The 72,089-nt window shown below is 37.3% G+C and overlaps 4 protein-coding genes and 2 long non-coding RNA genes across 7 annotated transcripts in view; all 6 read right to left on the bottom strand.

Annotated features, from left to right (window-relative positions):
- The window catches only part of LOC139129206 (cell adhesion molecule 3-like), a 10,856-nt gene extending 6,091 nt beyond the window's left edge, over positions 1-4,765 (bottom strand). The window contains exon 1 of the mRNA XM_070694845.1: positions 4,733-4,765. Coding sequence (XP_070550946.1) covers positions 4,733-4,765 — 33 coding nt within the window. The remainder of the gene's footprint in view (positions 1-4,732) is intronic.
- Positions 4,766-7,728: 2,963 nt separating this feature from the next.
- LOC139126220 (uncharacterized) lies at positions 7,729-12,632 on the bottom strand. The gene is made up of 7 exons (XR_011550494.1): positions 12,573-12,632; positions 11,914-11,969; positions 11,584-11,632; positions 11,143-11,192; positions 10,747-10,795; positions 10,315-10,364; positions 7,729-8,963 (listed from the first exon to the last, which is right to left on the bottom strand). It is a non-coding gene; the product is annotated as an uncharacterized lncRNA (long non-coding RNA).
- Positions 12,633-14,340: 1,708 nt separating this feature from the next.
- On the bottom strand, positions 14,341-21,675 carry LOC139129205 (limbic system-associated membrane protein-like). The gene is made up of 4 exons (XM_070694844.1): positions 21,653-21,675; positions 15,536-15,753; positions 14,830-15,138; positions 14,341-14,492 (listed from the first exon to the last, which is right to left on the bottom strand). Exons 1-4 carry the CDS (start codon positions 21,673-21,675, stop codon positions 14,341-14,343), a joined length of 702 nt encoding a protein of 233 aa, XP_070550945.1.
- A 9,722-nt stretch (positions 21,676-31,397) lies between these two features.
- On the bottom strand, positions 31,398-34,766 carry LOC139129204 (limbic system-associated membrane protein-like). The gene is made up of 6 exons (XM_070694843.1): positions 34,754-34,766; positions 34,037-34,318; positions 33,272-33,580; positions 33,017-33,157; positions 31,947-32,023; positions 31,398-31,520 (listed from the first exon to the last, which is right to left on the bottom strand). Exons 1-6 carry the CDS (start codon positions 34,764-34,766, stop codon positions 31,398-31,400), a joined length of 945 nt encoding a protein of 314 aa, XP_070550944.1.
- A 409-nt stretch (positions 34,767-35,175) lies between these two features.
- Positions 35,176-36,223, bottom strand: LOC139129844 (uncharacterized). Its single transcript, XR_011551698.1, has 2 exons — positions 36,106-36,223; positions 35,176-35,310 (listed from the first exon to the last, which is right to left on the bottom strand). It is a non-coding gene; the product is annotated as an uncharacterized lncRNA (long non-coding RNA).
- A 3,163-nt stretch (positions 36,224-39,386) lies between these two features.
- LOC139129842 (B-cell receptor CD22-like) lies at positions 39,387-59,444 on the bottom strand. 2 transcript variants are annotated; one of them, XR_011551697.1, is made up of 15 exons: positions 59,328-59,441; positions 58,916-59,221; positions 49,314-49,592; positions 48,099-48,362; positions 47,410-47,673; positions 46,605-46,862; positions 45,697-45,975; positions 45,112-45,426; positions 43,930-44,064; positions 43,759-43,801; positions 43,432-43,529; positions 42,678-42,847; positions 41,931-41,979; positions 40,960-41,060; positions 39,387-40,544 (listed from the first exon to the last, which is right to left on the bottom strand). XR_011551697.1 is itself a non-coding variant. In XM_070695523.1 (15 exons), exons 1-15 carry the CDS (start codon positions 59,428-59,430, stop codon positions 40,419-40,421), a joined length of 2,766 nt encoding a protein of 921 aa, XP_070551624.1. In that variant the 5' UTR covers positions 59,431-59,444; the 3' UTR covers positions 39,387-40,418. The 2 variants fall into 2 exon arrangements, 1 of the variants encoding a protein (XP_070551624.1); XM_070695523.1 differs by having other exon boundaries at positions 43,783-43,801; positions 59,328-59,444.
- Positions 59,445-72,089: the final 12,645 nt, after the last annotated feature.

The following is a 72,089-nucleotide window of genomic DNA, read 5'->3' as shown; positions in this document are numbered from 1 at the left end:
TGTTCGTGTGTTGGCCATCAATCAAGAGCAATGATCATGACCCTTTGAAACGAGGTTGGTTGTGCTGGTTGTCGCTGGCTACGTACTGTAGCAGCTTCAATCGTGTGTGAAAGGTTTTATACTGTCGATTTCACTGAGTGATCGCTGACAACATATATGTGTATATTATCGAATTTAATCAAATTACTCCTGTGTTTGTGACTGACTGCTTTCTTTGACCCTGTCGCTCGTTGTATGCCTAGCTTATCCGCCGAACGGCTGCGCGACATCGGAGGACCCGAAGTTACCAAGTGTGTGACGTAAATCGTTCGCATTTGATATAAGCTATAGGTGTGTCGCTGACAACGCAAGTATGCCGGCGTAACAGCTTAACGCTCTTCCGATAACTGCACCATTCCGCCACTTAATGCTCACAAATGATTAAAAGTTCTGACGTGGCAGCGTACCAAACTTTGCAAAAACAAGGAGTTTACTTTTTAAATTTTACCATGGTTAGGACTCATGAACATCAACGACAAGGCGAGCAAGGCCCTATATTTTCTTTCTTTATACTACAATTTTAGGAGGACCGTTCTAAGCAATTCGTGGATAATTTCATACACAAGAGGAAGTGTGGCGATATATTCCAAGCATTGCGGGTTTTTTTTTTCAACGGCACCAGCACTCTGGCCATGCTAATTCTGACTCCATGCTAATCAGCTCAGTGAATTCGCGTCCTGATGGCGATCGCTGCTGTCACACGAATATCTATAACAGTAGCAGAAAATGTCGGCTACAGTCTGTGGCGTCCTTGGGACACCGCGTAACTCCCGATCCATTTATAGAAAGTCGACTTAAATGAATATTTAGCTTTCGCGGATGTTCCGAAGCAAAGTATCTGGAGAAAAACGATGTTTGAAATGAATAAATAGATACAATACTCCCTGGTGAAAGTATTAGTGATTACGTCAGATGAACTGCATAAGATATTCCCTGGTATTCATGTGTTAATATGCATCCATACGTAATCGTAATTTGTGCGATGCGGCGGTTGCGGTATCCGAAATAGCCGGTGACTAATTATACTCACCAGTGTGTTGAATATGCAATCGCTCACACCGCGCGAAATAGCAACGCTACGTAGAAAAGACACTATACTGGCTCGTCGGAATTCAATAATTCAAAATTTTTGCCTCTGTTAGAATTCGACAGTCGAATAAAACGGCTGTTCATCTGTACGAGGAAATTTAAACATCATACGGTCATTAGTAGCCGACTTACCTACATATGGCATGGTTACATCGTCCACTGGAACTGCGACTAACTTTAGCCCGCACACATGGTATAAGCCCAGATCCGTTTGTTCTTCGCTTGCCCCGTGAGGGCGCCGTTTGAGTCATGTGAACTTAAATTATCCGGGATGTCGTCGTATGGCAGTACTTATTATTTTACCGATCTTTGCTGACTTTTAAAGTCAGCGGTAAAATATATTTGACAGACCGGTAAAATATAAACTTCTTTCTGTCCAGAATATTGCAGGGTAATATTAATAATGGCATCTGCCGATTGCCTTACATGGCAATCGCTGTTACAATGTATAGCAATTTTTGTTGTTTTTATTTCATTTTCATTCCCCAGCACACGTTTAACTCAATCTGATGTCCGAACAATTTCTCTCGCTAGCCAATGAGATTCCCATGTGAGTATTATGAAGCCCACACGAATGAACCGGGTTATAGATTAAAGTTCTACAGAGCAGCTTGGCTTGCCAGCGATGCGTGTGTGCTACGCGCTGTTGCAACCTGTCGGCGGGACCCCGTGCAAGTGAGATAAACAACGGGTTGTTACCAATCATTATAATTCGCGTAACATAATTGTAAAAAGTTTGGGGCTGTCATTAAAGCAGGTTATCACTCAACGATAAAATGCGGTGTTGATTTATGCTAGTCCACCAAAAGTAATCATCATTAGCGGCATTTTTTGTCAGACCGTCTCGGTTTACCAACACCACAAAGTCGTCTCGTACTCAGCTGTGACAGATAAGTTGATAACTACATGATGTAATTAAACAAAAAAGGGCCGCCTGGAGATGTGTAGAACCCTGTTTTCCTGTAATCTGTCACTGGGTGGACTTGATTAGGACGACCGGCGTAGACCGGTGCACCCAGGCCAACTAAGTTCGTACTTGATTTGGTCGGGGATTCTGCGCGCGCATATATTCGGGCATCCCCGAATAGCCCGATCGATTTTGGTCGGGCAGACGAGTACGATATGGCGGCCACTTGATTGGAGAATCCAGCGGATGACCCCGACCACGTGACGGAAAGAACCGGTCATACTCCGGTCAGATGAATCGGGGCGTCCCAATCAAGTCCACCCATTATTAAGCAGGTGCAGCCAACGAACAATGCACTTTTTAAAAGGGTCTTTACTATGATAAGATATATTGTACATGACAAGTAATGTGAACTGACTAATTTTAAGTCAAGAGGGTAATTAATTAGCTGTTCATAATTTGCCCTCAAAGAGAAAATTTTTCGACTAACCCTTCCACACTCAAACTTCATTTTTACCCACTCCCCACTTATTTTTGCCTGTTTCCCCTTCCCACTGTGAATTTTTGAAGCTCCCTCGCCTGTGGCGAAAAAAACTTGCCAATTTCCCCAGCCCTTGAAACAATTCCCCTCAAAAAGTTTTCCGCCAAGCCCTGTCCCCATGACAATCAACCGATATCTGCCCTGCCCTACAAAAAACCCTAAAATTAGCTCCCCTGCCACCTAAAAACATGTCCCCTGCCCTAGCAAAATTAAAATTTCCCTGCCCTAAAAAAAATGCTCCTGGAATAGCTTTTTCGATGAATAGCTCCGTTGGCTGCACCTGATTAAGGTTTATAAAGGGAGGGAACTGCATACAATAGAATCCCCCTTAGTGATAAAGATATAGTGTAGTGTTTAATTTTGCTTTCTTTACATTCAAATTAATTTTATTTAGAACAACGGAAACTCTATCTTTGCAGCTAAATTATGTTGTGCCACATCATTTGAAAAAAAAAAATCGCTATAAAAACGGTGTTTGGCGGCGTATCTGAGTTACAGTAGCGCCCTCTACGTCGAACATGATTTGTACCGGGTTACCAATAACATGCTGTGGGATGAGGTATTCTATTTAGCATGCTGATGGATTTTTTTTTATTTGGAACTGATTTGCAACCTATACCCTACAACCAGATGTCCTGATCATATATGTTGGAGTTCAAGTTTTGTAGAAATTGACTTCAGCAATCTTTGTGAATATCACACTCAATTTATAAACAAATAAAATAAATAAATAAACAAATAAACCATATACGTCACAATCGTGGAAGGTTGGAAAACACATCAGAAATCAGAATTACCAGTGAAAGGTTCACCGTCAGAGGATGGTGAGTTCGAGACTCTGGAACGGTGTTGTGTCTCTGAGCAAGGCACTTATCTGACAACATTAATATAGGTAATCACCATCTTAAAATTTAAACATGGCGCCATAGCAAAACGCCTGTGTATGAAAGAATTTGTGACCTGTGTCAAAATAACGAAATCGAAGATTAATTTCACTCTATTGTTACATGTCCGGCTTATAAGGAACAGCGGATCCACTTCTTTGCGACAGCAGAAAAGCTTTGCGCTAAATTCGAGTCCTTGACAAATAAGTTTAAATTCATTACTTTTAGGTTCTTGTGTTTCAAGCAGCGTCACCGTACGGAAAAGGAGATCATGGGAATCAATTTGGCAAAATATACAGTATTATGTATAGAGTTACGGCAACAACATAATAATAACAGTCAATTGACTTAAATATTTATCTCTTTTTGCGATATGTATGTGGTGTCTTCCTTAAGACTTTTCCTTGTATTTCAGTGTGATTTCTGAGACACTGTACTTTTCTTTTCTTTTCTGAGTTATTGTATTCCTTTCATCCCAACCATTGGATGAGCTGTATTTACCTCATTGCTCCATTGGTAAGTAGGTTGTTGGTACCTCATCCTGTTATTTGGCGTTCGCCCGTTGGATGACGGATAAATAAAATATAAAAACAAAATTAGCATACTGTTATGCAAATATTGAAGACCTATAACCAGCCGTCTTGCCCACTAAGATAATCTTTACGCAACAAATACCTCGCATTGTAACGCTAATGTTCTTTAGCTAAAGAAGAGAACGGTAAAAATACCGCCTCTGCTGAGGTTCTCATCAAAAAGCGCCACCTTACGGACATTTACTGTTGACGGCGTTACATAAAACGTAATGTGACTTCGAACATAGCTTTATATATAGCTACCTTGATTAGATAAATTTGCATGGACTTAGGTCGATAAGCTTTTTGTCATTCCTTTCGGTTTGTGATCAGATAAAACAACGGTGGGCGAGCTGACTGCGCTCATCGGTGTACTCCAAGTGTTTGAGGAGACCACTACGATATACCAAACACATTAATGAAAAATTAGAGAATAGGCTAGTCTGCCTCTTATTGTGTTTCCGTGACAATTTTAAAGTTATGCAAAATGGCGCTCTTGGAAAGTGAATTGCCGCCTACAAACCCATCGTCGTCATATGTACTCCATTTCCTCCTAATAGACCTGCGACATCAGGTATACCAAACACGTTGAAATATATTTCAATGAAATAAATTTGTAGCAAGGAAGTGTCATTTGTACACTGAACAATATAATTGAATTATTAAAAACCTACGTGTCTAGAGTTATCGATCAACCTACTTGTTTGATGGTTGTCAAGGCTTGTGACGCCATATCTTGGCATTTATTAGACAAGATGTTTACAATGTTCACAATCACAGTGTATTATTAACACAGATACCATTAACCAAACGAAGAGAAATTAAAAAATTATTGAAATACCCACCAAACTAAAAACAGAGAATAAATCAAATTCAGGCAAGTGATAAGATAATAGGTTTCATTTCTGTCTCTTATTTACGAAATCAATTCATTCAACTCGCAAATCAATACTCAGAGTATCAATCACACCCTGTACAAGTCAGGTTGAGATTTGGCACGTAGGCAAACATATCCTAACATTATCTATGTTTGCTAACACATCATGATCATGATCAAGGAGCAGAGTGTCATATATTTAGGGTTTTTTGCATGAGGCCCTGGAATAAAATCAAGATCCATCCCGATGTGGTCTCATCCAGTATTCCAGTATGACCTGTCCTGTCTGTTTGTCTGTCTATCTGTCTGTGTGTCTGTCTGTTTCTCTGTCTATGGGTCTCTCTCTTCTCTCTCTCTCTCTCTCTCTCTCTCTCTCTCTCTCTCTCTCTCTCTCTTCTCTCTCTGTCTTCTCCTTTCTATAGTCTTCCATAATTTGTACTTTACGTGATCAAAGCAAGTTTACGTTTCAGCATATCACAACCTTTATTATGTCTTAACCTAGCAACAGATATCGCTTGTTAATTACATGACTCGATGCTGTAACAGCACTTTTAAGATCGTCATTGTTGTCCTGAGCCAGCTCACAATCTTTGCTTTCGTTTTGAATTCTGGTTAAAAGGGATATTTGGCATAAAGTACTGGGACATAGCAATATGAACATTAACACTGCAAAATTGTAGCTGTTGCATTTATGACTTGTTGGGTCAACCGTTTCCTTAATTAATACAACTTCCTCTTCAATGAACTTGAATTGATCAAAATGCTGAACCTTTACCATGTCGATACAACGTAGGGTAATTGGAAAACAATGTTTGCTTACACTGGCGAATATTTCCACTCGCTTTTGGGGTATTCTTCCGTGTCGATATAATGAACTTGTACAATCCGCTATATATCTCCCGTCAAGTACTAGTACTCTCCGACGGCCATCTTGCCCCATCTCTCGGGGTCTTTCTTTCGTTTCTTTTCTATCTGTCTCAGCATAACACATGACTGTAGTTAATAATCGACATTGATAAACTTATGCACAGATTTGAACAAACAAGCCAGAGCGAAAATCGATTAGAGGCCAGTTTGAAGTATGCAGGTAGGTTAATGTCGGATGTTAATATTCGCCACTGTACATAACATTATCTGACCCTAAGGCTTGTTTTTGATAACATGACAGGTAGTGCCATCTGCAGCCTAAGTGTTTTACAGGGATATAGGTGGGATCTTCAAAATTCACGGCGAATAGCTTAATTCCTCAAACTTGTAGGCACATTTCTAATCTTTCACCAAGAGTAAACTGCACGGGAGCTTGAGATTGATCCAACACTATCTGTGAAGAAAATGTCTCTGCCGATAGAATCAAATCACTCATATTACTATACAAAAAAAAGAGAAAAAAATATATACTGTTATTTTATTTTCGCTTTGATATCTGATAAATAGCTGCTTTGAGCCCCGGGTGACGATGTCTGAAAACATCATTAAGTTGGGCGAGATCCAAAACTTTGATAGTGGTGATGTGCGTGCGTGTACCTTTTGTTAAATGTTCTGTTGAAGCGTCCGTTGCGACGGCAACATACGTACACTGGCTTGGTGCAGAACATTGAATTTTTGCGGTGGTTTGAATGAACGTCCCACTGTCTGTCAACTGTCTGGTCGAGAGGTATTTTGCGAGAGCTGTGAATGAACCATGTATGAGTGACAGGAAGTGAGTCTACGATTGCCAAAATGATATCAGGAATGCTGATAACATATTCTTTAAGCAGGACGGCAGTTCCAAATTGAAAGACCAAACGTTTTACCAAAACTCTAAGTAGGCAAATTTTCGTTCGCTTCGAAATAACAAATAAAACAAAAAGGGTAAATTCAATACAAGAAACACGCCTTAGTTTCCAATATTTAAAATTCAAAATTGTAGTCATTCTCGGACTTGCTCAAAGTCTGTGGGCATATACATATCAAAACAATAAATTGTAGGAAACAACGTCAGCAGCCCACCGCGCTAAATGGTAGGCTGTTGCGTAGGTCGTGGGGTGAACGCGTTGGCCAGCCAGTAACTGCTGCCGAGAACGGCCAGTGGACTCGGGGTCCAGTCTACAGCCATCCCTGTCTTAACTCTATCGCGCAAGCACAAATTAAGCCCATGATATCATTAGTGAGTTACTTAAAAAATCTACAGCAGTCTCCAAGGCTCATTTTACGTTTAGGTAGCTGACCCTTGCGATCAGCAGCCAATTGAAAGTTAACACTCATTTGAAACGAAAATGTTTTTATTTGTGTTCATATTCTCTAAACCCTTTGAGTGCTGTAATTTTGCCCACCAAAACTTGAATGCAACATTTTACCAATTTTTATGAATTTTCTGGATTCTTTTGATAATTTTGGACTAAATGGACATTTAATTTCACTGACTACAGTTTCTTATCAAAATGTTGGCAGAAATCAAAAACAAATTGACTGGGGTGTATTTTATAAAGGCGGCAAAAATTGGCTTCGGCGCTCAAAAGCTTAATTCCTCTATCTTCGACAAAATTGGCCGTGATAAGCGCATAGTGCGAGAAGGGCGCTATGTTTTCAAAATAACTCACAAACAATGCAGACAAAACAGTGAAATGCAAAAGATATTGTCTATTTACATGCATGGGGGCAACGCGACACAAATATGATAAAACATACAGAGCCAATTCAAACAAAACGACGTTATAAATTCATTTTCTTGGTGAAAAAAGTTACTAATATTACTTTCAGGTAAATCATATGTCGAAGACCGTACTGAGAGTGGCAAACTGTGTGTTTTATAAGAACACTCGACACGCTTATGTTCTTTTATGTTATAGTTTTTAATGTGTTAACCCATTGTAACAAGTTTGCAGGGCGATTTCTCCAAAGCTGTGGTAACAGTAGCACCAATTTCGTCACTAAAACATCCTAACATAACTAGCACTTGAATCTTTGTCAACGATGGGCTGAGCAAGTTCCACCGCTGTTGGAATTAAAATTGTTTTAGAGAGAGGCTCGTCGCTCACCCCAGGCGCTCATCACGTTTTTGTCACCCAAAATTGTTTCAAAGCTGCAGACGACAATACGCGTATAGTCACGCGACCGGGCAATCTTCCAAATTTGGCCGAAAACTATTTCCCTAAGGAAAAAATCTTTCAAAAATACCCTATGGACTAGACGTATCTATTTTCTCATCACATGACGTGTTCTGGCAAATCTCAAACGAAATTCATGCATCTAGCAATCGTCACAATAAAATACTGATCGACCAAAGGGAGATAAAACACTTGTGAAAATGTAGAGGATAAAAATAGGCGATAGACATATTTCTAAAACATTTAAAATGCATTTTCAATGTAAGTGTCGTCTGACAAAGCCTTTGAAAAGTCAAATAGAAATTTCTTAGGGCAAGTTTAATGCACACTACTGTAACGATAAATCGAAAGGAAATATTCAGTGAATAATAGTTGTTGTTTAAATTTCACCTGAGTAAATAAGTATTGGATGGCTTTCTCCATGTTTTTATCTGTTTTTCTTTGTGTTTTAAAAAAGTCCTTATAACTCAATAAGTAACACTGTGCTCCTACAATAAAATTGACGAAAAAAATAATCCAAAATAAATATATATATATATTTTTTGGACGGATGTTACCTTCGATATATACATTTTAATGATTAAATGTAAAACACAAACTTTCTCAAACAACTTCCAACAATGCAGATAACCATGATTTTTTTTATCAATAAGAAAGCAAAAAGCTATATGTAAAAAAATAACTTCCAAGAAAAACTATCATGACTAATTTTTGTGTTCGTATAAATTCCGACTGTCGTCTGAATTATGAGCAATTCTGTTTAAAACCAAAATATATTGTTCTTCACGCACCATATACCATCTTCATTTGTGTACCCGTGTAGTGTATCTTATAATTGCAACCATAGGATTGTAGTGTAATTTCATTCAGTTGTGGTAGTTGCACTCAAACAGGTCGCAGAAGGGCGTGTCGATTTCATTGCGTTTATTCAGTCTTCATCACGTCTGAAATATTACGGGAAAATTAAACTGTAGAGAAAAGAGAAAACAAACACGTTATCGATCCATGGATGTTATTTGCTAATTGATTGATGTTTGCTAACTATCCCATACATCTGAGAGCGATATTAGTGGATCTTTCGACAGGCCTGTTTGGGTAACTGTCTGTCTTTTGTGCTCACTGGATTCAACGACACAAAACGAAATATTAATCTTGATCACTGGCAGTGGTTATCTTGATTTTAACATTTTCTCACTGTAGTAATATCAGATGGAAATCTTGGTTCGATCAACCTTAACTTTATAGTACTACCCGCAGGTTTTCGCCCGCAGCGACGGAATTTGACGGGTGCATCCTGAGAAGGGCGTTCATGCATTTTGTCGCAAATTTTTCGCTACGTTCTGTCTTCTGTCTCCCTTCACACTTTCATGTCACTAGGAAATTCTTTCTATTGAAATGCTATTATTCTTTTCTAGTCCGGTAGGATTAATCGATTACCTGTCGACAAAATAATTCCTTTCTGGGTCTTGGTACACTCTGCTCAAGAGAGTGGCATGCATTGACGTTACCGAGCCGAAAAGGTCGCACTACATCTCATATCTAGCCACGGGTACACCCTGACTACCTACTTGCATGTATAGTGGATTTTCTTTGCAATGAACATTTGGCTTTCGATGCGAGACCACGAGTGTCGTAAAAACGTTAACATCAATGTTCAGATTTGCTGTTTCATCTTACGCATTGTCAAGACTTGTTGAATATTTTTTTTCATATTTGTTTTCCCAAATATTAAGCAAAAAATAATTGTGACACTGTTTGCGTTGATCAACGTACGTAGTCGAAATCGAGGAAGAGTTTTTGTTACCTAGCAACAAAATAGCACTCAAATTGTTCCTATATAAAGACCAGGGAAATACTATTGACAAAACAGTTGAACGCTTATGCTACTCTTATAATCTATCTAGTATTCTCTGGTTCTCGTCAAAAGTGTGGTCATATGCATGATGTTTTTGCGTACGGTCATTAAAATTGAGTTTCAACGATATTTGACTCTACCCGTTCTCAAAAGCTAGTAAAAATCAAACAAGACGAGAAAGAAATTTGGAACAATGACATGGCGTTTTAAATTCGTTGTTAACCGTCCGCGTGTTGGTACATGTAGGTTTACAGAGAAAATGGAGAAAGCAAACACAAATGTTAACACTATTACAAATAAAACTAATATTTTTCCAAAAGAAACAAAAAATGAACTTATGTTCAAACACTTGTGTTTTTTGTCTGTGCTTGTTCTTTTCCTCTGGCTGGCTAGTATAGGTTTTTCAAAAATCCAAGGACGGCAAACAAAGAATTTTCTTTAAATGGCCAAATTTCAAAACTTACATCTTGTGCATGTTTACTTCCATCGTCTTCTGCGTGAGGTATGCTGCCATCTGCAAGGTAAATGAAAAAAAAGACAAGAAAACAATAAAATGTTATACTATGAACTGACCTCTTGATACAGTATGGATATCCTTACACACATGTGGAATGTTGGGTAAATCAAATTTGGCAACATTTTGATTGATACCAATGTGTAGTATAATTCACCTCTCCGAAAGGCCACAAATAACTTTGTAGTTACTAGAAAAAAAGTTCCATTCCTAGGTATTTATAATTCCAAGAAGAACAGTTTCACCTTCGCTTGTCGTATCTACTTGCCGTTTTGTCGTTCGTTGTTATTAAGTCATTATCTAATTGCCAAAATTATCATTAAGCTAGCGACACATGACAAACATAAATAAAACGAACTGAATAGATGTACTGTGTATTTACCATGGGGAGGAGAAGCGGGATTTACACTTTCGTACGCTCTGTAAGAACCCTAAAAAACAAAAAAACAAAACATGGTATTATTGTCGCTGTACGAGAGCAAACATTTGCCCTTTGCGTACGCGAAGGTATATGTTTTTTGTATATGTTTTCTGCATTTTCGGAGAAAATGAAGAAAAAATATACACTAACACTATTAAAAATAAAACAATTATTTGTCAAAAATAAACCTTATAAAAATGAGCTTATGTTAATACACTTGTGTTTTTTGTCTGTGTTTGATCTTTTCCCTTGCTGGCTGGTACGGTTTTTTTTTCCAAAATTAAAGGACGGTTTTTTCCAAAATTAAAGGACGGCAAACAAATAATTTTCTTTAAATGGCCGAATAGAAAAACTCACATCTTGTGCCTGTTCACTTCCATCGTCTTCAGCGTGAGGTATGCTGCCATCTGCAGGGTATACGAGAAAAAACAACAAAAAACAATAAAAAGCAAAAACAAATTGACTACTATGAGCTGACCTCATGATACAGTATAGATATACTGACACAACTGAAGACTGTTTGGTAAATCAAATTTGGCATGATCTTGACATCGATGTGTAGTATAATTCATCTCTTAAAAAGTGCACAAACAACTTTGTAGTAACTAGAAAAAAATCTATTCCTAGGTATTTATAGTTCATGAGAACAACATTGTTTCACTTTCGCTTGTCGTATCTACTCGTCGCTTTGTCGTACATTATTATTAAATTATTATCTAATTGCCAAAATTATCATTAAGCTAGCAACACATGACAAACATAAATAGGATGAACTGAATAGATGTACTGCGTATTTACCAAGGGGAGGAGAAGCGGTTTTCTCACTTTCGTTCGCTCTGTTTGAACCCTGAAAACAAACAGTATATGATATTACGGTCCCTGTACAAGAACAAACATTTGCCGTCCGCGTGCTGGTAGGTTTTCAGAGAAAATGAAGAAAATATATACAATTTTAAACTATTACGAATAAAAAAAATATTTGTCCAAAATAAACCATAAAAATGACCTTATGTCAGTACACTTGTGCTTTTTGTCTGTGTTTGTTAGTAGTTTGGTAGTTATTTTTTTTTAATTCAAAGGACGGCAAGCAAAGAATTTTCTTTAACTGGCCGAATTGAAAAAACTCACATCTTGTGCATGCTCACTTCCATCATGATCGTCTTCAGCGTGAGGTATGCTGCCATCTGCAGGGTAAACGAGAAAAAGCGAAAAGAAAAAAAACCCAAAAAAACAAAAACAAAATTCACTACTATGAGTTGACCTGACACAAGTGTTGAAATTTGGGTAAATCAAAGTGTGGCAACATATTGAAATCGATGTGTAGTATGATTCATATCTTTGAAAAGCCACTAATAACTTTGTAGTAACTCACAAAAATTCATTCCTACGTATTTATTATAATGAGAATAACACTGTTTCAGCTTCGCTTGTCGGATCTACTCGTCTTGTAAGGCATTATATAAAAGCCAAAATTATCATTAAAGGGATACAGTCGTCGGAACAGCGATCTAAGATCGTATTGAACCCATACCACCAATGTAGACACAGCATCCAAGGGACGATGGTGATTGATGAACATAAAAAACAATGTCTGTCATAATCTACATTGCATAATTTTAATGTTGCAGCTTTGATGATGAGATGCAGCAAGACATCGTGCACGAAATATCTTGTTTGGATACAAGACACTCGCACAGGCGTAGTTCCGACGACCGTTTCCCTTTAAGCTATAGCCACAAATGACAAACATGAATAAAACGAAATGAATAGATGTACTGTGTATTTACCAAGGGGAACTGGAATGGTTTTTGCACTGTCGTACGCTCTGTTTGAACCCTGAAAACAAAAAGTATATGATATTACGGACCAAGAGCAACATGGACGATTTTTACTTGTGTTGGTGGGAACATTATGTGCATAGCTGGCGATATAAAAACTTAAAAGTATGACAGTTATTTACAGGTGAATAAAACCTAGCTATCATGTCGGGGATTAAAGAAATGTTTTAGCCGAACCAACATTTCTGAAACGAGCCTTTATCATGCAAAATTCGCAAACGAATGCATCTTATCAACGTTTGTTGCACCAATAGCGGCAATGTATCCAGATGTGAAAACCATGCATGGTGCGTTTATTTTTCATGCACAAAGGGAAATACGAATTACAGGCACCGACAAAGTATTATTACCTATGGAAACGTAAAAATGAAATAAAACTAAAACTCACCAGTAAAAGAAACAGCTTAAAGTTCATTTAATTTCAGGTTTCCAGGGTTAAATAACAAACCAACAAACGATTTAAAGCGTTGACAATTGCCAACGGGCAACACTTACCTTTCGTTTGTGTTTTTTGCGTCGTTTGCGTCTTTGTTGCCTAGCAGCCTCTGGTTCTGCTGGATATTTTAAAGTAGGACAAAAGTTATATTTCAGCTGAACGATAATGGAATGTAACATTACAATTAATAGACGGTAATAATCAGCTTCAATACCTTTGGCTGTCGGGTTCAAGTTTTTGTCGTTAAACATCTACATTGGCTCCAGAATATCATTGGGGCGGTGTTATCACGTGTGTTAAGTTACTATGCGCCTCGAAAGTGAAAGACTTAAACACATTTGCTCAAACTTTCCTGCATGAAACTGTGTTAACACTAGGGGGGAGTAAATTTTGGATTTTCGAAAAAAACTAAGCCGATAAAAGTTTTTCTTTCTCAAAAAGGTTTAAAATGGACCTTGACACTTGGTAGAACAGAAAATGATTGTAGAAATTTACAGCAGACTATATCTGTTCTGGCGCGTTCTACTTTAAACTGATACGCAGAAAAAATACAAGCCTTGATTTCCGCTTGGTGAATCCATCAAGAAGTACATTCAGTGTGTGACTGAAGTATTAATTAGATGGTCTTTAGCATCAATGCGCGTAAACAGGCAAAAAGATTTTAGTCGATCGGAGATTTTTTCAGATAATGTAATTTAGCACAACACACATGCTATTTACAACTCTCCCTGTTAGTAATATGTTTTCAAACTTTGTTCCAATTTACCTGTACATTGGTAATTTGGATGATCTCCGTCAAGTATTGTTAATCCTTTTCCACAATTACCGTCTACTTCATCCGCATCGAATCGACTGGAGGTAACTTGTGTTTCCGTCTGCGCATGCTCTACCGCATCATCATGATGAAGCTCGTCTGATACACCTTGGGGGATTTCTATTCAGACAAAACTTGTTGTTGATTTACACGTGTATAATATTTGGCGTATTCTCCTATTCTACATTCCCGTTTGGCAAATGTTTTTGACAGCTTCTAATGTTAATGTCCAAAAATCCGATTTAATGTGTCACTATAGCGTCCTGAGGGATTTGCTATTGCCGCTGACTGGATTTTGGAAAGTCAAGACAATGTACTCCAGGGAAACGAAAAAAATTGTTCCTTATTTCTTGAACATACATAACACTCCTGAAAATATTAACCAAGGTTTTCGGTAGTTGACTATCGACGAAACATTTAGAACACCGTACGTTTCATACAAACATTTTTTTTTCAAAGCTTAGCATTTAATTACCTCTAGGCGAGTCCTGAACTTTGCTTCCTCCGTGTTTCTTCTTAATTATTACCAGGTACAAAATCACCAAAGACACGAGGGTAACCAAAATGACGCCACCTACGACACCGAGTACAAGGCCAAGGCTGACAGGATCATCTGTAACTATAATTAAGCAAATTTATAAAGGAGGCAGTTCAACCAGCACTCTTGTCTTCTAACGATCTTTATTTAAAATATACCGACGTTTCGGCAACACACAATTTGCCTTCTTCGGGATAACAGCTGACAAATAAAAGTGAGCACATACAAAGTAAAATCAGGCTGGTAAAAGGTAAACTGAGGGTAAAATCGAAATCAAATTGAAATTACAATACTTATAATTAAGGATAATTAAAGAGAGAAAGTATCATAAATTTCATGTGTGGTAAGTTTTAGGATGAAGGGGAACTCTAATTTCCGTTAGCTTTAAGAAAGCAGACAAAACAAACGTATGTCTTACCCTTATTTCGCGTGACAATGAAGGTTTGAGAATCACCAGACTGGTTAAAATTGAAAGCTTCGCACGTGTAAGTGCCATAATATGACTCGGTTGCAAGTGTGAGAGTGAGGGAGCTGTTTACCACGGTTCCGTCTCCGACGATGGCAACCTGTAAGTTGTCGTCGTCTCCTTCCTGAATGACGTCGCTCGCGCCGTCATACCACGTTATCGACGGCTGTGGAACCCCATCAGCGGCGCATTTCAATACGGCGCTATTGCCAATTTCCACCTTGTGTTCAGTTTTACCCACGTGGGTGACTGACGCTGGATCTATTGTCAGAGCGGAAGAGAAATCAACACTAGTTGAATAAATTACTCGAATAAATATAAATTAAAACAACTATAATACATTCTCCAGCATTGAAAGTGAGTCATTTTAAAGCATTTCGCTATTAATTAAGGCAGGCTTGGTTGAAACAAAGTCCAAATTGACATTTCCGTTTAGGTAGAGGGTAATTATTTCCTCACTTTAAATCCTTAGACGGATCTCCTTTGAATAGTATATGTTCGTTCTTAATGGTTTTCACTCAAAATATAAATAAAATTACCAAGCATAAACTCTCTCTCTCTCTCTCTCTCTCTCTCTCTCTCTCTCTCTCTCTCTCTCTCTCTCTCTCTCTCTCTCTCTCTCTCTCTCTCTCTCAGGAATGAGTTAGGTTTAACTTACAATTAACAATGATGTCGTGTTGTGCCGAACTTCGTTGTTCACTGTTATCGTAAAACCTTGTAACGGCAAAACACTCGTACGTACCACTCTGCGACCGTAAAATGTTTTCAATCGTATGATTTATCTCTGTCCCGTACACCTCAATGACCTCTTCGCTGTTAAAGGTTAAACCAATCTTGTAGGGGTCAAGGTATAGTCCAGTCAATTTAGGGTTTAACCTAGGACTAATTGCAACAGAAATTATTTCTTCACCATGACCTTTGGAAAGGTCTCACTAATGACATATTAAAAGTATAGAAAAATATAAGGGGTGCAAATTGGTTAAATTTGCATATATTCAAATTAGCTATATATCGCCTTTAAAATGACTGCTATACTCACATTTTGGACATGTAAACTGAATTCAAGTGACTTTTTTCATTGCAACACAATTTAGTAAGGTTCAATAAGTTATTTTCTAAATGTCTTGAACAATAAAGAATATGCAAATTAAGTAATTTGCATATATTCACAGTTTTTCCACTATTTCAGACAAAATGAATGTTTAAGCTCATATTTAAACAATTTTTTTCCCTATGAAATTGTTAAGGTTTTGCAAGAATTACCTAAAACAAAAGAGGTTGACCTAATTTGCATGCATAATTTGCATATTTTAATACAAAATGCTTAATTTGCATAATTGACACAAACGGTCTTCTGTATACAATAAGCCTACAATAGCTTCCATTGACATTTTCTGGTTATTCAGAAATGTAATGAATAAAGAGAAGAGTTTCAGAGAATTACTGTTTAAATAAAACGAATCAGAATCTTTCTTTGGATATTCTTCTTTCTTTTACAATGATAAGGTTATTCATAAAAAATCAAGTTTTTGACATCAATTGTCATTTTAAGTCATTTTCTCCTACAACATGTTCGATTGCCGTAAAATTTTTGAAGGAATATTTTATGCTTTTGGTCATTATCTTCAATGACGATGGAAATATTCAGTTACTAATAAATGGTTCACCACACCTAACAGTTGTGCCTGTGAATCATCCTTCTCATTATTAAACTATCATTAGTATAAATACGAACATCATTTGAATCACCATGATGGTAGTGGTGATGACAATTATTATGATGGTCATTATGATATCAAAATTTCTTCCTCTTCCTCTCTGTTTACATCTTCCTCTAGGTGGTTCATTTGTTTACAGCCAGAATCCTTTCGTTGACAACAGAAAGTCTAGTTTTGCTTTCTGTCGGGGTTATTCATGCTGCTGCAGTTCATTGTAGAACCCATAAGTATGGGGAAGGATAACTCAATGAAAAGATGTGAAGCATAGGATGATATAATTGTACTGCGTATCATATCAGATCTTAGATGTGCAAGTATCACTCATGGGCTGTTATGTAATGGACTTCCCATTTGCAGATTATTGGACTTTTGTATTATTACCAATAAGATCGATCACTCAAGGAATTGAGAGTCTGGCCAATCTGAGGTGAGACTTCCACAAGGTTAAAAATACAGGATGATAATTTGATGTCAAAATTTGATATCCTAATTGATAAACTCGTTAACGGCAGCTTCTGTGATGCAAATTCCTTCACATCTTGGTTTTCTTGTTTCACGGTCATGAAAATTTGAAAGAGCAGCTAGACCATGTAACATTATGAAAAGTATCTAGATTTACTTTTACCAGTGATTTAGATTATCATGATTCAGTAAACAGATTTTTTCAGTTTTTCCTCAAATGCTATGGCTGTGTACGGTAAGATTTAACAGGAAATCTCTCTCTTTAGTCCACTATATGACTTTATATTAATTTTCAATTGTTGTCTTCAAGAAATTTCAAAATTTTGAGAAATGCAGTGTCCTTTGATTATTGTAATGTCTTTCAGCTGATAAAGGAACAGCTTTCTTAATCCATATTTCATGATAATTGGCAGTATAGTATAACAATTGTACCTCTATATCATCATGATCATTATAATTTATTTATCATTATTATCATAAATTTCTGTATGTGGCATTAAACAGGCAAGTTGCACACAGTCAAAAGTATATCTGATTTACCAGTGACCACACAACCTGGTCTTTAATTACATTTTATCCACACTTAATCTATATTAGTAATACGGGTAAGGGTGAAATAAAAGAAAATAGAGCTGAAACACAAATTTTCTTCAGCCTCCCTTAGTACAAAGTGTTGGTTATTTGGCCAAGCATTTTGGTATGCATTAAGAAAATCCAAATCTTCCAGTAAGTTCCCAATGTTATTGACATTATGCAAATTCTCTAGATAATTGAAATGAACTATACGAATCAATCATTGTTTATTTTTACAGGGCTTTTCATTCTGTAGGCCCTATTAGTATATAATCATTAAAATGAGTTAAAATACACAGAAAATAAATAACCATGTCAATTTCTTTGTACTGAGCAAAATGTTCATTCAAGTTATAAAATGGACATCTTTCGATAGGAAGAATTTAAAGTATTAAATAACTGAAACAAGTAGTGTCTCTTAATGTAACTTCTCATTTTACTGATAACATAATTAATTAAAATAAGTTGACGTCAATTTGAAAAATTAAAGACAATTATTTTAATGATCATCATATATGATTTATGCACATGAGGAATCGCTCAAAATTAGGTAAAATATATTTAGCAATGTTAGTAAAAACTTCAAATCTCTCTTTACGATATTGTAAAACCTTTCAAGTTTCAATTATTACATTTAGTACAGTGTAGGCATTTCCTATAAAATCTTTTAAAATTAGTCCTTTGCACAATGTAGATTGTATTAGGCTTTGAATATACCATTCTTGGACCTTTTAAGTATTTAAGGTGAAGAAATAATTCATGTTCTAATTAGAAAAAGGAAGTGACATGGTTGACTTATTGGACAAATGCAAATAAGAATTTTTTTATCGCTGTAAGATATATTTGAAAGCATTCCCTGAACTAAAAACAAGAAAATGATGTTACATAGTCATTACAATGTCAGCTTATCTCTTAAATCACTTTCGTAAACAGATTATCAGCACCAGGTTTGTATAGCATCTATGACCCATTTAGCATTTAGGTAAATTAGCTGTCTTATGCACAACTTCATTAAATGCACTTTTCGCGATCCCTGGGATCGCCTTTGTTCTAGTCTGTAAGAGAATGATTGAGGTGTAAGAGCCTTTTGTTTTCCATTGAAATTGTAATCTGGTGGGTAAATTTTCTGATGAGAAAATCTGGTGCCAACACAGGCCTTTAAACTTGCGATATTAAACTTCCATGACCCTACTAAAATTTAGTTCTAATGATCTCCGTTGTTTTTTAACATTATATATAGTCATTTATACTATAGGTCAAAAAAGGGAAAAGTAAAGTGGTAGGAGGGGCACATTGCAGTTATGTAAAATGAGGAATCTTAAATGATTTTATGCATTGCCTAGAAACACAAAAAGTACATTAAATAATGAAATTGCTTGAATTAAATATCAATTTGCTGAATATATTTTTAAGAAATCTATTAACAGCAACGATTTTGTTCCCTTTTCTAAGTTTTATATTTATTCAAATTATGCACTGTCTCCCCTCTTAACAGTCATTTTGTTTGCCATTCTATACATTCAATACAGAGTGGAAACAAAAACTACTTGTTGTGTAGATTAAATATATAATTTTTAAGTGAAATGCAGTGGCAGCCATACTTGATTTAGGCAAATTAGGAATATTTCTCGGGCGATAAAATGTATTCAAAAATATTGCCTGGACAAAAATTAAAATAAATGCATACAATACTTGAACATAATGTCGCATTTTTCTCAATTCAATATGCATATTTCTTTTATCAGTGAATGTATTGCTCCTATTATCCGTTTATATCTATACAAATAAGGTAATGTTATAAATCTTAGCTTGTATTGGACTTTTAGTATGTCATTTTAGGACCTCTCTAAAATACACAAAGAAAATTTAATTCTATTGCAGTCAGAAGTAGCTTATATAGTTATTAATTAGGGACATACAAAGAAAAACGAAGTGTTGTGGCGGCCATATTGGATTTATGCAAATGAGGAATATTTCTATGACGACAAAATATTTTAATCAACATTGCCTGAACCAAAAACAAGGCAAATAAGCCCAAAATCCGCACATATCATGTTTAGCCAATTGTTTTAGTAGCAACATGCTATTAGCACCTAGTTTGTAACCATAATCTTTTTACATATATGCAAATTAGGCATTGTTTACATTTCTAGATTGTACGAGGCTTTTAGTATGTCATTGTAGGGCTTCTCTGAAATACACAGTGGATAAATAATTCTATTGCAGTCAGAAGTAGCATAAAAATAGTTATTAATTTGGAAAAATACAAAGAAAAGTGAAGGTTGTGGCGGCCATATTGGATTTATGCAAATTAGGAATATTTCTATGAAGACTAGATATTTCCATCAACATTACCTAAACCAAAAACAAGGCAAATAAGCCAAAAACCTGCATAACATATCATGTTTAGCCAATTATTTTTAGCAGAAACATTCTATTAGCACTTAGTTTGTACCCATAATCTTTTTACATATATGCAAATTAGGCATTGTTTACATTTCTAGATTGTACGAGGCTTTTAGTATGTCATTGTAGGACTTCTCTGAAATACAAGTGGATAAATAATTCTATTGCTGTCAGAAGTAGCTTAAAAATAGTTATTAATTTGGAAAAATACAAAGAAAGTGAAGGTTGTGGCGGCCATATTGGATTTATGCAAATGAGGAATATTTCTATGACGACAAGATATTTTCATCAACATTACCTAAACCAAAAACAAGGCAAATAAGCCAAAAACCTGCATAACATATCATGTTTAGCCAATTATTTTTAGCAGAAACATTCTATCAGCACTTAGTTTGTACCCATAATCTTTTTACATCTATGCAAATTAGGCACTGTTTACAATTCTAGATTGTACTAGGCTTTTAGTATGTTATTCTAGGACTTGTCTAAAATACAATGTGAAAAAATATTCTATTGCTGTCAGTAGTAGCTTAAAAATAGTTATTAATTCGAGAAAAACTAAGAAAAGTGAAGTGTTGTGGCGGCCATATTGGATTTATGCAAATGAGGAATATTTGTATGACGACAAAATATTTTCAACAAGATTGCCTAGACCAAAAAGGAGGCAAATAAGCCAAAAAAACCCTGATCAAAAGCATGTTTAGCCACATATTTTCAGTAGAAACCGTCTATCAGCGACAATTTTATACCAATGAGCCTCCTTACATTTATGCAAATTAGGCACTGTTGCACCCCCTAGATTTATTATACTTTTAGTATGTTATTTCTAGGACCTTTCCAAAATGCATGGTGAAGAAATAATTTCTGTTGCAATTAGTCCTAGGTTTACCCCTTTTTGGCTTAGATTGACTGGACTAGTACCCGTCATGTGATGAGCAATGAATAGTTACGTCGTCACACTCTCACGGTGTTTATATACTGGTTGTACTGTCATGGAAACGGTGCACTTATCTGTTTATGTCAATAAAATACTCACAACGTTACAAATTATGACATTAAACTGGTAGGTGCAATTTTAATACAACGTCAAACGAAATAAACGTTATGACATTATTAAAAATTGCTAGGTAGAGACTAAATTTTTTGAATGAAAAAATGAAAACAGCTATGAAGACAAACAAGAAACAAACACCAATGGCTAACACGTGGCCGTCTTTGGGCGGTCTCGGTATCATCGCAATCATTGTATGCGTTTTGTAGTCTGTTCTTTTTTTTTGTTGTCCGATATTTTCTGAAACAGTATTCGTCAAATACACATACCTTCCCCTAGGCAGGAAGGATACAAATGACAATTGACATTTTATTAGGCTTTTTGTATCCATTTTTTACGTGTGCAATACGTACTTTTGACAGCTCTAAAAGTCGACATACCCTGCTGTTTAGTACGCTGAAGTGACATTTGACACCTATCATTCCATCACATGCGTCGATATCATTACTTCATTTGCATATCATTGAATTGTAAAGAATCCGATATACCAACTTTATCTCTCATTTCTTTGGTACCTTTACAGTAACGCCGTTGATTAACGGCAACTTGATTCAAGTGAGCTCACGGTATAAAAACGCTGAGAGCCATCACGTCAAAATCAGCTTAGTTCGACCAGCCTTACTCACACTGCACAATGATGACGACATCGTCTGCGCATGTCATCAAGTCGTCAGTTTGTGCCGACAGGGTGTCGTCTTCAAGTGTGCAGGTGAAGGATGTGCCGTTGTCTTCCCTCGTAAATACCAAACTGAGTTCATGTGTTGTAGATGCCCCATCCCTCGATACCGCCACGCCTTCTCTGTACCACACCAGCTCACCCGGTGGAACGCCTTTCTCTACAGCGCATGTCAAAGTCACTTCCTCGTCCTCAATCACGAACGTCGATGGAGTGACGACACACAACGGCCCGCTTGCTGTGATTTCATGTATAAAGCAATCAAAAACAAACAGAAATCGTTAGTAATGTGTTCCTTACAAGGCCATCACGAAGACGCAATTTACTTCATTCCTAATAAAGAAGTGGTCACTTCCTATTATGCAAGAACACTGATTATGATCGTACATAAGCTACGTTACTCTCTGTCTGTCTGTCTGTCTGTCTGTCTGTCTGTCTGTCTGTCTCTTTCTCTCTCTCTCTCTCTCTCTCTCTCTCTCTCTCTCTCTCTCTCTCTCTCTCTCTCTCTCTCTCTCTCTCTCTCTCTCTCTCTCTCTCTCTCTCTCTCTCTCTCTCTCTCTCTCTTATATATCGGTGCTACTGAATGTGTCTTTGAGTTCCACAAGGCACGCCAGGCCCTTTTGGATGATTTACTCGAGGCTATCGAGACAGCATAAATGGCAAAAAAAATTAAAAATATGAGTGTCTTCGAAAAAATCAATATGATAAATTATCATATACCTACATTCACGTGCCAGTGTAAAGCTATGGAAGAAAGCGCCCTCAGATCCGTGCATTTTTTTTACGTATCACGCCCCGGCCCGGTGGGCAATCGCGTGCATTTCTGAACTATCTCGATTCTGGTTACTACGCGCGTTGCTATCCGCAAACGTTCCATTCGTACACAAAGCCAGCGCGAGATTAGGAAAACGTCTGCTCGCTCAGATCGTAGTTGCGCGTGGCGACAGTGGAGCTGCGCCGGTGACATCGGCTTTTATTTCTAAATTCTAGTGAAATCCTGTGTATACTAAGTGCGTGCCTGTTCAGTATAAATTACCAGAAACTGACATCACGCTTTTGTCCTTCTTACACCTCGATTTCAGCCTTGATCTCTGTTGGTCACGTACAGTACGGATGTTGCTTTGCGCGTTCTAGAATTCTGCAGGTAAACAAATGACGTCATTATGTATGTCAATCCGCGACGGGAAGCGGCCATCGTATTTCTGAAAAACTGACACAAATGGCGATGAATTTTTGATATCGCACGCATTTTTATCTCCTAAACAATGTTGAATATTATGTAAACTACATATTATCATTCCATAAGGTATATGATAACGTACTCAAAATAGTTAAACTTGCTGCTGCGTCGTCTATCGTCTGAATCGAACACTGGTAAGTGCTTTCGTCATCAGTTGTAGTGTTGAGTACACGTAGATGATAACTCTCCAACAGACCAGCAACAAAAATGACTTCATACTTATCAGGGTATAACGATGTGGTATATACTGTTATTGGGGTGACTGTGCATTCAGAACATTCCCACGTTACCGGCTGACCCACTGTGTCGTTAATAGTGCAGTTCAATTGGGCATCGAAGCCTGTAATTGCCAAAGTGTCAACCGGACCCTCGACAATTGATGCAGTTGATACTAGAAAATGAATATAGAAAACGAACATGTTAAACATAATAGTAACGCGTGTTTGGGAAACTCAAACGAAAGGGTCAAATCAACAAATGAAAGGTCGATCATAAACATAAAATACAAATAAGTTCAGTGTCAAACATTTTTATTATAACTGAAACATACTTTAGGCAGTTAAGATAAAAAGGGGATAGATACTCGGGCTCCAAAATGTTTATAATTCTTTTCCGCCCTAATTGTTGTTGGAGATCAATTCGAAGCTCTTGGAGTCAGTACAATTTTCACCTCCTCAGTTTAGTGAAAATAAATACTTGTATACTTTTCAATTAAGTTAACAATGGGATGGTGGCCGTGTTGAAATTCAAATGTCGATAATTTTAGGTTCTCTGGAATTAAAACCCCTTGATTTGAGTATGCTTGATAGTGTTCTCGAGAAAAAATTAAGTGAAAGTTTCAGCCGTTTATGGAAATGCAATTTCTAATCAGGATTTTTGTTGTTCAGTTATCAGAGTGACTGAAACTCATTTCCAGGATGACGAGGTAACAATCACCAACTAGCCTACTAATGAAGCCATACCGAACAAAGTATATATAAAATAGCAAAAAAGCATACCCAAGATCCATGCTCACAGCTCGAGTCATCGTGGAGGTGAATGGTCTATATGAATGGTCTCGCGAGCTCACCAAGTATGATATTTGGTTCGGTGCCTAACAATAGAAGTATGATGCGCACTCTTGGCGGATGTAGACACGCATAACAACTAAAGAATACCGCATTAATTTATTATGCTTGAAGTGCTATCTGATCAATGCGTAGGCAGGAAATAATGATAAAAGACAACATGCACGTAGTATGAGTGCATAGAGGAGCCGTCAAGGGTAACACTGCGTGTCGATCATACATGCTAACGGTCTGTGTAAACAGACCAGATTTTTTTGTAGTTGTTCTTAACCGTTCATATCAAGAGGTCGTATGTACACACACGCCCCCACCACACCCCATCCGATGCGTCGATGCTTACAGTTACCTTGAACTCAATTATAACAAGACGTTCGATTTGACAATACTATTGCATAGAACCGGCACACAGGTTCGTTAACTTTGCCAGAATCCCGCCGTGAAATCATGAATAAGACGTTTTTCGACAAACTGAGGTATTGAAACCATAGAGAGCGACAACAATTTGCAGTAAAAACATGCATTATTGAATTCAAACTATGGCTGACATGAAGCCAAATTTCAAAGATGATATGAAGATGGCTTACTTGCTGATAGTACCAGTATAAACAACCAGATTCCAAGAAGGTTTTCGTCTGCCATCCTCTTTGCTGTGTCTACACACGGTACCCCTTTTCCACAAAGTGCCGACTAGGAGCTAATAATCCATAAAGAATGATTCATTTGGCTTCAGGAAATTACACAACTTGGTAGTACGGGACGGTTGTTGGGCTTTAAAAATGACGTCATAGCCAGTGCGCATCATCACTGAGTTGAGGCATAAATTAAAATGTATCGCTCTCCGCCGTAAGGGGCGCAATGCTAAAGCCATAGATTTGATAGGGAAAATATTTGTATCAATAAGTAAACCCTCAGCGTCATAATGACTGTGCTGTAAATAATGAAAGTGTAGCGCCAATGTGTAATTGCACCTGTGTACAATATCAAACCCCCTTGTGTTTAGAGGCAGCTTGATCTTAGTGGCTTCTCGAGGGCAAATTGACCGTGACATTGACTTAAAGCGTATGCATCACACTCAATCGCAGTTCAGAATAATTTTTGGAATGGGAAAAAAGTTAAGAGTTCAAACATCCGGCAACTTATTTTAGCGATTTGTCGCGAGTAGCAAAATTTGAAGGGGATTACGAATAATAATTTCGTGTGTTTTTAATTTAAATTCATATTTTTATTTTTTTGAGAAGGGGAGGGGTTTCAGTTCAAATGATAACATTTGTCAGGGGCTTGTTCCGCTTCTCTCGTTCAATTTTAATCTTCCAGGTAAAATTATACATCTTATCTACTGTCCGAACAATTATATTTCCTTGATATGTGAATGGAACACGACGATTTTTAAATATGGTAATCTTTTAATGAAGGGGTCAATCTGCAATTTAATGAACTGACGTAAAGGAAATATAAATCTCTTAATAGATCGTAGGACATGTACAAAAAGAGGAAAGTTAACAACATATTGAAGGTAACCCCAATTTTAAATAGTTCTCTCGTAATGATGGGAGTTATTCGAATTTGCATGGTGCGTTCTCTTTCTGTTTGTCGTACATCGGTAATATAATGATGTTGTACCAAAGGGACTAACAGTGACCATATATTACATTGAATAGTGCAAATACACATTACACATATGGCACATTTACTACAGACAAGCATTAAATAGTCCACGTATGATCATTTGTCCTCAGTATTAAAAGCAAACAGTGAATAGTCGTCGATTGCCCGTGTCATTCTCTCTAAATCTTTACGCCACTTCTACCGAATACCAAAATTAATCTTATTGGTTTTATTACCGAGTAATTTAGAGCTCGGTCCGTCTGTAGCGAGTTGTTCAACTGTTATCTTCTCTGCCGCAATGAACAGATATAGCAACAAGCTTGTTGTATAGTTACTTGTACGGTTCAATTTTGCATAATATAGATAGATAGATAGACACAAATTGCTTCAAGCTCAGAAGAACAATGTGTAAACAATATCTGCTCTGTCAATAATTTGCCATGATAAATCAAAGCCCTGGTCCCTTTTTAAGAGACAAAATTAACTTTGATAGTTCAGTATAGTTCTCATAATTTTAGTTGCGGAACGATTGCATGTGACTGGCGAAGAGCGTCCTGCAGCTGTTATCAGTGAGGCCGATGTAAACCTCTAATAACACATCAAATATGTTTGGACTATTACTCGAGTCTTACTCTTTCACGCGATCAGCATAAATCGCATAATAAGAGAGTAATCACCGGAAACCAGCAGAGTAAGGATCAACCAGGCGTTTATAAATGCCGGGATAAATCTACATGCTCGTTGAAAGGAGACTGTCAAACCAGAAGTGTCGTTTACAGGGCCATGGTCTCAACTGGAGTCTAAGTGGACGAGGTTTACATCTGCCTCACTGATGACACCTTTAAGTCACACTTCGCTAATTACATGCTATCGTTCCGTAACTAAAAGTATGAAAACTGTACTGAACTATTTTACTGTACTGTACTGAACTAAGTTAATTTTCTCTCTGTATCTCTCTGTCTCTGTCTCTCTCTCTCTCTCTCTCTCTCTCTCTCTCTCTCTCTCTCTCTCTCTCTCTCTCCACGCACACACAATGAAAATCTGAGAACTTGTAGTTGTCACTCTACAGGCTGTTTCATGCGCTGAGCAATCATCAAGAGTGAGGATTTGGCGTGAATATCATAGCAGGTGACTATGCATATGCAAATAGGCGGTCGCGGCCAATGGCAGGTCAGTTGTCCATGAAAAAAATTTGCTGTTGTGTCTGCATTTCGAGAGTTATTTTCTTCGCTTGTTACGGGCTGATTGATAATGAAGCTTCAAATAATTTATTCAGCAATTTTTATCAACTATTCCTGTGGGAAACTACAGTGCTTCATGTCAAAAGTAGAGCGTTATAAATATTAACACAAAATTACTTCAAGTACAAAGTAATTACATCTGCTACTTAAGTTTCATGCATCTAGCAATCGTCAGAATACTTTTATCCCGAGGATGTTTCTCTTTTATAGGGTTGAGACGTACCTTTGTACTAAAGTTCTAGGTGGTGTTGAAATTCGATAAAATAATATTTGTTTTGAAACCGACTCAGATCGTTTGTTTAACAGCATTGGATATATATCACCTTTCTTACAGACAAAGATTACATTGCTTGGTTAATTAAGGGTAATAGTAATTTGATGCAATTAAACCTATGAAATTGCAATTAAAATATAATTCTTTCTTATAAGTGCAATCTGACATACTAAGCTGCACTCTATATCATTGAATCGAACTGAGATATTCAGTGATCAAACGTTGCGTTTTAAACTTAATCTTGAGTGAATATGTTTTACGTTGACTTACTTTGTCCATGTTTGATTTGCTTTTCTTTATGTTTGATAGAGTCATTATGACTAAATAGTTAAATATTAACACAGTGCTCCTACAATTAAATCAATAAAAGAAAATCGTTTCCTTATCTTTTGGACGGATTTTATGTCTGACCGATACATTTCAATGGTTAAATGTAACAAACGTTTTCTCAAATAAATTCAGTGAATGCAGGTAGTTACAAATTTGTTGATTAATAATTTTAAGTAAAAAAGCTACCGTTGGAAAAATAACTTACAAGAAAACTATACTCTGTGTTCGCATAAATTCCGTCTTTCATCTGTATTATAACCCATTTCATTTAAAACCGACCCCATGTATTCATGACACACCATATACCATCCAAAGTAATATAGCCCGTATAATTAATCTTGCAACTGTAACCATATGATCGTAGTGAGAGTTTCTTTCAGTCGGGATAGTTGCATCAAGGCAGGTTGCAATAGGGCGTGTCGATTTTCCCATCTTTTACTCATCCTTCATCGCGTCTGACTCGTCACGGGGAAATTAAACTGTGAATCAAGAGAGAGAACAAATAGGTTATCGACCCATTGGTGTCATTTCGCTAATTGAATGATGTCTGCTCACTATCCAAAGTATCTGAGAACGATATTAGTGGCACTTCGGACTGGCCTGTTTGGGTAACTATTTGTCTCTTGTGCTCACTGGATTCAACGACACACAACGAAATATTGATGTTGTCAGGCAGTGGTTAATAGCTCAATGTTGACAAAACTGCTGTTTTGTACAGTGTAAACTTTGATTATACTGTTTGTCATTTTTCTGAACAGTTCCGTATACACACGATATACGTACCGTTTTGATCTTGATGTCAACATTATCTAACCGTAGCAATATCAGACGGAAATCGTCGTTCGATCAACCTAAACCTCTTAGTTCTCGCCAAAGATTTTCGCCCAGGGGAGGAATTGAACTAGTACAAAGAAGGACGTTCGTGCATTTTTTTGCAAAAATTTCGTTACGTTCTGTCTTCTGTCTCCCTTCATACTTGCACGTAACTAGGATATTCTTTCGATAGAAATAACATTATTTCTTTTTTAGTTCGGTAGGATAAAGCGATCATCTGTCGACAGCAATCCTCTTCTGTGGTCTTGGTACACTGGACTCAAAATAGTGGCATACGCTAACATTACCAAGCCGAGAGGTCGCTGCAGTACCTCCTATACCTAACTACGGGCACGCCCTGACTACCTAATTACATGTTTATTTTATCTTGTTTGCAAAGACATTAAGTTGAACTTTTTACAACTCACTAGCGTCGAACAAATAATAGTACCAATGTTCAAATGTGTTATTTTAATCGACGAATTTGCATGACTTGTTGATTTTCTTGTTTTTGTTTCCTTTTTTTTATCCTAAATGTTATTGCGAAAACCAATGTTTTTTTTTCTAATTGTATTGATCAACGTACGCCAAATCGATGAAAAAATGTTTGTCTTATTGACTAACGGTACAATGGTGCACAGTTAGTTCCAAGTGAAGATGATATATTATTGATAATACATCTCGTTCGCTTGTATGTTTGGCAATTCATCTAGCTAGCATTGTCTGGATTAACGCCGGTTCTCTTCGAAAGACAGATAAGTGTTGTCCCCCGGTAATTTTAGACTAAGTTGCTACGATACACGAGTCATTCGATTCACAAAAGCAAGTAAAATAAGTCACAAATAGAATGAAAGTTTGAATTATATTTGAAATAATATAATTGAAAAACTCACATCTTGCGCATGTTCACTTTCATCATCCTCAGAGTGACGGACCTTATTTTCTGCAGGATGAAAAACAATAATTTAAACCACGAACTTATTGTATCATGCCAATAACTCTACACAGATTTAAACTGTTGAATGAATTAATTCTACACCATCCTGAACACAGTATGTAGTTAAATTTTTGTCATTCCACAACTTTAACCCTGAAAACAATTTCACAGCACACTGTCACACTACTAAATATTTCAAGAGCTGCGGCATTTCGGAAAGAATGGAAGTAATGAGAAAAGCATTGTTTGGTGCTAGCTTGTCAAGTATACAATAATCCTGAGGTGTCATATTAATAGACCATCATTAACCTACCAAGTGGTCAGAAAACAAAATTATACAACCAGATGTACTGTATATTTACCATGGTGAGCATGAGAAAACATGCCGCCAGGAATTGTCCGGTTTCGCAGGCTCGTTATGTATTCAAATATATGGCATAAAATCAGCATAATGAGGCGTTAGCTGATGACGTAGGACTATCAAGTACGGTTTCCCTGGATTAGTGGGAGGAGAACTTCGTTAATTGGGATTAGCTGATGAACAAAAGCGGGCTCCAGATCCATGACGCTCTTTTGTACACTTTGTATAAACACCAACAGCTACTTCAGTCGACCAAACGACGGTAAAACTGTAGTTCTTATTCCATTATTCTCTGTGACAGCGAATTCTCGAGTTCAACGTTTATGCTGTATAAGAATTAACAAAAATTGTAAACACAACAAAAGAGAAATACAACATTAAAAAAACAAAAAAACAATAAAATGATAAAACACCGTAACAGACAAAATGGCCGTCCGTGGAAATAAATCAGCCATCTTCCAAAGAAAAGCCGACAACAACATGAAATTCATCAAGAACCTTCCATCGCTCAAACTAACAAACACCGAAATAATAGCACTAGGCAAAGGCCTAAAATTCATTCCGACACCAACAAAACCAAGCAGAATAAAACTGCTTCAGGATTTCAACAAATATGGTCGTGAGACTGCGCTACATCATGAGACACAAACAATCGCAACAACACCCATTCAAGGAAAAATCAAGCTGGACTCCCCGAACAACAAAAAACACAGAACTTGAAAGCTATCTGAAGCTGTTGAACTTGCACTTCTAGAGATATCCTTTCAAACAAGGAAACAAGAAATGTCGCGTGCCAAAGAATCGCCATAAACAAGCTTGCAAACAATATACAAATTACCATAACAACCCTTCGACAAGGGTCGGGGTATCGTCATTGTCACAAAAAGATTACGTACCGAATGCGAAAAGCAATTACGCAACACTCAGTATTATACTCAACTAGACAGTGACGACACAGAACAAACAGTAAACAAAATACACGAACTGTTTAACAAAATGTACGACAAGAAACACATCGACCATGATACTTATAAGTATCTTGATCCAAAAAAACATAAAAATCCGTACCCCGCAGTGGTACTTATTGCCTAAAAGTTCACAAACCGCCGCAAAAAATCTAAAAGACACACTAGTCTAAACAAAATTTACAAAAGTAAAGAAACATAGAACAAACAAACCGAACCACCGAACGGACTCACAACGAGACCCAAACATTAATATACTTGCCTCGCTACTCGAAGAGCAAGACCACTAAAATGCATTAAAATAAATTTTCACAAACACAAACTAAGGAAAGAATCTAAACTGCGACTGATGAGAAACCACACTCGGGTTTCGAAACTCAAGCGTCAAAGGGCCACTCTATCAACTTTGTAACACCATAGGCCCGGCTGCGTCTCGCCATAAGCTTTCCCCACACAAACAAAACATTACCGTACACACTAATCCAAACTTCCCTACAAATATCCGAAGCGAAACAAACATTTCATTAACACAAACAATCGGATAAGAATGTAGGAACACATTTTCGAAACGAATCAAACACAAACTCGACACAAAAAACATTTTGGATAGTTAGGTGGGGAGCCTCTTTCACATTTTTGCATACGAAAGATTTGGATTTTTTGTTTCACTCAAGGATTGACACTGATACTTGACTTCTTTTGTCACCAAAGTAAACAATCACTGTCTTGAGTGACAGCTTACGCTCTGCATATATGCATAGAAAATGAACACGTCATGGCTAATCCATGCATAAATGCATGTCAATTAATCGGGTTACCCGTGATTTTCACGGGTTGAAGCGGTTTGAAACCGGACACTTCCTGGCGGCAGTACTTGGCATGAGGGGAAGCGGTTTTTGGACGGTCGTAAGCCCTCTTTGAACCCTGAAAACAAATAGTATGGTATTACGGTCCCTGTGCAAGAGTAAGCATGGAGGTGTTTACTTTTGACGTGCATACATTTCGACTCAAAACAAATGTGGCCTTTACATAGCGTTAGATGGCACCAAGCTATCAGGTCATGGAGGAATGAAATGTTTAGCGGAACAAACATGTCTGAAACGAGTCTCTATCATAAAAAACCCGAAGAGAATTTATGTTATAAACTTTTGTTGCATAGATAGCGACAGTAAAATAATTCAAAATGTAACAATATTGCATGTAGCGTTTATTGCTCGACATACAAAGGAAAATACGAATTATAGACTTGGAAAAAAGAATTATTGCTTGTGAAAACGAACAATTGTAGTGAAAAGTTAACAGTAAGAGACATTCCTGAAGCGTTCAACATTGCCAATGGGCAACACTTACCCCTCGTTTGCGTCTTTTACGTCTTTTACGTTTTTGCGACCTTGCAGTCTCTGGTTCATGTGGTTCTGCTGGTAAATCTAAAGTAAAAATTAAGATTTTGAGCTAATCGATTATTGATTACATTACAATTAATATATAGAGGGTAATACCGAAAAATTCAACCTCAATATATTTGCCCGTCTGATTGTTTTCATTGAACGTCTACATTAACAGTTAACAGTTTCTGGATATCGTGTGGACTATGTTGTCATGTGTATTAAACTAATACAAAGACAACACATAATCATTAATTTGCGTTTGATTAGTTTGCCAAGAAGGACATCGGTGTACGACGTATTATCGGGATTCCTCAAAAAAAAAAACAATTTGCATAAAAAAATCGAGAGATAATTGGCGATTTTACATTGTTCAGATCAACTAATAATTTTGTGCAAAACACGTGCTGTTCAGATTTGTCTCATGTGCTTTTAATGTGTTTCCAGTCAAAACTTGCAACCCCATTAATTTATAAGTTTATTTTTAATTGGGCTGACGAGGTTAAACGTTATTCCGATTTGCTTTGCGCGCCTTGATGACTCGATTGATTTCGGTCAAGTTTTCGTGAATCTTTGTCATCCATTGTGTCATTTTGCGCATGCCGCTGTATTGCGCCATGGTGAAGCTCTTCTGTCACAAATTGCATGGAACTGAATCCTCCTAACACAAAACTAGCTGTTGATTTCAAAAAGCGTTTATCTACAAGTGCATAATGTTTTGGCGTATTTTTCCTATCATACATTCCATTTGAAAAAAGATTGATCACTTCCAATATTATGTCAAAATATCGGATTTAATGTGTTAACACAACTTATGGATTCGCCACTGCCGGCAACGAATTTGGAAAGCAAAAATACGTTCAGTTTAGGGAAACGAAAACTTTTACTTGTTCCTGATTTCTTGAGTACACATAACATAAAAATGGTAGTGCTATCAGGGGTTATTTACCTGTATTAAGTATTCAATTCTACCGACGTCATCGACGTAAACATCGTTTCATGCGAACATATTTTCAAAGCTAAGTTTTTAATTACCTTTAGGCGAGTCCTCAACTTTGCTTCTGTGTTTCTTCTTAATTACTACCAGGTACAAAATCACCAAAGACACGAGAGTAACCAAAATGACGCCAGCTACGACACCGAGTACAAGGCTAAGGTTGACAGGGTCATCTGTAACTTTAATTATGGATAATTGGAGGGAGAAAGTATTAATATCTTCAAGAGTCGTCAGTTTTAGGATGAACAGAAATTTTGTTTTCCAAAAGCTGTGAGAAAAGACGTATTTCTTACCCTTATTCTGCGTGACAATGAAGGTTTGAGAATCACCAGACTGGTTAAAATTGAAAGCTTCGCACGTGTAAGTGCCATAATATGACTCGTTTTCAAGTGTGAGAGTGAGGGAGCTGTTTACCACGGTTCCGTCTCCGCCAGCGGAAACCTTCAAATTGTCGTCGGCTCGTTCATGTATTGTGTCGTTCGCGCCGTCGTACCATGTTATCGACGGCTTTGGCACCCCATCAGCGGCGCATTTCATAACGACGATGTCGCCAATCTCCGCCTGGTGTTCAGTTTTACTCACGTGAGTGACTGTCGCTGGATCTATTGTCAGGGCAGAAGAGAAGTCAACATCAGTTGAATAAATGAATTGAATAAATATAAATTTAAAGCAAATAATAATCCATCCTTTAGCATTAAAAGTGATACATTGTAAAGCATTTCACTATTAAACACAGCAGACTTTGGTTTAAACTAAGACCAAAACTGAAAGTTATCTTTGGATAGAGGGTAATTATTTCTTCTTTTATGATCCTCTGACGTATCTCCAACGGAGATAATCATATTGGGCATAATCTTATCTGACCGAAAGTGCTTCACTCTTGAGGGCTTGTGGGTTTTGACTAAAAAATATAAATAAAATTACCAAAATATTAAAATCTCTCTCTCTCTCTCTCTCTCTCTCTCTCTCTCTCTCTCTCTCTCTCCTCTCTCTCTCCTCTCTCTCTCTCTCTCTCTCTCTCTCTCTCTCTCTCTCTCTCTCTGGTAGGTTGTACTTACAGTTCACAATGATGTCGTATTGTGCCGTACTTCGTTGTTCACTGTCATCGTAAAACCTTGTAACGGCAAAACACTCGTACGTACCACTCTGCGACCGTAAAATGTTTTCAATCGTATGATTTATCTCTGTCCCGTACACCCCAATGACCTCTTCGCTGTTAAAGATTAAACCAATCTTGTAGGGGTCAGGGTACCCTTCATGTGATGAGCAATGGATAGTTACGTCGTCACCCTCCATGGTGTTATTTACCGGTTGTACTATCATGGTAACGGCACACTTATCTGTTTATGTCAAGAAAATACTCACAACGTTAAAAAATGAAGAAATTAAACTGATAGTTACAAATGAAATTCAACATCAAACGGAATGTTGTTATGAAAACAATCATTAAGTATTGTGAGGAAGAATATCAAATTCGATATGTTTCATGTTATTGTTTAAAAGTCTAAAATGAAAAAATTAAAAAAATGAAGACAAAAAAGAAATCAGTGGATAGCAACAAAGGAATAGGTGCCGTCTTTTGGCGGTACCGATATTGTTGTAATCATTATATTTGTCTTGTAGTCGGCCCTGTTCTGTTTATTTGGTTAGTTTTTTATATCTCTGATATTTTCTGATACTAGAATCGTCAAATACACACACCTTCCTCCACACCATAGGCAGGACGGGTAGACAATGCAATGACACAATATTGGGCATGATTGTACATAATTTACATGCTCTCGACATGTTGCGGACTGCTCTAGTATTCAACAGACTTATGTTTAGTACATTTAAGTGGCATTTGATACCTATATCATTTTAAGTGTCGACATAACTTGCATATCATTCAATTGTAAAGAATAGGAAATAGCAACTTAATCTCTTCATTAAATTGCACTTTTATGTTGTCGATTAACGACATTTCAATTCGAGTGAGTTTACAGTATAAAAACGTTGAGGACCATCACGTTAAAGTCAACTTTTTCCAACCAGTATTACTCACACTGCACAATGATGACGACATCGTCTGCGCATGTCATCAAGTCTTCAGTTTGTGGCGGCAGGGTGTCGTCTTCAAGTGTGCAGGTGAAGGATGTGCCGTTGTCTTCCCTCGTAAACACCAAATTAAGTTCATGTCTTGTAGATGCCCCATCCCTCGATACCGCCACGCCTTCTCTGTACCACACCAGTTCACCCGGTGGAACGCCTTTCTCCACAGCGCATGTCAGAGTCGCTTCCTCGTCTTCAATCACGAACGTCGATGGAGTGACGACACACGAAGGCCCACTTGCTATGAAATAATGTCGAAACCAAAACAAACAAAAAACCAGAATTAATATAATGTGCTTTTCAGAGATAACCAACGCGAAGGACAAATTTAGTTCATTATTAATAATGTAAAGTAGGTCATTCTCCCCAACAGCCAGTTCAATCAGTCCAGACTAGTCTAGAATGTTGTGGAATATCATGTTTATTATGATTTTTAATATAAATTATCATATATGAGGAAGTAGAGACTTTTGGTTGGATTTGGGATTTACACTAGAATTTGGGATCCTCCCTCCATTGTATCAATTTAAAGACCTCCACGCTGTTTTGTAAGGACTCGCTTTCTCATGTCGTTCCGTTTACTCTATATCACATTTAAGGGGATATAGTCGTCGGAACTGCGCTCAAAGGTCGTATGGGACCCAGACGGCCCATGGCAACAATGTATCCAAGGCACAATGGTGATGATGACAGTTAAAACATGTCTGTCATAATCTATCATCGTATAATTTAAATGTTGCAGCTATGATGATGAGGTGCATTTCGATATCGTGCACGAAATACATTGTTTGTAAACGAGAAACTTGCACAGGCGCAGTTCCGACGACTATATCCCTTTAAGCATTATCAATTGTCAGAAATATTTAGTATATTAGGTTATATCACTAGCGCCACCAAATGTATCTGGCAGCTGTACACAATCAGATCCTACTGGCACGCCAGACTCTTTCAGATGATGCAGTCAAGTTTATCGCAGACAGCATAAATGGCGGGAAAATACGATCTTCAGAAATAATTAATACGATATAAAGCGTACTCAATATTGTTATATTTGCTGCTGCGTCGTCCGCCATCCCGATAGTGCACTGGTAACTGCCTTCGTCAAGGGTTGTGGTGTTGAGTACACGAAGATGATAACTATCGAAAGGACCAGCAATGGAAATGACGTCATATTTATCAGTGTCCGTCGAGTGGTCATTGAATGTAATTTCGGGGGGAGAGCATTCAAGACAGCGCCATGTCACCAACTGGGCCGTTGTGTCCTTAACAGTGCAGTTCAATTGAGTATCGAAGCCTGCAATTGCCAAAGTGTCAACCGGACCCTCGACAATAGACGCTGTTGATACTAGAAAATAAATAAACAAAACGAAAGCATTGCTGAAACGATGAAAATTAAAAAGATGTTAAACATTATGCTAACTCATATCTGGAAAGGTCATACGGGTGTGTCAAATAAACAGTTGAATGGTTGACCATAAACAAACAATAAACAAAAAAAATAAACAAACAAACAATATATCGTTCATTTGAGCGACATTTTATCGTAACTGAAACATAAGAAATGCATCATTTTATCAACGAAGAATGCGACTCGGGGAGAGATATTTTGACTTTATAATTTATTTCATTATATTTTGGTCTAACGCTTGTTTGGATTCATTTTGAAGCCCTTGGAGGCAGTGATATGTTCACCTTCTCAGTTCTATGAAAATTGAGAGCTGTGATTTCTCCATAGAGAGCACAAACCGGGATGGCGTCATTTTGAAATTAAAATGTCGTTATATGTAAGGTAATTTGTTTCCCCAGAACCAAAATTTGCATGGTGACGCCTAGTTCTTATTATTGATATTTGTAAGAGTAATGTTTCACTTTCGAGGTACGTACTACGCTAATGGATATTAGGCTTGTAGGTGTTATTTTTTTTTTTGATCAGTCATGCAATGGACTAAAGCCCATTTACAGGATGGAGTACTCCATCACCCATCACCGAATCAAGCAACTTGAGATGGAGCAAAGTCCTTGGCCTAATGGCAAGACACCTTACCCGAGTGTCATGCTCACAGTTATCGCATTGGTGAGTCCGCCCCTTGTGGTATATCACCAGGGTCTCGAGAACTCATCGCGTATGATCGTTGGTTCGGTGCCCAACAACAGAGCAATGATGCGTACTCTTGGCCGATGTAGACACGCATAATAACTGAGGAATGCCACATTAATGTATTTTGCTTGAAGTGCCATCTGTTCAATGCGTAGGCAGGATATAATGCTAAACAAGCACGCACAAGGTGTGTTCATGGACTGGCCGTTATTAGTAACACTGAGCTTTGATAATATATGTCAACAGTGTGTATAAACGAACCAATTTTTTGATAGTTGTTCATAGCTGTTAATATAAAGAGGTACATACACGCCCCCACCACACCCCATCCGACTGGCTGATGCTTACTGTTACCTTGAACTCTACTATAATAAGACTTTCGATTTGATAATATTGCATAGAATCGGAACACAGGTTCGTGAACCCTACCAGGATACCACCGTGCGATCATGAATAAGACGTACTTCGACACGCCGATATTAAAACCATAGAAGGCAATCAACATTTGCCGTAAAACATGCCTGATTCAATTCAAACGATGGCTGACATGACGCTAAATTTGGTGAATGAAGACAGCTTACTTGCTGAGAGTACCGGTACAAACAACCAGATTACAGGCAGCTTCAGGTCGGCCATACTCTTTGCAATGTCTACACACGGTACCCCCTTGCAACAACGTGTTGACTCTGAGCTAATAATCCATAACGAACGATTCGTTCGGCTTCTGGAGATTACACAACTTAGTAGCACAGGATGGTTGTTGGGCTTTAAAAATGACGTCATGGCCAGTGCGCATCAACACTGAGTTGAGGGCGGCATAAATTAAAATGTATCACTGTCTGCCGTAAGGGGCGCAATCCTGACATAATAGATAAAGGAAAATATTTGTACCAATACAACCTCACTTTCATCATTGATTTGCTCTTTATAATGGAAATTGACCTTTATTACAAATATATCTCTTTCTCAGTAGATTGCATGATATCCGCACTTTACATGGCGAAAATGGGTAATTGCACTTGATTATATCAAACAAAACGCTTTGTGTTCAGATGGAGGCGGTTAGATCAAGTAGATTCTCAGGAGCAAATTGACCGCGACAGTGACTATGTGCCGCGGTTGGAGCAAGAGAAAAGTGTACGCGTGACACTCTGCCGCAAATCATTTCATGGTTACAGGAGTTTTCATGTCTCATAATTCGCCCTCAACGTTCAGGTAAAACGTTTCTTTCGTTCTTCTGGACAAAGTCTTGGTTGATATTAATGTCGCGCTTGTTGACTCCTAACAAGAGGAACTGGACGCATTCCTCATACTACGGTCTCCATGTGAGGAAGGAAATGTCAGAGGTTGTAAATTCGAAGGTAATAGGTCATGCGACGAATCAAGGAAAATGGTCGGACTATGTATGTCTTTAGTTTATAATATTTACGACATTGCGTGCTTGTTGACTCCTAACAAGAGGAACTCGGCGCTTTTCCCTCATACAAGGGTCTCCATGTGAGCAAGGAAAGTTCAGAGTTCATAAATTTGAAGGTAATGGGTCAGTCGACGAGTGCAGGAAAATGGTCGGACTATCTATGACTAAATTTGAGTTTGAAAGCTAGGGATTCAGATTTTTCAAATTTTACAATTCCTTTGAGATCTATCACGCGGAAAATGGCCCTTTCGGTAGATTTAACGTATTTTTTTCCTAGTACCAAACTATGCACTTTTGCCCCTTGTTTTTCTATCCGTGATATTGAGAGAGTACTGTAAAGTTGTGGAGATGATAAGTTGAGTGAAAATATAAAACTTTGCGAGGACACCTTATAAGGTTCAGATTAGTACCTCATCAAAGGGAGCTCATCAGGAGACGCTCGTAGTATATACGTTCATAATCACTAGTATCTAAATGTCACAAGGCTTTGCCATCGATATGCCATTATTTATAGGGACCATGTCAGCGAGATTAATTGTTCCTAATGAAAGCCTGTTTCATACAAACAAAAGCCAAACTTTACTAGCCTGTGTAAACATTCCGCGATTGCTATAGCACTAATTAAAAAGATAAATTAACTTTTGCAACAAAAAATAGCCGATTGCCCTTCCTGCAGTACATCATAATCACAGCAGGTATAGAAGTTCATTATGATTTGTACATGCTCCTTAGAAATTTGAAAATGAAATCAGACAGGTATTACATACGTGGAAAACTCTAATTAGACCAGTCAAATTCTGAATATAGTAAAATATCATGCTTTTAAGCACGGTTTATTTTGTAAATTCAAGAAACAATAAACATAGGAGAGGAACAAAAAATTTTGAACCTCTAACATTTTGTTTTTTGTAACCAGCAAAATACAGTAAGTAAAAGTGACATAATATCTCTGTCTCTCTGTCTGTCTATCTGTCTGTCTCTCTGTCTCTGTCTCTGTATCTCTGTCTCTGTCTCTGTCTCTGTCTCTCTCTTTCTCTCTCTCACCAAAGATGTGAAATGAGCGTAGCCAAAAGTACTACACAAAACATTTACAACTTATACGAGCTTAACATTGTACACATCAGCAAAGTATTTGAAAGGTTCTGAAAAAACTGTTCAAAAACACATGATTGGAAGATGATTATAGCCGTCGGCAAGGTGATTCTCTGATAAATCTTGTCTCAATAAAAGTCGATTCTTAACATGCCATGGGCACATTAGTGAGAAATGGTACTTGCAGGTACCTATTATATTACATTGGTAAATATGCGAACAGATATAGCAGGAAAAGATAATAAATGATAATAAATAATAAAAATTTGAAATATTTTTGTAATATTTTAGTAATAGGTAAATGAATAAATGAATTATTAAAAAAATGAATAAAATAATTCAAATATGAATGAATAAATGTGTTATTAATAATCAAGTGATCGATTATTTTATTTATTAATTTGTGTACGCATAAATAAAGAAATAAATTATGAATGAGTGAATGAATGAATTAATTGATTTTTTAATTTACAAATTGATTGATTCAATTTTACGTCTTGAAAATTGCACTTTTTGGTACACGATTTCAACACAAGATTTGCGTTGAATGTATATTTGATTGAGAAAAACTGGTCTTATTGTACATTGTTGTTTTGCAAATATACTTCTAATAAGCGTGAAAGTACAAAAATATATTACTCTTTATATATTTACAAAGTATAACTTCAAACATTGTATTATTTACAAGAAATATTGCTCACTTCATCATAGAAGGAATGTTGTTCTACATGCTAGGGTCTGACTAAACCCAATGTACAGTTGTTAAGTCCTCCTCGTCATCTGAAGGCAGCCTTTGCTCCGATTCAGCTAGTTTCACACCGTACGGTAAATCTAGATCGGTGAACATGATTTCTGGTCTTCTAAAACCCTGTCAAAGGGAATTAAGATTATTGCAATGGTAGCAGTTAAGAGAGTTCCTACATTTAATTATGATTTTATTCTTCAATTTTTTGGTGAGAGAAAGATGTTGTGAGACATTTCCATTATTTATTGACAATTCTAAGAGAGAATGACACTATTACTAAATCACTACATAAATTGACGAACTCACGAAAAAAATAAATGACTTCACAAACGAAAAAAAATGAAATGCAAGAATAAATAATGCATGAATAAAAGTAAATAAATAAAATAAATAAATGGTATATATTATATATATATATATATATATATATATATATATATATATATATATATATAATAGAAATTAAATATATCCGTTTGCCTATGACATGTCCAAAATTAGCAAATATAATTGCCATAAACAAGCGGGACTGACGTACTTGATTGCTTTGATACACTGAAAAATTGGCACCAGGAAGAGTACTGCCTTGTATGTCGTTTTTCCATCCATGTGGTTCATGAAATGGTTCTTCTTGCACGCCTGCATGACAAGAGGGATTAAGAAATACAGTTTGTCGTGACGATCCCTCAAGGTTGTTTTGGCGGCTAAACGTTTATCTCTGTTCAAGATGTATTTCATTTTGTGCCACGTAGTTGGCACATCCGTCGACATTTTTTAGGTAGATTTGATGCGAGATAAATCATAAAAATCTACTAATTGACCTAGGTTCGGAAATAAGTTGCTATGAAGTCGTCTTTTAAATACTGTAACAAGCATTCCCATGCTAAGAAAATAGTTATTGTGAAAATATGGTGTCCTATAAAACATCATGACATTATCGGCTTCGCTGTATTTATTTACAACAAAATCGTTTGCTGTGTAGATGGAGTGTGGGTAAAAATGACACAATCTAACTGAAAGTGGAGGCAACGCGCTGCATGATGGAAACTGCGCCCTCAAGGTAAATTAACAAACGACGGGAATTGTAACTGTCAGGGAAATCTCCATTATCTTTGAGACATAAAATAACCATATGGATGTCTCTAATTCTGATACCAGACAGAATGATAGACATTTATCAAAAAAATAACTGCTGTTTGTAGATTTTATTTTCAATGTGTGCTTTCCATTATTACTGAGGAGTATGGGTCAGCCTGTTGTAGTATGACCCTAGATGACCTTTCAACGAGCAAATGCCAGACTTGCTGCTATTAGGTCAATAAGATGTATACCTAATAGCTGATTTATTAGAAGGTAGAGCAAAGCAAACATTGGTATTCATATGCTGCCAGGCAACACAATGAAAACACACATTCTTGCCTCACTGTTCGGCTCTCAGCTGTTTGATAAAATTTTCAGTACCCGACTGTGCATTCGTAAAAACAAATCGAGTGTCGCGTGTATAATTACCGTTTTGGAAGCTCGGCGAATTTGGTGTTATTACATCTGCCTCTTGACTCTGAAAGGGGAAAAAACATCAAATGTAGTGAGAAGCAGCGTAACTAAAGTCAATATGGGAGGCTCTGAGCAGCGGAGGGCAGGCGTTTGTTTGCTCACGTGTCTGTGAACGTGAGGGCCACGACGTGCCTAACAATGCTCTCAGGTAGCATATCTGTAAACTGTGCCCTGTACGCAAAGTGACAGATAGCTTCTGACGTTTCCCACTGCTATCGATATTATGTTATTATTGTTATCGATAAAAATACTGTTAATTACAGCGGCGACATCACAAGTTACATCATCCGAAATTTACCCGACCTCTTCTGTATACATATAATAGGCCTATGTAACAAATGTACAACTTAAATTCACAGTGACGGAAAATCTCTTGCCGGTAAAATTGCGCAAGCTAAAAAGACGGCCACCATTAATACTTGGATTCTTGCCAAAGTATGTACAGTAAGAGGCTCTCGAAATTTGATAATTAGTTTGGGTAACCCTGTATCAGGCTGGAATTGTCGAATCAGTTAACATATGTTGACGTGATTACAAAGCACATCATTATTACAAAAGCTTAAAATAAGAAAGTTTTTTTTTCTTTTTGACTGAATGTGACGTTTGCCAGTTTTCATAAGCTACAAATTTACTACATTGAATGACAGAAAAGCAGAAAATTAAAAAAAAACAAGAACAATAATAAAACATCATTGCTCTTACGTTTCTTTTAAAATTTGTTTTGTGATCTTTTGCGTACACGTTCTCAATGCCTTCGTGGTCATCTGCGCTCTTCCTATCCGCCTTGGAGGGGTCGCCCTCGTCGTCATCTGCAGACGTCGACTGGGCAGAGTCCGTAGACGGTGGTCTAAATGAACTGAATGTCGTCTCTTCTGTGGGATAACAGGGAAAATACGACTTGGGAATCGTTGCAAAATAGACATGCTTGTCATGTGTGTTGCCTTTAGTTGGCACCGGCAGCATAACGTATCATTACTAACCCAGGGAGTCAGCACGGGTCCGATTAGAAGGAATACAGAAAATAGTTAAGTGTCATTTATTCCCCGCTAACACTGTAAATGCTGGACAAGGCCCCACGTCGCTGGTTAGCGGTGCACCGGCCAGCTAAAACACTGGTGAAAATACGGAATATCCAACACATGTCTTTGTGGGTGAAATGTGCCACCAAATGGGTGACCATTTTATGAAAAACTGTAATTGTAAAATAGTTAAGTGTCGTGCACCTTTCCCCGAAAATCCTTCTTGTACATACTTTGATGGTTTTCTTTTATACACTGATTTACAAAATTTGTCCATGCGTGATACCCGGATATCAGATGTTGAACTGACAAAACCAACGTGTCCTTATTCGTTTTCTAATGACAGTTTTCTATTCTCAGCCTGAAGTAGTATGCGGTGCATAAATCACGACAGCATTGCCCGTAACATTACATATTACATGATGACCTGGGATTACCTGTATAGCGGACGATGTCCATATCGTAAGACGTGCCGTCTGGTTCAACCCTCTGGAATGTTACGTTCTCCGTTGTTTCCATTGTTTCTTCGCGTGACCTATATTTTGATTGAATAATCACGCAGGTAAAGCGATCAGCTTACGAACATTCCAGACGATAATAAATTAATTTGGGCAAAACAATACATTCGGTGCGCGTACTTCGATTGGAATAAATTTTAGTGTTTTCTGATCAATGAAATCATATATCAATTAGCGTAAGAAGAACTAGTGGCGATATAGTGTTGAAAAATCAAATCAGACCAAACATTTTCTAAACAGCCTTACCGATTAGAATAAGATATAACTTACTCGTACGTAAAAGTGTGATCTGCAATACAAACAGACAAAAAGAAATGTTGGGTAACATTGAGAGCAAATCATCTAATAATAAAAAAGTTAATAGGTATACCATATGGATGTATATACTTATCATGTGGATCTGAAGATGCAACTTACCTAAACTGTGTTCATTCGTATTCTTCGGTCGGCGTTTTCGACACCATATGACGACGATAATGATGACCGCAATGAGTATAAGGGGAACCAGGACTGAAGTGGTTATGATGGCGACGAGCGGCTCTGATACATTGTCTGATGGTAAAAAAATTGGAAAGTATACCGATAAAAATCCTACTTGCACCTCTGAAGTGAAATAAGGCAATGCAGCATGTATGTATGTATGTATTTCGTATGTATACGGCTAGTTTTCGATCGGGTTCGAACCCACAACATACGGCATCAGTCGCCTAGCGGAGAGGCCACAGACAGAACCGCTCGGCTAAATCCCCACTCTCAAAAAAGAGCGGTTCAATAGCCGGCAAAGTTGTTACATTTTTCTGACTGAGACCGCTCCACACGTTGTAGACTTCGTGAAGCACTCACGGACGTACGCTCACTATCACACATCGCACACACAAACTTTATCGAAGCTTTATATGTATGTATGTATGTATGTATGTATGTATGTATGTATGTATGTATGTATGTATGTATGTATGTATGTATGTATGTATGTATGTATGTATGTATGTATGTATGTATGTATGTATGTATGTATGTATGTGTGTATGTAGCTTTACCTTGTATAAAAGAACAAAAAGACAAATATTGCTTATTAGTTTTAACCTTTGACAAAAGGTGATGTGCCAACTATACAGAATAGGAAATAAAAAAAAAAACATTTCATATTTTTAAACGTCTCCCATTCCACAGCGAAATTCATTGTAAATTGGTGTTTAATTAAAACACGATTGGATCTTATTCGGAATAATTGGATGGTGAACTAATGTCCGTTTAATCTGCAAATGTAAGCTCATCTGCTTTACTCTTAAAGCAATGCACTTCCGTCTTCTGAGTCATTTGTAATATTTCAACATTTAGCGATAGGGCACCCAACGCTTTTGACAAATAAGAAAAAAACATAAAAGATCCAATTATCCCACATAGTTCCAACCTTGTTGTAAGAAGAGAATGATTACTGCATTCACGTTAAGAATGGTTATTAAATGATATTTTACTACAGTATTCATTGCAACTATCAGGTTAAATGAACTTTAAAATGTTCAATCAGAATCGTGGAATCTGATTAAAATCAGACGGAAAACAAGAAGAAATAACGCCACTGAAAGATGTACTTGCCTGCGATAAGTTCAATGATCGTTGTTGATTGGCGATCACCAGTGACGTCATCTGCGTTGGTAGCTTCACATACATATTCACCATAGTAGGTACTGTCGGCAAGTGTAATACTGAGACTACTTGTAACCACGTTGCCTATTGGTTGATGGTTTCTGATCTCGAAATTGTCATCCTCGTCGCTGATTTCTCTGTCATTGGTATCGAACCATTTGATTGAGGGCACAGGCATTCCATGAGCAGTACAGTTAATGTCAACAACCTCACCGATCTCCACCTTTAATTCGGTTTCGTTACTCGGAATAAGGCGTGCTGAGTCTAAGATATACCAAAAAAATAATCGTTTGTGCTTTGACAGAAATCATAATTTATAAAGTATCACTGGGTAGATATCTGGTTTATTTTAGTCGACGAAATTTGATGTCATCCACCAAAACATTACCGCTTATATTTAGACTGTAATAACTGCCTATACACTCATGCTAACAACGTTTATGTCATCATGATATATCTTGAGTTCAGTTCGTCTTAAAACATATTGAATGAAAAAACAGACAAACAAACACTTTAACACAAATAAACACTTACAATAAACAACCAATTCCGCCTCAGTGGCTGAATATTCTTCACTGTCATCGTGAAAGATAGTGAATGCTCGACACTGATAAGATCCAGTGCTTTGAGGACTGATATCGTTGATTCTGTGGTGCAATTCTTGACCATCGTCCATTGCAAGAGGCATGCCTTCAAAGATCAGCTCTATTTTATGCGAGTCAGGATTTCCGTCTGAAGCTTGGCAGTGGATATCGACGTCATCACCTTCGTTTATTCTGGATGGAAGTATCGTGATATTCACGCTGGATAAATCTGGAAAATGATTGATTATTGAAAGATTCAAATAAAAAAAGAAAGCATTAGTCACGATGGCCACCAGCTTATTCATATATGTATTCATTACAATGAATCATAGACTTTGAGGAAATAAACACTAACATAATTTTATGGAACGAATGAAAGAACATCATAAGCAACGTTGATCATTGGCAATTATACCTCGGAATGTTGTTCAGTTTCAAACAGGTGATGGTTTCACATCGCCTCAAAATTACTGGGCTCACGTGCACCCATTTATGGAAACTGAATGAGCTATGACTGGCCACTCAAAATATTGAAACTTATTGAGACTTTCGTTGTAAATCAGGCGAAGCTTATAAAGTCTTAATTCCGGGCGCAGAACGTGATTGACTTTAGTCTATTGGTCTCCGAGGGGAGGGACACGCTATGAACTTACTTGAAAACGCATTAGACCAAACCGTTATCTTGAAGGAATGCCATTTTTTTCTGAAAAACTTTTCTATGTTTCTATTTTTTATACTCGCTGATACATATATCAATGTTTCTTATTTACAAGTGTATCGCAAACTGAGCCACCTTACTTATCATGTCCGGGTCAAAAACTAAAATTTCAGAGTTTTAAATAATTTCTGACGACTCACATTGGACTCCAAGATACACGATACCCTGGTCAGTAGCATTAGTGTTGTCATAGAAGACTGTAGTCACTGTACACGTATAGTTGCCAGCGTCGTCTCGAGTGACGTCATCGATAGCATATGTGGATTCGTTTGCTAGCAGTACATCTTCGTAGAACCATTGGAATTCCGACGGATGTGGATTGGAGTCAACATGGCAGCTTAAAATGACAGTGTCTTTTTCCTTGGTTTCGATTCTCGAGTTATTTACTTCTGGAGGGTCTGTAACGTAATGTTAAGTAGAAATGGTCAAGGGAACGACAAAATAGTTTGGCTCTTCCGCTCGTATTTTCCAAAAAGATTTAGTGGTATTAATGGCTAATAAATGCAGAAGTGTTTTGTTGAAGAAATGTACAAGTAAAATATGCTCAACACATCGCGTGTCACATTTTCATATTTTGCGGAAGCTTTATTTGTTGTCAGAATGATGAAGAAAATGTTTGATATACTCCCCATGAATAATGTTTTATATATCAAATATTTTCTTGCTGTGCGTAATGACAAATATTGATATTGACATACAAAGTTTAGTACGGACGAGTATGCATTCGTGAACAATTTCATTGTATAGTGTACAGAATGTATTGTGTTTTTATGGTTTATCAAAACACACTTTATAGAAAAGAACTAATTATTTTCTTTCACAGAAAAAAAATAATACAATTACTACAGGTATGGCCAAAAATTAAGACTATATTCATTTTGACTTACTATCCGGAGACAATTATTCCCTGATGGTGCCATATGCCAGGGGATGAATCGTACTTACACTGCACGTCAAGGAATGTTACATTGCTGCCCGTGCCATACGTTCCGTCGTAGTAGGTGTTACTTGCCGTGCAGGACTGGTCGCCGTGTAAATCCCGTGTTATGTTGGTTATTTCAATCGTCGCGTTGCTGAACATTTCACCGTTTGCGAGATACCATGTGTAGTCGACATCAGACGGGTTTGCGTCGATTTTGTGGCATGTGAGTTGAACGCTTTCGCCGATTTTACACGCGACTTCGGGCGGCACTGCCACAGAAGGGGGAACTGAAATAAATGATTAACAAATGTCAATGGTTGAACCGACGAACGGCACGGCTACTAAAGGTCTCATTTCTTGGTTTCTGTGGAGACGAGGTCAGATCCCGTAAAATATGGTTGACCTTTGATGCACTCGAGGCTTAACAAGCACCAAGGCGTGCTAGTCGACAACAACCCTGTTAGTCACAGCAAGAAGGGTGTGATCAAAATATTTATAGTAACACCTTTTGTTACAAATGACCCATAAAGTGTCGCTATGTCATTGAGGCTTTAAATTGAGCAATATCATAGAGTTAGATGGTTATTGAACATCGAAAAGTGCAAAATATCACAATATAATGCAGTAGGGCAACAGCCTGAGTTTCACGGGCCAGTCACACAGAAGGATTTCCACATGCTGGGGGAAGATTATTTTGTACATTTTCACTTACACTGTACATCAAGAGAATGAATTTCCTCCGAGGAGCCTGTCGAGTTATCCCAGAACGTATTGTTTGCAAAACACTTGTAGTCCCCTCGTTGATCTCGGGACGCGCTATCCAGCAGTAGCGTTGCATCAGCAGTCGTGTCACCCGAAGGGTGTTGCCAGTAAACTGTGGCTGCCGGGTTGGCATCCACATCACAGAATGCTTGGTAGTTTCGCCCTTCGACTACTACACCCTCTGGTCCATTCCTGATGACGATCGATGGTCCATCTTTTAACAACAATAGTGTAAAGTTGTTGTTGGTATTTTGATCAATAATATTAAACAAACTCATTCAATAGCACAATATGAATCCACTTTTGTGACCTAAAGTACAGGTAGCCCGTACAAAGTATACGCTAAAGCTATTTTGAACTATTAAGTTTTACATATTTTCAAACTATCGCCTCTTTTGATTAACCTTCATAGTCTACTCCCCTAAACGTTGTTGACAATACAAAATTTGACCCACTAACACAAAAAATGATATCTTATGAGTATGTAAAAATTGTTCAATACCGGATTAATGTTAGCTTTCAAGTTTAATTAAAGCGTCAAATATTGAAGTTTGCTCCAAATACACACACTGTACAGACAAACACAAGGCTAATCACAATAACGTTACTTGGAGTATACTAATTGTTGATCAAAACATGAGTCATGATGTAAACTCACATAGAACGATTCTGAGCACTGTTGGCTTGTAAATAGATTGTCAATGTCAACACGGGACAATGAACTTTGTACCTAGCATACTGGATTAAAGCCTCCCTCAGCGCAATATTTTGTATGTTATTGCTGCATATCATTTTGTACTGTAGAATGTTTTCAGTGATGTTTTTAGGCTTTCTAACTTATCTTGGACTTCTTTGGATTTAGTTTCAAAGCATGGAATTAGTATTAGCGATTTACTATATAGTATTCATGGCTCCTTAGAGTATTTACGCTTTACATTGACACATGCACTCGAACACTTCATTCACAAATCACTAAATCAACATTTGAACCTGATAACGCGTCCCTGTCAGCGTGTCAGGAGGGTCAAATTGATACAATGTGACATTCCGTGATAGCCGAGACCTGCCTAAAGAACCCGTCTGGTGCAACTAGAAAGAATAGTTAGTTCAAAATGCACGATTGTGTTTATTAACGCTTTAAAGTAGAGTTAACATCTCTACTTACATTGAACTTCTATAATTATCTCTTCTTTACACGAAGGCAATGGAGGCGGCAACGTCACGTGTCTTATGTAGCAATCGACCACCGCTCCGCTTTCAGATCTGTTGAAACTATATTTCCAATCTATCTTGGACGAATTAGTCTCCACTGACGTGATGTCCCCATCCATTAGCCACAGTAGTTCTCCAGGGGGAGCACCCCTATCCGCACTGCAGGTGAAGACCACCTCTTCTTGCTCTTTCACTGTGGCACCGGGACTCACAGTACAGTCTAACCATTTTTCTGGCATATAACACATGAAGAAACAGAACATTTTATAATCTTAAAACTTTGATTGACACCCGCATGTTGCCTCAAGGATTAATGTCCCATCTAAATATTAGTATTAGCAGTCATTACGACACGTTTAAACTGGAATACTAAATTATGTTGTTGTTGATTTTTCTTTATTGGGTGGTGGCAGGATGGGGCATTGTCTATCCTCTTTATAGTTGTGTGTATTTATGTTCCTCTCTCTTGTGTATAGAACAGATTAGGCACGGCGAGACACAGCCGTAATTTGTGTGTCTGTGCGGTCTCTAGTCCACTGTGCCGGGAGCGACTGGGTACAACACAACCATCCTTTAACCGTCCGCTATGTTTCGAAAGTTGTCAAACTTTCTTCATCAGTCCCCTCAAGTTCATTTTGCCTGGATAAATCGTGTGAAAGAATTGATAGATTGTGTGTATTTCTATGTGATTCCCCCTTGACGTCTGTTCTGTCACTCTGGAAACTAGGATGTCTAATTTTGTTCTACTGTGTTCAGGGTAAGCTCAGTGTCCGTATTGTCTTTACCAGTTCGAAAAATAGATATTTGTACTCGTCAACATGTTTTGTATCGTACGTTTATGTTATAAGGTTGTATTTTTCTCTGTTCTTGTGTGTTGCAAACATTGCGTGCTATCACTTGAGTTTGTTTTACCTCTCCTTATTATGTAATCAACAGTGAGTGGTATGTCATTCCCTTCTTTATCTAACTGTATGATTGGTATCTCACCGTTTTCTGATAGTGTGTTCTCAATGCTATGCCTCCGACGTGAGATGTACTCTGATCTTTGTTTTGAAGGGGAAATTATGATGAATTTGAGGTTGCCGTTTGTATCGATGTTCACTTTGATTTTATCGTGTATGACGACATTTTGTCGATGTGATGTCCATTTCGTTCTCTGTTTCTGTGTCATCTTATGCTGGCCTCCGTATTAATTTATTGATTTTATGTTTGGCATAGTAGTGTATTATTTTTGGCCCACGCGGTGGGCGTAGCCCACCTAAGTGGGCCAATGTCATAGGTTGGCGTTTGTTAGTCTGTATGTGTGTCTGTAATATGTATGTCTGTCTGTCTGTCTGTCTGTCTGTGTGTGTGTTATGGATTTGTATCGTCGATATCTCTCAAACTCATTCATCAAATGTCATGAAATTAGGTACACAGAATCTTTAGGATGGAAACTAGATCTGACAAAGTTTTTGGGGTTGTTGGTTGCATAGTTCAGCAGAAATTAATTTTTGAAGTAATATTTTGACTTATTTTTGCTCATTTACATAGCAAGGGAGGATGCACTAAATTATGAGGAGTGGGGCACAGAGGACTTGGAAATAGTATTACATGACTAGGGTTTTTAGCTTGTGTGTTCATTCGAATGAGCTTTTGTGCTACTGATGTTTTAAATTCTCTGTGTATATCTCTCTTTGTGTTTGTCTGTCTGTCTGTTTGTTTGTCTGTCTAAGAATTATGACAAAGAATGACACTGTCCATTTGTGTATGCAACTAACTTTCCTCATCACAGATATATGTCTGCATTGACCTGACCAAAGTTGACAAACCTTGCGAAGTAAATTGAAAATACTCTGATATAACAGTAGTCTAAGTGGTTTAGCATTTTTGCATTACAATAACTAATTAACATATTTAAGAGACTTTCCTACTAAGGAATATATATCAGTATTGTCTTGACCAAAGTTGACAAAATGCCATGTACATTTCATTACTACAGTGGTGAAATACATGTCTTCTACATGTAGTATTTTCGATATAAACATAAGGTATGAAGTTACTGATCCAATAACAAAGATGCCACCTATTTAATATATTAAAACTTATGAAAAAGTACCGAGTCAGCACTTTTGCATCAGTGGCTTCTCAAAGGAAACCCTACAACTATGATGTTGTCTTAAATCAAGCATGGTGACATGGTTTTATATTTTTCAACAAAGCATCTTTCAATGAATCATTTGTGGAAATACCAGAAAATTGCCTCTATTCCTAGTATGTTTTCGAACATTTCTATACGCAATCCTATGCCATGAGTAATTTTGCATAGCCTCTTGTAGTCTACTTATTCTACCTTAGGGTAGCATTAACACACGGTACAATAAATTATCCACAATTCAGTTTGATTTGTACACACAACGTTAGAATGTTTATAACTTTTTATCGTTATGCCTGAAAGCAGTAATATAAAACCTCTAGATGTATAATTAATTACATCTATTAAAGTATGTTTACATATATCTCTATAAATTTCAAAGAAATCATTAAATAACCATACAAGTCATTCTGCAGGTACTATAAATGCCAGACTTTTGGGTAGTAAGTTATGACAAACTGAAGGGGTCATTCTCTGAAAAGTCAGCATGTAAATTTCTTTTGTCTTTCTGCTTGGAATAAATCAATATCCATTTGTTTCACAAAATACCGTAAGTGCAACTAGTCTCCCTACTTTCCATCACCTTATTCTGTATTGCTGAAGACACAATCAGTGGAAAAATTTACAAAAATGCTATCTTCTTTCTCAATCAAGCACATTTTTCTAAATCATTTGAAATAGGATTTTAGAAGAAAGGTGTCCATAAAAGTACGTTTTCAGAATTTAAAAACCAGTCTGTGAATATATGTACACATGGGAGACACAGTAGACCACTGAGGAGTTTCCGAGGGTACCAATCATGATGGGAAATCTCCAGTACTGTGTAACAGGCTGATGAAACTTTTATTTAAAAAAACAAACATCAAAATAAGGAAATTGGTGGCAAGGTCCTATGGAGACAAAAGTTATATAGAGTATTAAAAACCCCACCCTTTAGTACTAAGGGTCCAGCCCTAGATCACGTGCAACATCAAGTGCGCAAGCGCATAGTCAATGTCGTCATGAACGCAGTTGATCCGGATCCAAGGCCGACATAATGTAGGCTACTGGCAACCGTGATCGGTATGACTGTTGCAGAGGGACGTATTTAACGTAGCTTTCTTTGAGAACCATACAGTTATATGTTGTTGATATACAGCAGGTAAGTTATTTTATGGCTTTTTCAGAGTGTTACGAATCATGTCTGATCACAGGACTGCAAATAAATAAGCATAGATATAGCTCCGATAACTTCTGCCAACTGCCGTACGCGTTGCCCTTTCCCAATTGACGTTTCGCTCGACTGAAAGTATCTCTATACAGTACCCCTTTCTCAATACAGATTTAGCCTTATGCTTATAGATTGCCCAAGGCTCCAAAATAAAAGTGAGTTTGTGTGATTTCATTTGAATGTTTACGCTCCAGTTTTCAGTGGAAAAGTCGATCGGCTTTTTTCTCGTAGCTTTGTAGAATGTAAATAAGCATGAGAAAGATATGGTAGAGCAGTTACCCAGTTCATCTCTCTCTCTCTCCTCTCTCTCTCTCTCTCTCTCTCTCTCTCTCTCTCTCTCTCTCTCTCTCTCTCTCTCTCTCGTCCAGCATACCATTTTCAATGGTGTTATTTTATTTTATTTTATCGACATAAACACAGTCCCTTCACGAGGGGCAGTGACATGTACCGGTGCGCGTGTAAGTCCTTGCGCTCTGTGTTTTTTATTCCTGCCGTGTTTCATATCACACACGCACAACTTGAGTTGCTAAATGTTTGCGGTCTTATAATAGTGTGAATCGAAGGATAAACGTTAGATGAAAGCATTGATGGTGAAGTGATAGTGAAATTCAAGCAATATACTTTGGCAGTCTGTCGTCTACAGGACGTGTGATGAACGCGAAACCCACATTGGCAAACCAGCTGCTCGTAGCAGCAATCGCCTACGCCAAAACAAATTCCTAAGTGACAAGTTTAAGATTTGAGTCGAAATCAAAATGTCGACAACAGTTAAAAGATGAAAACTTCGATACTGACATTTTTGTTAAATGTAGAGGCCGAGAGCAACTCTGTAACCGCTATCGCTTTTTCCCGATGAAACTTACAGGCAAACTATTACCCTTGCGTACTGAACCATCCAAGAAGCTGCAATCATAAACGTATGAAAGACGTCCATTCTGCAAGTGAAATTCCACTATTCAGAAAGTTGCAATGTTAAAAACGACAGCAAAAACACGATTGAGTTTATGTAATGTTTAACACAACATGAACCACGGATTGAAATACTGATCACTTCAAGGCCAAAATTTGCATCGTAACTATGGAGACACGCAGCGGTTCGTTTCTGGGTAAAACAGACTGAATTCCGAGAACGCGGCAACTATTATCTAAACGCTGCCAATCACAGGATTTGTCAGCTACGTGAAATTTGTAAAATTTGTTAACTTTGATACATTTATCTGTCAATCATTACTGAATGCATCAAAACACCGATAGCCGTCCCGGGGTCATGAACATTTACGAATGAACAACAACTCTGTAGCGGATCAATTTGACAAAATGAATGGGCCGGAGACCAGAACGGTGTCTTATATCGCCCAAGTGTCCAGCCGTATGTCTTAATTGTCTTGCAAGATTGGGAAATTGTCGATAGCTGTTCGTTATATTTTTTTATTTGTTTCGTATTTTTCGTGTAGCCTGATGTTCAAATAGGACTCTAAAGTTGTATAACGTAACCATGTGAATATCATCGAAAACAGACTTTGTTTTAACGCATGACTTTTGAAGACTTTGTATAGCCAATGGGCATCATGATCTTTGAACCATAGTTCTGTTCCCGCTGGTATGGGGTATAAAAGCTAGGTTTTATCGCGTTTTGTTTAGTTTTCGGTTTTCTGGGTTTTTTTTTTTGTTTTTTTTTTTTGGTTATTCCGTGTAATGCACTTATCAGTGTTTTCCGCGGGGACGGGAGTGCAGAGAAATTGATCGGACATCGTATTCCGGCAGCTGCAAATTTGATCGCTGACGCCCAACAGGTGGGGATTTGACAATGTCGCAAAATAGTAATTTTTGTTTAGTATATGATACAATACAGTGTTCGAAATAATCGGTGGCAATGGTGGCATTTGCCACCAAAACCTGTCAATCTGCCACCAATTTTTTTTTCTGGTGGTATTTTTCTACCACTAAATTTTGGGTCATCATGTCATCGATCCTACGGCTTGAATGAAGGAACACTGAAGGAAGACGCGTTGTCTGACGGCGGAAAAACTCATTAGCAAAATAAAACAAACTAATTGCGACATTTTGGCATGAATGAAAACATAGCGTGAATCCAAACTTGTGATTGGCTAATCTCCATATCGATGACAGCAGCTTTTGTACACTTGACATGTTGTTGCCCTCTGTGATAGCCGCATATGCAGTCATACGGCACAAGATAAAAGCATGTTGTGACATTTTGAAAACAAAGCAAAACCGCAGCCTGCGTGATTTAAATAATAATAAATACTTGCAATTCATTAGCCAGTACAGGGCTCAAAAATTCCTATCGCCCGACGCCGGGCCGTGGCTGGTGAATTTTGCGTTCGGGCAAGTATAAAAATCAATATGCTTCCCGTCCGATGGGCAAGTGCACCAGCGGTTGAATTAACTAAGCTCTGGACAATTCAAGCTTGAAAAGGTATTTCATTACGTCTGTACACGCCTACAATCATTTTAAGTCCTTCAACTCTGAGAATTTTTTTTTCTGAAAACCCTTGAAAATCCGCCCGACATCGCAAAATAATTGTTCTTGCTGTTGTAAAACACAAAAAGTCGTAAAATTAGAGTTTTGCGACATGTTCTCTCCAACGTACGCGGAGTCAACTGACTGTTTTCTATGTTTGCCGTAAAGTGGTATGCCCTTGACAGTGGTTGCCATTCTCTTTGTGCAAGTGTATGACGGTCGACTTCACTCGAGAGTGTAATTGCACCTTGCATTGTGCTTGGTAAATGGATGTAAACTTTATTTGGAGCCATGGATCTCGGCAATGCTTAGTGTGAAACGCATTAATCAACCCTCGGTTGAAAAAGTACAAGTTTACATCGTAATCGAAACGGGCTCAGTCGACCAAGGAGGCCACATATTGCAGCTACGTAGTGCGTGAGATGCAGACAGTTTCAAATTACGTGACCTTGGTTGTTAGGAATCGGCTCTCACTTAGAGAAAACAAATCTGCACTGAAGAGTAACGAAAACGAAACTTGAATCTGCTTTCTTCACGAATACATTTATCAAAATAAAACTTTGAAAGACGGCTGTGCTCAGTGAGTAAACGTGTAAACAGGTATAAGGGTTGCAGATGTACATGTGCGTATGCATTGGCAGATAAACACTAGCATAGTAGTTGTTTGTGATCTCAGCTTGATAATAAAGAGCAGCAGCCAGCCCCGGCAGCCAGCCAAGCACATTGTAAATTAAAGACATTATTTAATGGAGAAAATCTGAAAGTCACACAATCTTATTGATCTTATGCAAAGATTTAATGAAACTTTAATAAGGCAATGTATCAAAATTCATTTGATTGGACTTCTTGAAGTACATTGGTTATATTTACTAACACATTTATGATGACCATGTAACTCTGATTTAAAACTTGTACAAAATGAAATTCTGTACTTGGCCTATATGTTGAAAGTGAATGTGATATTTGTAACTTAATTTGATATGACTTCTAAGCTTCAGCAGCTATACTTACTTTAAGTCATGCTTGAAGTTTATGAGTATCTCATATTATAATTAGCTAAATTAAGCCATCAACAAAACTGAATGGAGTGAATTTGATCCAAGTTTCGTTTAACATATATGCTTTTGCTTAATGAGCATGCCATGAGTCATCATACTTACATTTTGCTATATTTTTTTGAATACATTTTTGAAAGTTTCATGAGTTTCCCATATCATAATTAGTTCATTTGCATATATTTGCATATATTTTGATATATATATCCCTTTTTCTCTCAACAGATTTCTGAAGGGCTGACCATAATTAATAACCAATTATAGCCCATGGCATTCACCTCCAGGGAGCACAGAAACGATAGTGAAAGATGTCAACTGTCAATCATACCAAATTCACTTACTTTGACTTGGTCATGTCATTGCTCCTACACAATTTGAAATGCATAACAGTCCAACAAAACAACCCATCTCGAATCATTCTTGTCACAACTCAAATTAATTCCAAAGTTGCACTTCAAAAGTTTTACTTTATCTAACTTTATTGTAATTGTTGTGTACATTCCTGAGTTTGTTCTTTGTCATTGTATAGTGTAACTTGAAAAATGCACATTGTTTGTTCATTTTATTAAAATTAATTGTCTTGCTTCATTTACTCTAGTAAAAGAGTTATTAATACTCATGTGTCATGTAATCATTGTCAATGGAAATATTTTGGTCTTCCATTATTTATATACGCCTGTGTAACTTCAGAGACCCCATGCTTGCTTTTATATCATAGGAATGCAAATTCTATTTGTTGTAAATTTATGTAGTGACAAATTCTATTATTCGATTAAACTTGCATTTTTCAACTATTTCCGCGTGGGCAACTTAAGTTTTACTTTGATTATGTTGAGACATGGCACGATGTAGGTACGGTAACTCTCCCTTTGAGTATGTGTTCGCCTTTAAAAAGGCCCTTTGGTATTATTGTCCTTAGGCCAACTTTACAGAATTATGAACGTTGTTCACAACGATTGCTGTATTGTATCGTGTTTGGCCGATTCAGTGAATGGGCTAGGACGTAGTATTGCTTTTCTTCTATCATCTACATCCAGGACGCCCTCCGTCTCTATTGCAGATCTTATACTGTTCGTTTTCGTCTAGACGTTTGTTCTATTCGTTCTCGGAGGGAGTGGGGTTACCGTCGATATCGCTTATCATGAAATACTAACAGTTACGTATACGTTCGTGTTATCTCGTTTGTATTGAGCGTTGGTGTTGCCTCTTATATCCCGCATTCATATCGCTTGGTTGGTTTTCTTGCTAGTCACAATTCATTGGCTGTTAAAAGCACTCTGGCCCTGCTTTGTGTGTTCTGATGGCATATTTTTGCAAGCTCAGAATCCTGTATTTGATGTTAGCGCTCTTAGTTTTATGTTCTGCAGAGAGTGATGTTTGTATTTTCTACGAATCGTGTGCATTGGCTAATCAGTGCATGATAGTAGGGACTGGTGCTTGCTGTTGAGTGTTATGCTTGTTTGTTTATGACGAGAGATACCTAAAAGTACACTTTTTAAGTAAACATTTGATTTAATCCTGCAGAGCAGGAATAAGTAAGAGTCATAATCAATAAAGGAAAACTACTGCACACATCGTTCATATTTTGGTTGGTAAGATCGTGTGCATTTTATGTTTCACTGTTTTGTGTATAAAACTGATCAGGTCCAGCGAGATACAGCTGGAACATGCGTGTCAGTGCAGTTTGTACTCGAGAGCGGGGAGAGACTGTACAACACTACGATCTTTCACTGTATGTTTCGAAAGTTGCAAAACTTTCCTCATGAGTTGCCTCAAGTTCATCTTCAGTGGATAAATTGTGTGAAACAATTGACAGATTGTATGCATTACTATGGGATTCCTACTTGAAGTTTGCTCTGTCACTCGGGTTGTCTAATTTTGTTCTGCTGTGTTCAGGGTAGTGTTCGTTTATTTTTTAATACTAGTTGAAAGATAGATATATGTGGTCGTCAACATATTTTGTATCGTACGTTTATGTTATAAGGTTGTGATTTTCGCTGTTTCTAGTTGTCTGTTGCTAACATTGTGTGGTGTCACTGGTCGACGAGTTATCTTTGACGCTTCTTATTATATAATCAATAGTGTATAGTGTTTTATTCAACGGCTTTATTTAACGGTTTGATCGGTATCTCAACGTTTTCTGATACTGTTCTCAATGCCATGTCTCCCTCCTTATTTTTTAGGTTATTTGGTTGTTTTCCATAAAAGTCCTAAAAGAAGTTGTTTGACGTTATCAAATTTGACTACATATTATAGGTAATCTTAATAAATATACAAATAACGGAGAAGACTAATAAATAAATAAATATTAATAAATAAATAAATAATATAATTAATTAATAAATTAATAAATATAAACACAAAAACCAAAAGACAAAAGCAAGCAAATTAATGAATAGATAAAAAATATATAATCACATACATAAATAAATAATCAAATACAGAAATAAAGCGTAGCAAATGAAAGCAGTACCATAACACTTATTGATTAAGGACAAAGTATATAAATATGTAGTTGTCAGTGAGCTTGCCAATGTTTCCCTCTGCGCTGATATCAGTATCAATTTCAATTCACAACTTTTCGGTTATGTCTAAACAGCTTGTCACGTTTAGGCTATCTTAACAGTGACTTACTGTTATTTCTGTTGTATATAGGACAGTTAATACTCACCAATGACGAATAACTCCGCTGCAGCTTGTAGAGGTGGGAACACGAACGCATCACACCTGTGTACTCCCTCTTGATCAGCTGTGGTATTAAATAATCCCATGCTGTACTTCCCTGTCCCGTACTGCTCTATCAGTTGATACCCTGGCACAACAACCGTGGCTCCATTCGAAATTTGAAATGACCGGGGTGTCACTTTGTGCCAAGAAAGTATTTCACCGCTCCAATTATCGAACGAACAATTTAATTGAGTGTCCTTTCCTCTCACTACGATCGTATCAACTGGCGTCACGGAAAAAGACAGAGCCCCTGTGTGAAAGAAATTAAGGTGGAATTCAGCACATATTTCAGCCCAATCAGAATATACCGTAGACACATTGCCAATAGTAAGGGACTCTACAAAAACTAAGCTTACCGCACCCGTTCATAGACATCGTAAACGATAACCAGTACAACATCACCGTTCTCTGAAGAGGAACACGGGGACGGAAATTGATATCTCGACTCCTTACCGCCATGTTTGATTTACCTTTGTACCCGGCTGTATTGCTTGGGTGGTTTCCTCAAATACAGAATTATATTGTTGCAAGGGATGGCGCCATCAACGACGTTATACGAAAATGACGTACCGTATCACATTTCACAGTACTTGGAAATAGATAAACAAAATTCTGAAAAAATACACTTTTGTATCCACACAACGCTCTATATAGCCCTTTTGTCAAAAGAAACTAACAAACAAACTATGGTATACAACACTCAGTTAAATATTTTAACACTTCGAGCTGATTTGTTAAGTATGCGTATTGTTGTTGCATTGCTGACATTGTGCTTGTATCCACAAGTCACCAAGATGATACAACACGGAGGCAGACAGAAGTTAAATAAAATTTGAAACAACTTAGCTGGACAATATTGAACAATTTTAATGATGCAATAGCTCTTATTGATGAATTGAATCTACACGTTTTCATGTAATGGGAAAAAATATGAAGCTAATCAATAGATGGCGCACTCTGTCCTGCCGATGGGAATCGATGTTCGATGTGGAGATTTGATTTAACCACATTCAGTTATCGTCACTAATTATATACATCGACATAATAGTAAACCGTTTAAATAGCTTGGATCAAGTCGAAATATGCACTCAACGGAATCAATGTAGTGAATATTTTGATAGTAACTATTATAACATTTTCCATACTTCTCCCTCCCCTCTCATTCTACCTCCCTTCTATCGGTCTCTCTCTCCCTATTCATTGCAAAACGTGAGAGGGCACTACCACCTTCCACAGACTTAACATATTGCAACGGCAATACCGTCTATAACGATTGTTCTCATCTATAGGTCTTACAATTCTGCCAACGGTACGTGTTAAAGTGAAGTGTATGCGCCAAAGCTTTAATACAGCACATTGCACTGCTGTCGAATTTCGAATGTAACAGGAAAGCATAATGACCAAATTTCGAGTAGACTGGATAGATATCTAACGGCAAGGCTCTGTTTGAATAAATAAGTAGGATTTCTGTCAAAATCATTAAAATAGAGCAACCAGAGTTTAGAAAAAAGTATTAAGACATTTGCGACAATGCACTAAATTGTTAGAGTATCGCTATGTTAATTAAACTGTAGTAGAAAGCGCCTCAGAGACAGATATTCGGACTTTTATACATTTAACAATTATTTTCGAATCTTCATATCGTTGGATTTCCATCATCAAAGCATACGGGGATACATAAGAGAAGACAACAGATGTAGAGACACCACTTTGATTCCGAAGCACGTTTAGGGCGTATTACAAAGACAAAACATTTTTTTCTGTTGAGCAAAGTCATACGACTAAAGTTAAAGCATTATCTATCCACCGTTGTCTCGCAATGTATTCCACACATTTAACTACAATGATCCACTCATTCACTATATCGAAGCACTGAGAATGGTAGATCCAATTTGTGTTGTTGCCTTCATTTCCTTTATAAATCCGCACCAACTCTACTTCATAGGGTTCGATAAGTTGTTAAAAACTGTAAAACCAATTACAATCACGAAACGGTCATAGATGTTAATGGTGACAATGGTGATAGTATTAATGGTGACATTTGTGCAGAGTAACATCAGTTAAGACCTTGGTGTTCTTCTCACCCAAATCTAAACTACTCTGCGCACATTAATACAATTACTGTTAAAGCTTTCAAGCTGCTAGGTTTTATAAAACGTAACTCACGTAATTTTAGCAATGTCAACACTCTCAAACCCTGTATATAACACTTGTCCGGAGCCAACTTGAGTATGCCAGTCAAGTATGGTCTCCACACCAGCTGTATCTCATTAACCGTCTCGAAAGAGTTCAGTGTAAATTTCTCAAATACTTGTGCGGTAAAACTGGCATAACCTACTCATCTGGCTACTACAACCAACTCTGTACCTTTTTCAAAATCCCATCTCTACAAGAGCGTAGGAGTTTTATGGATGCCACCTTCTTTTACAAATATATGTTCTCTTTTTATAACGGCTCCGAAATTCTGGCGCGTATCTGTCTGCATGTGCCTTCTCGCACTCTGCGCTCAAAACAATATTTTAAACCTAATGTATCAAGAGTCATTGCTCATTCTTCAGCAGTTTACAAAGAACTATGAAAAATTGAATAGTATTTTAAACAATGAGACTTTGATATCTTATATTTAACTATGGGCAATTTCGCAGATTTTTATTTAATAATGTTTATTCTTTTTAGATCTGCATTTTTTACCAATAATTGTTTTTTTTTAACTGTGTTGTTACTGTCTCTGTTTCTTTGTTGTACTCTTTGTTAGTTTCTTTTCTTTTGCTGGAACTGTAATTGGGCGAAAGCCCGTTGTTCCGAGTCAGTAAATAAATAAATAAATAGATACAAATCGATAAATGTTAAGCTCTGTCCATGTGCAGTAAAAGAGGACTAGTCAAGATTTTTAGTTATGTGTTTAGTATAAATTCATTACTTAACGGGGTCGATGATCTATAACGGTATCACGCTAGTATATGAATGTTCTGCAAGCATCGAACCCTAGTTGCAGTAGTTGCATCTTTTTTCCAAGTTACACACGAAATTCACCAATAACAGCAAGCTTTAATATCATCATTTAAATATGCTTGACCAACAGCATTTGTCTTAAATATCATACAGCACTTTTGTATAGGGCAGAAAACTCCGATATTATCCAAAGGAAATCGAGAAATACCAACATTGACCAAAAGTACGCTATAACGATTTCCAAAACTAAACATAATCGGAATAAGGTCATGATGTAAAAATCGTCAGGAAATTTAAAGAATCGTCGATGAGAAATAGAATGAAATTGAAGACTATCTCATACATTAAAATTGAAACAGATAAGTAAAACTAGACGTATATGAGTTTCAAGTACATGGTCAGATGTAGTTTTCTGTCCCCCAAGGCTCCGGACGATTTAATACAAAACTGTAAGAATCATACATTATCCTACCGTGTTATGACGTCCCTTTTGTCTATAATTATGTGAAACGTGGTTGAAACGAATGTGCCATTCCTGTCTTGTGTCATGTAGAGTATTGTGCCCGATATGTTGCAACATATACAATTTACCGTTCTTTGGCGAAACAATTAACTACAGAGTCTGTCATTTTCTGTCTACAAGTCATCGCCATTGACTCATTCGAACTAATGGTCCTTATACAAGATAAAACCTCAACAATTATGAAAAAAATGTTTAATTGCCCTAGACTGATTTTTTCTAATCAGCAATGGATAAATTTTCAAAACTAATCGAAATGATCCCTTCATGTACATGCTGAATAATCTGAACCTAAAATATACTATCATACTTTAAAATTTGAGTGGCAGAATAAATAAAACACAGACTTAAGATCCGATTTTGCTGTGCCTGTAATAGAACTGTACAGCATGCCAACATGACTGCATGTATTATCTTCCGTCAATAAAAGATCATCTGCTTCTCCTACAATCTATCATCTTCTACCTTGTGAACTACTTCCAAACTGCGCTCTGGGACAGAATTGAGCTATTATGATGCCATATATTGAAACAAACAATTAAAACAAACAGATAAAAAAAACGAACAAAAAATAATGTAATAAAACCTTGTTGGTAATTTTCCGAATTCAATGAGAGAGGTTGAATGTCGCGATATTCAACATTTCATAATTGTCTTCGAGTGACCTTGCCTTTCCATATGCGGTACTCCAATGCGTTGATTAAAAACTAAGCTAAATGATTGACTGGTAACTTTGCTTGTTGGTCATGTATAACGGACCACTGTCTTTGACCTGCAACATGTTCAGAACAGCTTCTCGTTAGTGTTTGACAGGACATTTGATCCTTTACCAATCTCAGAGCGTACCTTTTGTAAGCCTATCTCACAATACCGCGTATGAATTTTATTATTATTTTCATAATTACATGCATTAAAGGATAGAAAAATGAATAAATTATAAAGACATATTTAACCTCTGAGGCACAGCACACAAATGAATCTCGATACAGATGGTTATAATGTTTCTGGTTCATCCTCTTCTATTCTAATGTATTACTTCCTTTTTCCTTGGTTGATGTATACTTTTTCTGTCGTCTTTTCCAAATTGGCACACTCTCCATTTTCATCGTTGTATCTGTAGTACTGTAGTCCTTTGCTCCCGATCCCATTTCTTCGCCAGACAGTTTTTGAAATTGCATGTATAATCCGTCCATTCCAAGTTTGAGTATAGGGTCTTCCCCGCGTCGTCGCGGAAGCTGTCGGGCCGCCATCTGTTATTTTGGTTTTGCAAGAAAGCCTATCATTGGTGACATGATCAAACTTTCATCATACATTTATGAAAAATAGTGAGAATATTCCTCTTCATTTAAAATAAAATAAAGCACACAGCTAAGGGTTATATAGTAACATATGTAATAAGAATGTATAGCTCTGAGTTGAAAATAAAGAAGATTTTTATACGTTTTTTGTCTCTTTTATGGTTTGCTTTTAAAAGAAAGAGGTACTCTCCTTAGAATGCTACCATAGCATACAGAAGGCAAATTTCACAAAAGTTATCATGTGCATATTTATTAGTGTTAAGAGAGTTAGATTGTCGAAGAGCTGGCTACTAAATGCTACTTTCTCTGATAACCTCATTCCCAAACCATGTCACAAAACGAAACTCTTATAAGTTTATTATGTGGACAATTTTCAATAGAATAATATGACAGTGATTCCTTACTTATTGTGTCTTTAATGAAAAGAATAGTCTGCACAGTAGATATCACTGCTTGCCATGACTTATTCTTAATACAGCTCTGCCAGATTAAACAGTCCGGGAACTTAACAAATATAGCAGATCGAGTATTTTTTTACCATACATAATAAATATTTCCTCAAATGAGGCCATCACCTCAACTATATATGGGCACGGCCTAGATCGTTTCTGAGCGACAAATATAATCAATAGGGTTGTCTGGGTGATACAGTTGCCGTATTTTCTACCCCTGAATAAATCTCGCGACTCGCAAGAAATATCACTCCAAACGAAAAAAAAAATATCAATATAGATGTGGTAGAACACCTTACGCATAACTTCAGAAATAGATCATGCGTGAATTGTCACGACGTGCAGTTTTAATAGGAATTCTTTCCAACTCTGGATTTTCGATGGCCTTTTCTCGTCTGATAAAATTTCCAATTCCCGTATTGATACGGATGTCAGTGGAATTTGGCCAAGAAGGAAGATCGAGAAAATGTATACAAAATAAATAATTTTTATTCAAATTCAGTTAAAAGCGCACCACGACCCAATATTTAAGCAATAATGCACCCCCTCCCGGCCCATAATGGACGAAAGCAAACTTTGCACGACATAATGTACGAGGCAAAGCCGAGTACATTATGGAGTGCAAAGTTTGCTTGAGTCCATTATGGGCCGGGAGGGGGTGCATTATTGCTATTATTTTATAGTTTTGGCAATGCCAGTGAATTTGCAGTTGTAGAAAACGAATAAAAAAGGAAATTTAAACTGAGTTTGAAGCCAGTGAGCGTCGTCCAGCATGATCGGCCCTGACTCATTACATGCACTCCACAATGCACAGTGCACTGCACTGAACACGCACGTTCAGCACAAAAAATATCAGCACTTTCACGGTTCATTTTGAATTGAAAAACGATGTATTTTCGAAGGAAATGAAAAGTAACCGCATCCCTACCGTCTATATCAAACTTGAAACATCACCTTTAAATATCATGTCATTCAAAATGTAGACACGGTGAAATGCCAGAGATGAAGAAAACGGAATGTTCATGCATCGACATCAGCATGATCAGCGAGCTGCATGGTATCAGCTGATCAATACGATCATTATTATGTTGCTAGTAGTACAGCATTCATTGCAAACGATATCAACAGAGTTCAGCATTGTTATTCAAATATTTATATTTCAATGATAATTGTGTCTATAAATTTAATTTTCGATGGCTTCTTGAGAAGAGCTATTTTATTTCGGCGAACGACAGAACTTGACGTTAACGTGTGCTTGAAAGGTAATGTTTACAAACATACTGGAGGGTTTCGGTACCGTCGCGATATCGAGAACAAGGCAAGGTAAAATCACAGACATGGAGAAAAAAACGATGAATGAAAGTTGTCTCCGATTACAGTCAGTGCATCAGAATTAGGTGGCCGAGATGTTAAATCACGAGTCCACGGTCATCATGATTGTTGGTAGTAGCTGACCTTGGACTGAGACTTTGAATGGCTCCGTAGTAATTTCCGTAGACACTTCCGGTCAAGGTTGATGACAGCAAGCTGTCGTTGTTGGCCTGTTTACGGCTGGTTCGAGTAGCTTTTCACGCTTGCATCGTTTACATGGCCACTGACATACACAATATGCCATGTGTCAAACCCAGTATTATCTAGGAGTTTGCAAATGTACACGGCAACGAAGCGAACCATGTTGTAAACAAACGTAGTAGTACAACCAGCGTATCGGACGGGGACTGCATGCTGAGCGCCAGCCAGACAGACGACAAGTGCGTACGTGAGGACTCAAAAAATGTGATAAATCGTACACATCAATGTTGTGCACCATTATCAAGATTTATAGTTTTGTGTATTACATGGTTTATCCGATAGTTTCCCTCCTTTTAAATGCGCAGTCCTTTTTTCGTTTTCCAAAAAAAACTTGCTCGCTGTTGGGCTGCAATGCTGAATAATGGAATACATTATCAGTAATAATGTATGGATATGACGTCACAAAATTCACTGGTATTGACAAAGCTATAAATAATTAATAATAAAGTGGGTATTTGATTAATTCAACATTGCAAATAAAACTTCTACCCTCTTGTTGTAAATGTTTATACATGTTCATTGTGTAAAAAACCGTTACATGCGATAATCATCGTAATGGATTTTAAAGAACTTTACTCATCCGAGAATGGACCGAAGTCACCGTCCTAGCTTGATGATATACGTGCACATCTGGCATCCGTCTATCGATATCCTCGTAGTATTGACAGTATGTGTTGAATTTGGTCGGTGATGTCGGAGGCACAATTGCTTGCTTGTGGTACGGTGTTCCCCAGGGTTCTGTCCTTGGACCTTCGAAGATTGCGATTTTGAGTGACAAGACACACGATTCCGGTCTCTAGCTTTTCCTTATATAAAAACTGTATTCGTGATTGTTCATCCTATCATGGAATTATGTGTATTTGGACGCCGTATGTACGTCAAGGTATACGAGTCTGGGACTTTGAATATTTTAGAGAAGCTGGGATCAATCTTTTTAGGAAATTCTGATGGAAATGATTTGAAGCTAGCAACTATACATTTCTTGGTATAAACAGACGAAATGTTTTCAAATCATGAGATTTCGACCAAGTCACGTGACTAACAGACTATGAAAATCATCAATATTTGGACAAATTATATAAAATGGCATTGGAGCTCGTGTAACAGCCATTGCATAATTCGATTTAAGCAACACGTCTCTTCACAAACATAAAAAATCCCGAATTCGAATTTCTTAAAATTTCACAAACGTTTTTGAATATTACTGTAATATGTCAAATTATTGTGTTGAGGATACAGCGCATAGGATGAGGGATAAGTAGTTTGTCTGAATGTGCAGAAAAAATACAAACAACTTCAGAATTTGAAATTAAATCTTATTCTACTGTATAATTTAGGTGGGAGTACGTCATTTCCAGTCACGTTTCCAAGTCTGCCAATATTTCTCATATAATGATCTGCTATAATATTTTGACAATACCTCTTCTAATGATGCAATGTTGTTTAATTCAGGTATTCTTAGTGTACGATCTATGGCTAACCATACAAGCTTGCACACGATAGCTACATGTGATTCATCTCAATTACGACAAAAGATGATGACTTCGAAGTCCCCGATATAATGGATAATAATTCCCATGCATCGGTCAAAATAACGGTAAACTGGCTGTCTTTTAGTCACAATCATTGCCCACATATAAATTGTTAAAAAGCTGGCCTATGATTAGTTTAATGAGTTAATTAGCACTTAAAATAGTAGCCCTGTGTAAATCATTGACATTAGTTGTTCCTATTGACTAGACACATAGCGTCGAGAGAGGTATCATTTGTCATATCCATTTTGAGTCCCTCTAATTTCTATATACACATTCAGCATTCAAAGCAGAGACGTTAGAGGCACCGTAAAAGGAAGAAAATGGAAGAGGGGTCTTTGAAAGTTCACACCTACCACACCCATGTCGACGAAGACAGTCTGCGAATGTTCTCTCCATTTCTAAATGGTCACAGACTCTGCCACTCTATATCTGGATACAAATGCAGGTGTCTTTGTTGTGCTGGCAAGCAAGGTTCTACTCACTACATTACTCATTATCGAGATCGCTTAATGAGAGCCTTCCGCAGCTGTGTACCCTTTTCTGAGATCGAAGCCGACAAAAAGTTACACTGTATTTACGCTTGAGTAAAAGGCTCCGAGATTGAGTAGCAGTCCCTAAAGTAAAAGAAGTGAATAGTTGATAATCTATGTAAAGTCTTACAGCTTATCCGCCTGAATATGTCACCAGACACTAATTCACTGCCGATCACTAATTCACTTCCGGGTTCGTTACCCACGAAGATAGTTCGGAAGAAAAATAGTGCAGACCTTGAAGTTTTGATATCTGCATGGATGCTTGTGTAGACTTGTTTGGTGTGGACTTTAATTTGAATTAGTTTTGTCAAGATATTTTTCTGCTTGAAGCAAACTGCAGACTGCTTGTGAATAATGACTGAATCATCTGTGGTAATATGTGGAGTTCTAAGAGCTCATAGAAATCATAACAATAAACCTGAATTTCGTCAAAAACAGCACTGAGGTGCTGTATTCATCGTTACCTCATAATTTCTGTGGAGTTTTCCCACACGAAAAATCATGAGTAGTCAAGCTGACATTGACCTAACACCTGTCAAGAGGATTCGTGCCGCTGAATGTTTTAAATGGGAAAATCGAACTCAACGCTACTGTGGTGGCCTATGGGAAATGAATTTGTTGTCTTGTTTCTATGGGAAACTAATATGAAGCCCTTAGGGGGACATAATTTCAGTACGTATGATGTCCTATGCTGAAAAATAACAACCTTTTGCACTTTCTATCACTCCGAACAATACTTGGAAATATAAAGGTATGTGGAAACCAAGCTCAGGTATCAATTTTGATGTATGAGGGGGGGGGGGGAATCCCTGATGGCGGCCACAGTGGCCTCTGTCTAGAATAGGGGTATTGCATAGATTTTTGTCAATTACTTCCCTAATTCAACTTAATTCTTCAAACCAGTACTTTTATTGTTTAAATATACAATTTATTGCATTTATATCAAAATTCGTGCCAAATCCATCCATAGCAGTTTTCTACAGTCAAGTTTAGTTTTCAAAATTTCTCAATAAAGTTGATGATAATACGCCTGGCACCTGAAACTTGAGTTTAATAAGAGGGGAGATTGCTATTTGTGAAAACATTATCTTTTATTAAAAGAACACTACTAGGCAATAAAAGTATTCTGAAATGGATGCTTGGAACACAAAATAAGTTTGCGAGGAGTTTGCTTTTATATCATATGGATTGGTACAAAGGTGACGCAAATTGAAGTCGAAGGGCCAATGAGCGTATGTCTTGAGGAAGGTGTAGCAATTGAAGTGTCGGGATAAATTTTCTTTTATTTACATATTTGAGTCAGATTCACCAAGACTTTCATTGGTGTTAAAATTGTGCACATTTGTTAAATTAAGTTTCACTCTATCGGCACAAGACCACTAATTCACGAACTCAGTTCAGAAGGGAAAATAGTGCTGACCTTGAAGTTTTGATACGTGCATAGATGCTTATTTGGTTTGAACTTTAATTTGAAGTATTTTTGTAAAGATATTTTTTCTGCTTGAATGGAAATGCAGACTGTTGTGAGAAATGGCTGAAGCATCGTGTGGTAGTATGTTGAGTTCTAAGGCCCATATATATCATAACAATAACACTCAATGTAAAAAAAAAAACCCACCAGGGCGCTATTTTCATCGTCATCTCAAAATTTCATGGACTTGCCCACACGAAAATTTCATCAGTAGTAAAGCTGACATTGACCTATTAAATGTTAAGAGGATTCATGTCGCTGACTAAGGCGGTTATGTGCCATATTATGGCAAATTTCAAAATAGATTGGAATTACAATGTGCATGGATGATCAGAAAACGTTACAGAAGATAGAAAATAAGGCCAACTGCATCTATTGCAAATGCTTTCTTTTGTAGATTTTGCAACAACTGAACCCAATACGATACTGTTCTCACTCACTGAGCACCTTCAGTGTAGAAAACACAAATCGTTTTACCGACGAGCACTCACTGTACAGAGAAAAACAACTTATCGTTAGCGTTCTTTGTAGTTTCATTGACGTCAAATATTATAAAGGCAATATAAGAATGTTCAAGCAGTCAGTGAGAGGTGTGAGTTTCAATGGGACCGCGACAAAACTTACAATGTTGACTATGGCACAGTGAACGTCGTATTGGGTTAAATTGTTGCAATACTTATCGGAGAAGAACGTTTTTAATGTTGTTTTTTCGCCAGAAACGGTTTTCTTATCACCCAGCACATTGTAATTCCAATCTCTTTTGAAATTCACTATATACATAATCCCTTAGCTTGCGGTATCAAAGTTTATTTAGTTATCAATCACTATGTAGATTGTGCACTTAAGAGAACATCGCTCCCCAAAATCACCCATTTTAACCTCATTTTAACTATGGACACTAATTCAATGAGAGACAATACTGTTTATGTTGAAATGTGAAATTCACTATATATTGGTTTTGTGCTTTATTTCTCGAGTACATCGTTTATGATCATTCAAAGAAAAAGCTCGAACCAATATACAGTATTACTTTTTCTGCGCTAGCCGAAAGAGTTTCACTCAAAACCAAGTGAACCGAACTTCACAAGAATTTTACATTCGTTTGTGGAATGACTTGTCTCTTACAGCGTATCGTAGTTTTTTAGTGAGATTTTAAGAGTCGAGTTATTGCTGCTTAATTACACAGCATCGTGTGACTAAATTTGGTGATAAATGATTTTTAGGGCTTTTTAACAAAATTTGAGACACGCTTTTGTAGCTAGTATTCTGCAATGCAGTTGTCGTTTGACACTTAGACAATAGCCTCTGCCCCTCTAACTTAAGCTTTTACTTCAGGCTACCAAATTTCTTATTTTTTTAAATCACTGCCCATTATTAACCAGTCATTGAAATACACAAATTGATAGCAAAATTCTAGTTTCAAAATAAGTCGGGAAAGGCAACTGCTGAGGTTTCTTTGTGCGATCTATCTTGGAATATATTAAAGTTTATTTGCCAAGCGGTCCCGACAACAATACTTCGTACTTAACACTGAATCTCATTAACGATCAAACTGACGTTCTGAATATGTACACTTTGCTCTTGCATGGTACGTTCGAGTAATGACACAGAGAATTTGAGGGTTTTTTATGCTAGTCATGGTGAATGTTCTGGTAATGATGAAGATCACATTTTGGATTCTAGCCGAAGCCAACAGGAAAACACCAGGCGATAAAAACAAGTGTACATTTAGCCATAGACGCTACAGATAACTCTTGCTAGGTATCGACAATATAAGTTACATTCCTACCATAAAAATCTCCGATAACGACAAACATTTACAAATTAGACAGGTCTACACTTCCCCAGTCCTGCGAAACGAAAATCTGACCTTTATTTCATCTGTCATGCAACATTTGACGAAAATCAGGGTACACACAAAAAAATGACTACTCCATCGGAGCTTAAATACACGACCTAGTACATTTGGTACTGTTGATGATATAGGAAAGTTTCTATTGTTGAGTAAATATCTTCTCCTATTAAATTCTGTTGCTTGCTATTTGGAGAGAGAGAGAGAGAGAGAGAGAGAGAGAGAGAGAGAGAGAGAGAGAGAGAGAGAGAGAGAGAGAGAGAGAGAGAGAGAGAGAGAGAGAGAGAGAGAGAGAGAGAGAGAGAAGAGAGAGAGAGAGAGAGAGAGACAGACAGACAGACAGACAGAGACAGACAGACAGACAGACAGACAGACCACCCATACATCCAATGTGTAAAGACATTTGGTAATGCTTATCACCTGAAACTTGCAAAGGAGGCAAGGAACGTGTCTCTTCTTGCCGATATTTGACTTTCCGTGATAAACACCAATGTTAGGGGAACTACAGCGCACAAGGTTTACATAGTTTATTTGCTTCAATTATCTTATCGCCTCCCTTTATTTGTCCTACTCTATCTTATTGACGTTTTAATAGATGACTGGCTGTTCCTGTCTCTTTTTAGGAATGATCTTTCATGTTAACATATCAAAGTCAATTGCACTGTTGGTTTAGATCCCTAAAAAAATCCCGTGCTTAATGAGAAACAAAACATGTCCTACTATTGGCAGTTTAGAGAAGCCACGTCGAAAATACTGGACTCTGATGATTGATGTGTAATCTCGACAGATGGACCAAATCCTGCGATACTGTTTCAAGCCTAAGACTGAGAGATTTTATCGTAGAGGAGGATTTTATATACAAAAAGAGCGTAAGGAATTTATCGGACATGAAAACTTTCACCAAAAACTAACATTTTTTATTTTTGCCGTGAC

Source organism: Ptychodera flava, chromosome 3, assembly GCF_041260155.1.
Source record: "Ptychodera flava strain L36383 chromosome 3, AS_Pfla_20210202, whole genome shotgun sequence".
Classification (NCBI taxonomy): Eukaryota; Metazoa; Hemichordata; class Enteropneusta; family Ptychoderidae; genus Ptychodera; species Ptychodera flava.
This window is presented reverse-complemented; position numbering and strand designations above follow the sequence as displayed.

Bases quoted from the DNA above. Each gene is read 5' to 3' on its own strand.
- LOC139129204 (XM_070694843.1), bottom strand. The intron at 33,581-34,036 runs GTAAGTACAACC...CCCTGACAATAG, and splicing joins ATACGACATCATTGTGAACT to ATCCAGCGACAGTCACTCAC. The intron at 31,521-31,946 runs GTAAGTGTTGCC...ATTTGTTTTCAG, and splicing joins GTAAAAGACGCAAACGAGGG to GGTTCAAAGAGGGCTTACGA.
- LOC139129205 (XM_070694844.1), bottom strand. From the start codon at position 21,675: ATGGCTCTCAGCGTTTTTATACC. The intron at 15,139-15,535 runs GTAAGTTAAACC...CTCTGACAATAG, and splicing joins ACACGACATCATTGTTAATT to ATCCAGCGTCAGTCACCCAC. The intron at 14,493-14,829 runs GTAAGACATACG...GCTTAATTATAG, and splicing joins CATTGTCACGCGAAATAAGG to TTACAGATGATCCTGTCAGC.
- LOC139129842 (XM_070695523.1), bottom strand. From the start codon at position 59,430: ATGGCGGTAAGGAGTCGAGATATCAATTTCCGTCCCCGTGTTCCTCTT. The intron at 49,593-58,915 runs GTGAGTATTAAC...GTTATATGCCAG, and splicing joins AGCGGAGTTATTCGTCATTG to AAAAATGGTTAGACTGTACT. The intron at 47,674-48,098 runs GTAAGTGAAAAT...CATTTATTTCAG, and splicing joins TCATTCTCTTGATGTACAGT to TTCCCCCTTCTGTGGCAGTG.